Source organism: Zeus faber (assembly GCF_960531495.2).
Source record: "Zeus faber genome assembly, chromosome: 3".
Lineage (NCBI taxonomy): Eukaryota > Metazoa > Chordata > Actinopteri > Zeiformes > Zeidae > Zeus > Zeus faber.
The window spans coordinates 11499167-11571255 of record NC_137190.1 but is presented as its reverse complement, the minus strand read 5'-3'; the positions used below and the strand labels follow the sequence as shown (position 1 = coordinate 11571255).

At 44.3% G+C, this 72089-nt stretch overlaps 1 protein-coding gene across 1 annotated transcript; it reads left to right on the top strand.

Moving 5' to 3' along the window:
- Positions 1-13549: 13549 nt before the first annotated feature.
- On the top strand, positions 13550-58124 carry insyn1 (inhibitory synaptic factor 1; the record flags this gene model as incomplete). The annotated part of the gene is made up of 2 exons (XM_079997452.1): positions 13550-13693; positions 57111-58124. 2 exons carry the CDS (start codon positions 13550-13552, stop codon positions 58122-58124), a joined length of 1158 nt encoding a protein of 385 aa, XP_079853578.1.
- Positions 58125-72089: the final 13965 nt, after the last annotated feature.

Below are 72089 nucleotides of genomic sequence, written 5' to 3'. Positions count from 1 at the left end.
TGTGGTATAAACAGAAAAAGATTACCAAATATCAACCTTAATACAACAACAACCTTAATTTAACAGGTACATGAGAAATCATTCGTCTGAGGTAGCCTTTGGTGGTGAATTTCACAGTCCCCCTTCGTAGTCGCTGAATACGCAGCAGTTGTTGATTGAGGGTGGTCACCTGTGGGCGCCGATTGTCGTTGATGGTATTGAGCCACTTGATCTTTGTATGATGTCAGCTGATCGAGGTGAGCCCACCTATCTAGTTTTCTTTCTAGATGCACTTCCTCATCACTAGAAAGACACATGCTTAAGGTCTTCTTGAACTTTTTATCTTCTATCTATCTGGCGTTCTTTTTAGATACACTTTCTCAACTCTAGAGAGATGTATATAATTACTTTGTCATGACCCCCCAGATGAGCTCTACGTTTACCCACATCCAGGCTCCCCTCAGTCTCAGTGTAATAACAACTTTAACGCCGTTGTCTCTTACTAGACTTGGAATCTTATACTTTATAACAAACCTCTGTTTACTACTCAATTTTCAATATACACAATAAGCTTGCCAATAGATTTCATCAAATACACAACAAACTTCTCTTCTTGGGGCTGTAACTGTGACTAACGTAGTACAGACATACTATTTTTACACCCTTTCCCTATGGTTCTTCTGCACATTTGGCGGCAGTTAGTGTTAGCCCAACTACACATGCCACATGCCAACCGGTTATAGCAACATTCAACAATGGATAAGTATGCAGATTAACGACCTGTGGACTTGTTGAACTTGATGGACTCATTGGACTTGATGGACTCGCCGGAATGCCATGATGCGAACAATGTTGTATTGTATTCCGACCCGTCCTCCAAGCCGAGTTGTTCACCGTGCCCTGGGCCTACCGACATTCTCGCTCTCAGCAGTTATTTTGGATTTCCAGGCCAAATGATGGCCTCGAGGTGAAGTTAATCTTTTTACTCTTCTGCCCTCACTATGAATATGCAGCGAGCTAAACACTCTCCCAAAAAGTATCCAAGACAGGACCTGACATCAGGTGTTCTTAATGGTAGTGGTGTTAAAACTGTGGAACAACACAAAAGTATGCAGATTAATGATCAATCTCTATGCAAATGAAATAAAATTAAAAAAAAAAAAATAAAATGTTAATAAGTTGTCGTAACTTTTACAATGTGCGCAAAATAAAATACAGTTTTACAGCTTCTGCTTCCTCAAGGGCAATAATGAGGTGGATGGAAAGAGATGCCACAATGCATATGTGGTGTAAGTCCGACTGGCCGATTAGGATGTCACAATGTTACAGTCAATTAGGATGTCACAGCGTCACAATCTCAGAATGCTGGGCGGGAAAGAACTAAGTACAGATGATGCATATAAACAGCCGGTACACTGCACCAATCCATTGTTTGTAAGGTACGAAATCTTGTGTCTTGTGTTTAATTTACGAGAGACAGAACACAACCTATCAATTTAAAACATGTGACTGCAACTACTTGGAACATCGCACAGACATCCAAATTTAATGGACAAGCTCCAGTCAATCATAATCATAATAATCAAATTTTCATCCAGGCCGTGGCATGAAGTCCATTATTAATTTCCCATTTCTGGAATGTCAAGCGAGTGAAGGAAAACAACACAGAATAATGTCTTCGGGCTGGTTTAAATATATAAAACCCATAAATTATTGTAATAGCATAGTAACACATGACTCACCACAAAACTGACCTTTTTATATGAAGCTGAAATGTGAATCATATTACGTTTTATTAAAGAAAAGTTCAGCCCTTTTTAGAGATTCGGCTCTTTCCGAGTGAATATAAAAATATCTGTTTAATTTTCCTACTCTTTATTCCTTTGATTAAGTTTGTGTAACAAGAGTCAGAAGTAATTTAAAAGATTAGTTCATTATGGACGAATCGTTGGGGAGTGTTGCATCACTACTCTTTCCCACTCACATAAATCCCAGTGTCAGAGCTCCAGTGCTATCGATGCTAACCGCTAACGGTAGAGTCATCCCTCCGTCTCCCATCTCGGTTTCCACAGCTCAGTATTGTGAGAGGAGGAACCATTGCGGCCGCAGGCGAAGAATGAAAGAGAGACTGGCAGTAGACATCAGGGTCGAGCTGAATAATTCAGCCCCCGGATCACAGTGTGTATGCATATTCATACATATTTCTACTGCCACATTTATTTATTGTAGCGGCGGCCTCCCTCCCCCTCATCTGCCCCGATGCACTTTCCTCTCCTCCTCTTCCTCCAACCAAATAAATATCTGAATCAGCTAATGACTCCCCTGGAGGAATTAGAGAGGCCTTCGTTATCCGCCACCTGAAGGTTGGTCGTGATGGACCGTGGGGACACTGAGGTGAAAAAAAAACTGTTGACCAAGTTGACGGTACATTTAAATTAACATGTGCACCTTCAAATTGAATAAAATAAATGGAAGCCTACGTGTTTGGAAACGGCAGTTAATCCAACTACATTGGTGTCAAGTCATGCTATGAAGTGACTTTGTGTGGCAGTTCCGGCTGTTAGTGGCGTTTTCAGGGCCCTCCAACACAGAGACACAGGCAGAGATGTTGCCAACACACCAGTTGATTTACCTGTTGATTGCTCTGATGAGCAACAGGTGTACAGCCACCCTGATCCCGGGCCTAATTACCCAGATCCAAGACAGTTGTGGCTGCTTAATCCGCACCAACCTCACACCACACCACACTAATTTGAATTGTTTCAACTCAGGTATCTTTACCACTGTTGAGCAAAAATCCCAAATGCCTGAAACTGATGAATTGTAGGGGGGGGTTTGAAGAGGTCCCTAATCGGGTTTGTGTTGACATGTGTGAGGGTGCTTAACACGTGATAAATTATTTCTGTCTTGCTTTGGTCAGCTCAAGTGATTCAAGAACCAAGAACGATTTGTTCGTAGTGAGTAAGCGAGCGAGTGAATGAATAAGTGAGTGAGCGAGTGAGAGAGTGAGAGAGCATTCATTTAACCCGGCTGCAGTATCCGAGCCATACACAAACAACTCTTGTGACAGAGTGACTCCCGAGTCATTTAAAAAAAGTTAGTACCTCTTGCATCACTACTTCAGCCTCATGGTGAATTCCTTGTGAATTCCTCTCAACAGTTCACAACAACTCAATTAGTTCAACAGCACAGCTAGGAGTTATAGGAGCACGGACTGGCGACTGAACCTTAATGCCAAATGGGGGTTCTACAGAACATCTGATCTGAAATTCTCCTCAACAAGATATTTTCATTCCCTACAGTATAGTCTCCTCTGTGGTCTCTGTGTGGAGACTGTTTTATCCTTTTCTATTCATCCTCTCCATGGGCCTCCATCACTTTCACAAACCTCAAAAACGTATCAAAAATCACAACTTCTGACTAGACTATGAAGCGTGTCAGAACGGAACATGAAAGGCTATCAGGCGAGGACTCAGTGATCCTGTGATTTCCACCTTCCCAGCGTAATAACTCCAGCAGCTGGGGAGGTGTCCCTCACTCTGCTTTTGAGCCTGACACCACTGCAGATCCTTTTATTTTTATTTTTTCGCAAGTCAAATTTTAGAAGATTGTTTTGCTTGCTAATTCAGAAAATGGTCAAAAAGACCTTAAATATGAACATGATGATTATTTATTGGTTGATGAAACACTGCAAGGAAGAAGTTTATTTGCTGATTGTATTATTAGGCCTAATTACCAAAAGGTGTTTTTTGCAAAAATAAATGTACATTTTTTTTTTTACTCCATTTCCCTTCTCAATCTGAATACAGTAACATACCATGCCACATCTTCCTAGAAGATCTGAGGGCGTAATCCCTCCTGTCAACCCTCTTTACAAAAAAAGGAGAGAGGAGGGAGATGTTGTACAGTGATGACCCACATCGGACGATATGTTATGAATTTGCGATGCGGCAGCGGGGCTCATTAGCACTGGTGTGGGGAGCTGGGGCAAAGCCCGGTGGGCCATCTTTCTGCTTAACCTTCCACCATCCTACCACTCTACGTTCCACATTTTAAGATTCTACCTTACCATCCTACCACTCTACTTTTCTATCATACCTGTTTATGACTCCTGGCAAACAGGACAGCAATGATAAGTCAGCTTATCAGAGAAGATTGATACATTGTGGATTACACCGTAAATTTCCACCATGAAAATGGATAATATCTCTTTTTGTTAATGCTGAGGCTTGTGAACCCAAGCGCAAGACAGCAAGACAAGAATTTTGGTAAATAAGAACTAGGATTTATTGAAGGGAACAAGGGGGTAAGAGGATGGCAACTTGCAGGCAGGGAAAATCGGGCAGGAATATTAGGCAGGACAGGCAGACAGGTGGGGAAAGTCGGACAAGCATGTAGGTCAGGCAGGCAGGTGGGGAAGATCAGGCAGGCAGGTAGGTCAGCTAGGCAGGGAAGGTCAGGCAGGCAGATCAAGCCGACAGACTTGGAAGGTCGGGCAGACAGGTAGACAGGGAGGGTAGGTCAGGCAGGCAGGGAAGGAAGGGCAGGTGGGTAGATCAGGGTCGGTAGGACAGGCTGGCAGGTAGGGAAGGTCAGGCAGGCAGGGTAGCCAGGTAGATCAGGCAGGGAAGGTCGGGCAGGCAGGTAGACAGGACAGGTAGGTCTGGCAGGTGGGTTGGCGGGCAGGCAAGCAGGTAGGAAGGCAGGGAACCTGAAAGTTACTAACTGGGACAACAGGGAAACATTACAGTCAGTCTCGGGAATAAAACACGGTCGATACTACTACAATGAATAAATGCAGAGCGGCCAGGATAAAGCGTAACGTGGTATTTTTTACAAAGATCTGACGATGAATGGTTGGAAAGCCGGTGTTGATATACTGCCAGGTGATGAGTAGATGGATTGCAGGTGAGTAGGCAGAGCAGATGAGGTGAATGATGTCAGGAGAGAGCCGGAGAATGCAGCCACGCCCATCACACATACAGGAGGGCGTGACAGTTTTGATTTTACTGTACTGCTTAGTTCGCCGACTCTAGTTATTATCACCACACCACTTCTTCCATTTTTTACATAACAACTGTATCATTTCATAGTTATTTCTTTGAAAACACCAATGAAGTAGCAGGTATCTGCCAATACTATGCCACTGAGAAAATCTTCTCCAATTCCCCTTTAAATTACACTAAACATATGTAGTCCTTTCCAGCAATTAACAGATACATATCAACTCATTTGTGGATAATATAATATCATATCATATCATATAATATGATGTAATATGATATAATATAATATAATATAATATAATATAATATAATATAATCAGAAAACATGTTTTTTTCTGGGAAGTTTCCAAACCAAATTAGCAATTACATACTGACACCTTTCTCTGAAATTATTGATAAACTAAGGCACCTGGTATCTAAAACCTTACCCGGTAAACATACAGTTGATCATAATTTAGCTATATCACTGAAATGACATGTTTTTTTAACCGGAACGTGAATGAATACGCACGAAAAATTCCAAAAATTCAATCATTCCAGGTCGCCAGAAGCAAGAATATGCAGATACATCCCACGTATGATTCAAAGAGATAAAATCAATATTGTGTCAGAAGGAAACATCTGATGCAAGATTCAAAAACTTTAACTCTAATTGCAGCCTGTGTGTCTAAGAATCTTTCAAGATTAATGGGGAAAAGTTATGTCCGGCTCACTTACGCAAGGAGAAATCGGGCTCTACTGGACATTGTTAAAGTGGTGATTGCGTATGATTATTTTGTTTAAAAATCCTTATGAGTTGTTGTTAAGATGTATGTGTAATACGTTTCAATTAAAGTAATATAATCAACTTAAATCATCACATGAACTTAATTAAAGACTTCCAATAATGGGCTAAATCCGTTCAATGTCAATTTAAAGTGCTAATTGGTAGTTATTTAGTTTGAAGAATTGTGTATTTTATACTTTATTTTGCTGGCAGTTTTTGAATTTCAATTTATTCTTCTGATGTGTGTGCTCCTCTATATGCTTTTTCCATTGCTGGTGGCGAGGTCTGCCACACTGAACAGGCATGCACGGTGAATTTGATAAAGCAGCGTAGCTAGTTGTGGTCAGTAAAGTGCTGAAAAGAACGAACGTTCACAAAAAATTGAGAAAAAGAAAAACCCCTGAATCAATCGATCAGAAGATGCAAAGACGACCGTCAACGTTTCAACGATGTTGAAGAAACCTAAAAAACATTGCAGTTTTGAATGGAATTCTGGGACTTGTAGTGCAATCCACCCAACAAGGGAACCAAAAAGGGTTCTGCACATGTTCACAAATCATTAATCAAAAATAGTCAGGTCAACGTGGGGTTAAAGACAGAAAGATTAAACATTAACTCTGATACGTGCGCGCGCACACACACACACACACACACACACACACACACACACACACACACACACACACACACACACACACACACACACACACACACACACACACACACACACACACACAAGCAAACAATACGACGCACAATACAAATACCAAAAGGTTAGCAGACACTCAGAGGAGGTTCTCGTGTTGTTGTACGACACATTACATTTGAGCCCTTTAAAGCCTCCTTCCTGTAGCATTTTGGGGAAGGTCCGCCGCAAATTAGGTCCCTAATTGGAAATAATAGCTCGGGATGTTATCATGACATGAGAGTTCAAGCTACCCAGGAATATGATTAAAAGTCGAACAGCTGATCTAAAAGACATGGGAAGAACCAGAAACAGACAGCAGCAGAAACAAAACAAACCAAATGATGTCGCCCACCCTGCACCCTGATCCCGGCTGCCCTCTTCTTTCCAAGTGATGCAAGATTCGCAAACGATTGGTTCGTAGCGAACAAATATTTGAAATGACTCGGGAGTCGGGAGTCACTTCGCCCAAAGGGTTGTTCGTTTGCTACTCCGTTGCTTTGTGGCTCCATGCCCACAGCGTGCGAGTGAGTGAATCTTTTACTTGTGAGATGACAGCAATCACTGATATTGTGACTTAATTACACTTTGCATTACTCTTAACAAGAGGTTTGACGGAATTAAATGATTCTAGTGAGAATTCACAACTTTGAGCTGGACCGACTTTTCCGACTGTTGTCAAACCAAGTGAATCCAACAAACAAAGGAAGAGTCGGGAAATTTAACTGATCATTCTACCGAGTAACTCGTAAAGAGCCGAGTCTCCAAAAAGAGCCAGACTTTCCATCGCTAATCTTTCTGAATAAATGGATTACTGGATACCAGTGGAATTTAGGGGGATGAGCCGTGATTCCGTGGAGTAGATTTTGGTTTCAATGTCTGTGGCCCCAATAAGCCCGTGTGCATTTTACAGTCATGGAATATGTGTGAATTTAGTGCAAATAAATGAAATATGAGTGTAAATATTAATTTGTTATTCATTTAATCTTGCCATTATTCCACACAGCTGCATATCATTATTTCAGGATAAATGAATGCATATGTCAAATATTTACTTTAATTAATATTTTAATTAACATCTGTGTGTGTGTGTGTGTGTGTGTGTGTGTGTGTGTGTGTGTGTGTGTGTGTGTGTGTGTGTGTGTGTGTGTGTGTATGTGTGTGTGTGTGTGTGTGTGTGTATGTGTGTGTATGTGTGTGTGTGTGTGTGTGTGTGTGTGTGTGTGTGTGTGTGTAGCCTCCATTTTTGTGCTGACTGTCAAGCAGTGTCGCTTCATCTCTCGGCCACAGCGCCACATGACGGCCGGAAGAGGCACTGCATCGGAAAAGCAAATTAATTTAGCGAAAGCTGTAAAATGAGGACATGTTTAAAAAATAATAACAATTACAGGCCATTCATCAAATAAATATAATAACAAAATCCTTTTTTTTTTTAAAATTTGATCTGCCTTTTTCATTCTTTATTATTTACTTACGTGTGCCGATGTCTCCCTCATCCCAACATCTCCATTGTTCTCGCTGAAAAAAAATGCGTGATTGACAGAAGCCAAATTAATTTTCTTTATCTAAGTTCAAAGGTTTGGTACTTGTACTTGTTTCGGATCCACCGCATCAAATAATAGCTTTTGCAGGATCCGTGCGGACACGTAGGCATTCTCTGTGGGTCAAAATGTCATCGATGAAAAAAGCAGTTGCTATGAGAACAGTGAACTTTTTATTTTATTTATTTTTCTCCCATGAGCTTTTGTATCAGCTCTCTTGGGCCAATTGAAGAAAAGAACCGAAACTGATGTTTGGGATAAATTGTGAGGAGAGATAATGATATTTCAAGGTCGAAATTGATGACCCAATATAAAATGAATATAATATTTACCTATTTTATGTAAAGCATTTTTGCTTTTTTACTGTTACTATGTGATTGCCTTCTATATGTTATACAAATATATAATATATAGGTTATAATTTATTTAGCTATTCATGTATTTATTTATTTATTTATTTATTTATTTATTTATTTATTCATTCATTCATTCATCCATTCATTTGTTTATTTATTTATTTATCTATTTATGTATTTATTTATTTATTTGTTTGTTTGTTTGTTTGTTTGTTTGTTTGTTTATTTGGTTATTTATTTTCATCATAAGTGAGAGATGGTTGATGATCAATCAAAAATAAGTGGTGATTAATGTGACTTAACTTGGAGGTAAAAGAGCACTGACCCATGTATTGTCACGTTGGCAATCAATCCCGTTTCAACATTTAACAGCAGTAATTCAAGGACATCTGTTTGGAAGCTGATCACACCCTCCATGTTCCCAAACCCCTGGTCTGCTGAGCCCATGGATAGGGAGAGAGCAGAGGAGGGATAGGGTAGAAGCACCGGTATTGATTCCTGGTGCTTACCTTCCTTACGTTTTATTATAAAAATAAAATCCGGAAACACCCAGAAGCCACGGGAAGGAAGCCAAAGGAAGAACAGTAATAAAAGAAAAAAGAAAGAAAAACAGAGAGAGGCTTCAGATACTTCCCCGTTTCAAATAAGTAGAGCATCAGAGCATGAGTAAACAATGGCGGTCAAATAAACCCCTCAGTCCTCGGAGAGAACCAGCGGTGTTTCCTTCTCGACTGTACTCTGTCTGTGTGTGTGTGTCTGTCTGCGTGTGTGTGTCTGTCTGTGTGTGTGTGTGTGTTCGACCCGGCGTGCATGCGTCTGTGTGCGCGCACGTCGAACAGTGTTTTTTTAAACCGCCGTGCCGTTGTACACTATGGCGCCATGAGGGCTCTCCAGGTGTGCCGTGAAAATGTTTCAAATTCAGCTTAAAAAATAATAATGAAAAAAAACCTCTCGGTTGCAATATCGAAATTCCAAGGCCGTGCCATTCAATTCAATTCATCGGTTCCCACAAAATAGACAGCTCTGCCTTCATCAGAACAAGCTCAAGTTTCACACAGAGCTATTCGTAGTGATAAAAGTTTGAATTTTTTGTGAGATTTCGCTCTTGATGAGTCACTCAGTAAAAGAGGCGATTTAAATTAAAAAAAAGATTTATTCTCTATGAACGAGTCGTTCACGAGTCTTGCATCACTGGACGTAATGATAATAATGATAATAAGCACAGCTCTGACAGTCAACTCTTGGATTCACTTTAAAATGATCTTTATTTAGTCAGCGTTGTTTGTGTTTGGCATCTGGGCTCTATTACTCTTCACTCCCAGCGAGGTGTACAGCAAACAGAGGCAGACTTGGTGATCTAGAAATAGAGGAGTGATGAGCTTGAGTCGCCCCACCCCCCACCCCGCCCACTGGATAGAAGAGCAGGGCCCGACGGGTGGATGCACTGGGGGTGGAGGGAGGCAGCAACGCAGGTGGGGCCAGCAGGGACCGGCTGCTTAAATAGGCCGGCCCCTTCGGTCGTGGAAGTGTGTGGCGCTGGCAAGTTGTCTGACAGAACAAGCACCGCAAGCTACGCCTTCCGTCCAGTGGGCGGTGGCTCAGGAGGTGGAGCGGGTCGTCTAGTCATTGGAAGACTGCCGGTTCGATCGCCGGCTCCTCCTGGTAGCGTGCTGATGTGTCCTTGAGAAGACGCTTAACCCCCTCACTGCTCCCCGGGCGCCGCCCACTGCTCCAAGATACGTCCGTTACTAGGACGGTGAAATGCATTCCGTTGCCTCAGTACTTGCACTCTGTACAATGACAATTAGCTGAATCTTATCTATCTATGTGAATGGCGATTGTCACTGGTTCAATAGAACAAGCTATTAAGAATTGGAAAAAATCACGAGTTGATAGAACTTGACAGAGAACGGAGACAAAAATATAGGACTGCAGCGGAACCTTTTTTTTTCTTTCCGGATTATTCTCTCCTTGTGGAGAAAAGAACAACAACATAGCTTTGAATTTAGACCTATTCTCTCCAATGTGCTTGTGAGAACCGGTTTCACTTTGGAGTAATTGCCTTGGAAAGGTTACGTGAGGCTTGGTGTCTTGGTGCTGAAAGATGATGTAGACGGGGGTGGAGGGGGGGGGGGGGGGGGGGAGGGTCACGCTGGCTCTTCCTCTTGATCTCAGTCTCTCAGTTATATGAGGTCATCAAACGTCAACCTGCTTTGGATATTAATGATCCAACAGCCAGGGGGTTGAGGACGGGACGGCCGCCCGTCTCTCGGGGGTCGACCGACGGACCGGCTGGAAGGAAGGGAAGGAAAGAAGGAAGGGAGGAAGGAAAGAAGGAAGGAAGACGACACCTCGGGTTGGAAAGGAAAATATGAATAGAGGTGACTGTACAGTGAATCTCCGGCGTTGTACCTTTAAGCACCTAGCCCCTCCCCCCCCCCCCCCCCCCCCAGAGCCGAGCCGAGCGGCGGAGTGATGCTGGCAGGAGCCCGAGCAGCACCATAAACTCTGGCATCAGCTTCCCTTCATCCAGCAGTCAGCGAGGACACAGCGAGGGCGAAGGAGGGGGAGAACGACAGACAAGGACGAGAGAGAGAGAGAGAGAGAGAGAGAGAGAGAGAGAGAGCGAGAGAGAGCGAGAGAGAGCGAGAGAGAGAGAGAGAGAGAGAGAGAGAGAGAGAGAGAGAGAGACGTAGAGACAGAGACACAGAGACAGAGAGAGGGAGAGGGTGATGGGAGCATCCTCAGCATCGGCACCAGCCTCCCTGCGATCCGCCGTGGCTTCCATCCTTGCTCTCTCTCTCTCTTTCCGTTTTCCAGGGTCATTTATTGTCTCCCCCCGCAGCTCCATCCACCCCTCTGTCCTCCTCCTGCTCCATCCATCCACACTCCATCCATCCTCTCCCTCCACCTCCTCCACCTGCAAACGTCCACCTCTGATGAGCCCCGGCATTGGAATGAAACAAGCCTGCTAAGAGAAGAGCCGTTAGCTGTCAAGAAAAGACAGTAAGTAGGGGGTGAGAGGGAGGGAGGGACGGAGGGAGGGACGGAGGGAGGGAAGTGAGAGATAGAGAGAGAGAGGGGAGAGAGAGAGAGAGAGAGAGCGTGTGTGTGCGTGTGTGTGTGTGTGTGTTTGTGTGTGTGTGTGTGTGTGTGTGTGTGTGTGTGTGTGTGTGTGTGTGTGTGGTTCGTGCATGAGAACAGCAAGAGGCGAGAGAGCAAGAGGATTTTGTGCGACAGAGAGGCTGAGGCTGCAGGTTGCAGCTAGCAGGTTGTGTGCAGCTTGGATCATTGGGCACTGGCACAGGACATCATGTAAAGAAGAGGTGAGTAGGAGTGTGTGTGTATATATATATTTATATATATATTTATATATATATATATATATATATATATATACATATATATACACATGTCTGTGCGTAGGGGTGGAGCAAGTACACTGTCTAGTGAGAGATGCATCACAGAGGCAAAAACATTTTGGAGTTGCCATCTCTGTAGTTCCCTGTAGCCTTTTCATCGTCTATTTTCTGTTTTTTATCTGTTTTATTCAGCAATATCTAAAGAGAGAGAGAGAGACAGAGAGAGAGAGAGAGAGAGAGAGGTGTGGGTAGAGGAGATGGGAGCGACAAAGGATGAGGCGGAATGAGTGACGGATTATAAACGATTGCTTTTCCTTCCCGACTCTCCAGGTGCCAAGTGTGATTGGCCAGCGTACCACCATCACCATCACCCTGGACTTGGCGAGCCGCCTGCCCCCCTCCCTCCTTCCTCCCTTCCTCCCTTCCCTCTCTCTTCCGCGTGCTTGTTTTCCGGTGCTCCCCCGGGAGGCTTTTATGGGATTTATCTCGGTCTTGCTGGACGGCGCGCGGCTTCCCGCCTCTCCCGAAAAGTCCGCGGAGGGAACATATAGTCGCACGGCGATAAGTGAGTGAAATAATTAACCAATCACAGCACACGGAGGCAGACTGGGTTCCCTTAGCAACAACTGAAGGAGAGGAGAGGATCCTTTTTTTTTTTTTTTTTTCTCTTTCTGCTCTCCTGGTTTTTCGGTTTTCGGGCACACCCCTGCGGACTGGTGTGAGTCAGTTGTCGGAGGGGAGAGGACTTTGAAAGGACGAGCTGTCAGAGGGAGGAGGAGGAGGAGGAGGAGGAGGAGGAGGAGGTGTGGACCATCGCATTCCGCTTCGTCGTCACCATGGTCGTTCTGCTGATTCCTGACGAATTGCCCTCGCCAGTCGCACTCTTGCTACCTGGAAGCCGGCTGATTTTGACCCCCGCCGCCCCCTGGAATAAGCCCCGCCGTGGGAGAGCCACGCCAGACCAAGACCCGCGTCCCACCTTCACCTCCGTCCCTCTCTCCCACTGACTTAGAAGATGAAGGACACACTTCAGTCATCTGCAAAGAAAATGGACGCGCCAAGAGCTTGGTTTTGATCGTCGTCGGGGCTCGTCCCTGCAGCTGATCCTTCTCGATTTTGCCCTTTCTCACCTTTCTGGGAAGAGGAGTTATTGTTCTTCCTTCTTTTGAGACCTGCTCCCTTTCGCTCTCCCATAGGAAGACTGTATCCTCCGCATCAGATGGCAAAGCTGCAGACTCACCGACACTCCAGTGAGTGCCATGATTTGGAAATGTGAGCAACTGCTGGGAGTTATATTTTTATATCTCTTCCTGGATATTTTTAAGTCGACATGACCCCCAGTTTGAGAATCTTTGCCACTTTTACTTTTTTAAGGTAGCCTGACAACAAAAACTCAAATGTACACACAGGCTGACACATAACATGAGTAGGCTCAACGTGATTATGTAACCGCTTCATACCGGCTTTTGGCTCGTGTTATATTTCAAATCATCTTCTTAGCGGATTTAATATTTTTCGACTCTCGCTCCACATGCTCGCTTTCTCGCCTTCTCCTTCGACGCCGCCGAGTGGAGGCCACGAATACCCCGGTGTGATCCCAGCGTGGCGAGCGTCCAGGTCCAGGTCCAGGTCCAGGTCCAGGTCCAGGTCCAGGTCCAGGCCAGGCGAGGTCTTTCGGCTGCCCCGGTGCTTCTTTTAAGATGTGGAGGTCTCCCTGCGCGGCCGGGGCCCCTGTTCGGATCAGCAGCACTGAGGCTCCCTGTGGCCAAAGACATGGACCAGGACTCGGCTCCCCCTCGCCCTCGCCCTCAGCCCGCCGGCCGCCGGCCCCACGTCCCCACGCTGTGAAGAAGGATGTCCCTCAGCAGAGCTCCGGCCCGGGACACCTATGAGACCCCCAGCCCGAGAGAACGCATCCGCAGCCACATGAAGATGGTGATCGACCAGCTGGAAGGCATCCTCAGGGAGCTCAAGGATGTGGCCAAGGAACTCCGGGAGGTGAGAGAAACCGCAAAAACCCAAGCTCGATCGAGACGACAGCGAGATGGTGCTCATGGTTGGTTTGCTGGGGGAAGTGGGAGGAAGAGGAGGAGGAGGATATGGAGGAAGGGTTTTTTTGATTAAGGTTGAGTGGAGCCATTTTTGAGCCATTTCCAATGGCGTGATATTGTTTAGGAGTCCTTGATAAGATGTCATCCTTGAGTGTTATCGCCAAGGGTACGAGCGGCTCCTCTTCTATTTAGTGTCTTTTTAGGACATTGATGAAGAAGCTTTGAATTTAACGGCCAATTATAATGGAGAGAGCGAGCCCCCCGTCTGAAAGAAGAAACTAAGACGTACGTAGGCTTACGAGAGCCACGGGACTTGGCTCTGCACTAGTTATGTAACCATCTGGTTCAGCTGCATTTCTACTGTATTTCTGTGCGATTGAAGCATCAGCGAGACGTTGGGAAAATCATTTTGGAGAGTTTGCGTACGTACACGCTCCAGGGGAGGATCAGAAAAGAAATATTCTATGTGTGTGTGTGTGTGTGTGTGTGTGTGTTTGTGTGTGTGTGTGTGTGTGTGTGTGTGTATGTGTGTGTTAGTGTGTGAGAGCTCTGCTGTGTGTCTGTTGTGTTCAATGCTTTGTACCAAAAAAAATGAGCGTACAAGTAAAACTGAGTGGGCTGAACAAAATATTTGTCCTAAAATATCTTCATGAAACGTGTGACACAATAAGGGTTACATTTGTGGCACTGCTTTGTGTTGTGGTTGTCTGTGTGTGTGTGTGTGTGTGTGTGTGTGTGTGTGTGTGTGTGTGTGTGTGTGTGTGTGTGTGTGTGTGTGTGTGTGTGTGTGTGTGTGTGTGTGTGTGAGTGTGTGTGTATGTATGTGCCTATCTCTGTTAATTTTGCATCCACCCATTGCAGTGTTCTCATTACTCTCGGCTCCTCTCGCCCAAAAAAAAAATGAAATCCCTTCTGAGAAACAAGAGTGAGACTGAAAGAGGAGAGGCGGATTAACACACCCTGCACAGATAAAAAAAACAAAAAACCCTCTATCGACTTTAGTGTATCGATGTGATGAGATGTGTGTGTGTGTTTGTGTGTTTGTGTGTGTGTGTGTGTGTGTGTGTGTGTGTGTGTGTGTGTGTGTGTGTGTGTGTGTGTGTGTGTGCAGACTGTGCACGTGCTGCTATAATTTAGTGTGTGAGTTTATGCACGTGTCCGTGAGTAGTGCAGGAATTGGATATGGAATCCATCCTGTGACCTGAAGAAGAGCTGAGGAAGTGGAAGTGGGCGGGGGGGGGGGGGGTTTGGGGGTTTCGAACCCACCCCGGAGCTGCTGGAGCTGCCATAACTCACTCACAGCGCCACCCCCCACCCCACAGACACACGCCCAGTCCCCCCCTCCCACTTCACCTTTCCCTTCTTTATGTACTTGCACGGGTAGAGGTCCTTCCACTGCGCTCCGTGGAGCCCGGCGAAGCTGACCCGCTCGCTGTAGTGATTGATGGTTACAGGACGCCTTGCGAGTGAAATAATGCTCACTGGAGCTATTTATAAACCCAAAACACTGCCAGCACCTCGGCCGGCTCCAGCGCACATATTACAAGCCTTATCCTTATCCTCAGCCATTAGGGAGGGCCTTTGAAAAGCGCTCCAAGCCTGTATTCCTCACCAGGAAGCACGGTGCGGTACAATTGGCCGGGAACGGAACTATATGAGCTGCTGAGGCAGAAAAAAACAGAGTTTCCCCTTCAACCTTTTTACTGCCGCGGCACAGTTTCTCCGGTGAAATGATCCCGCTGCACTATGACACTATCCTGTTAAGCACAAAAAAAACGCAACAAACCCCCAATGAGCTGTGCTTATTATTATGATCCACTAGTAGTGGTGCAAGGCTCGCAAACGACTTCGAAATGACATGTGAGTCAGGAGTCACCGAGTGAGTCTTCGTCTCACAAACTGGAAATAATCACTGAGGACTAAATGGAAGTCCAAGGCAAAAAAACTGTCTTGCCATTTGTCATAATTGATATGGAATGTGACTGATTTACACTTTGCATTCCCCCTAAAATATAAATCATGTAAGACAAACGGCCAAACTGAGTCTTCTTCTCGTTCATCGTTCACAAAGTCCTCCCACGCTCAATTGAACGACTCTTTTTACTGAGTGACTTGTCACGAGCCGAACCACAAGAAAAGCGTCCAACTTTTCATCACCTCTAATAGTCATCACTTTCAGTGTGAAACGAGATCTTGTTCTGATGACCGCAGAGCTGCTATTCTGCCGGAACTGATGAATTAGATGCAGTTTGGATCTTGCAACACAAGAGCTAGTTTCCATTATTGATGTAGTTTAAGCGGTTGAAAGACACTGCCTTAGACCTATAGTTGGTGTCGATTTCCCGTATGGACTCGATCCGCTGTGGTCGTTGACTGCTTCAAAGTGAGATGCACTGGTGCTCCTTGCTTCTCCTGTCGGAACATCTGACGCACCAAAGCCTAATGTTCCATAAAACATTCTCGCATTTTCGGCCGTGTAATAGATAACAACGGTCACAGTTAATAAGTGATGGATCTTCGCATGTATTAAGATAAATAACTCGGTGGAAGAGCTGGAAGACCACGGTGGGGTTGGATCGGACTGAAGTGAGGGGTTAGTGTGGCTCGGCTCGGGAGTGGGGCTGGTGTTTCCAGGGAGAGTCTGGTAATCCGTTGGCAGAGATAGTGGGGATTATCACCCAGAAGGTCTCCAGGGAACTGGCCTTTCCAGAGGTGTGTTGTGAGGGTTAAAGCCTAATCTGGCACCCTTGGAGCAGCTCGTACTGCTAAAAAGACCGTGACTGGGAAACATTTAGTACTGGGAGATACAGGGGTCTGGGCTAACTCATATATTCACAGGGTGTTCATAATAGAGGTATTATTTTTATTGGATGTGATTTATATGCAAGAAGAATCACCATAAAATCTCACCTTGGTGGTAATGGACATTATGCTTAACTAAAAACCTAAGTTACTGTTGAAACATGTCATTATTTATTATTGCAGCCATTTGATTTGGATCCAAAAGAGCATCTAGATTCTCTCATTATCGGTGAAACCTGATACACAAAGAAAATGCAAATAAGTAGGGCAGTGTTGTCATGGAAATGACATAGTCCCATGTGTGGACGGCACATTCAAACCCAAATGCAAACAATTTGGAATGCAAAAAAAAAAACTAATCCAGATCATGGAGCCAAATGATGCCATCGCCATGGTTATAATCTGCTTACTGAGCCTCTGTATCTTCAACATTTACATGACAGATCTCCCACAACATTGTTCACCATTTTGAGTGGACAGAATTTGGCTGTTATTCATAAAAGCTTATTTTACTTATGAATACATCAAGATATATGTATTTTAATGCTTCCTCAGAGACCTGAGCGCCCTTATTAATTTACATTTATACTTAAAAAATGTTTTTGTCTGAATCCGTCCTATTTTCATAGTAGAGAGAGCACGATTTTAGAACATCCTGGATTTTTGTACAATTTACTGTATTTTTGAACCAATATTCGATGATTAGAAAACATACACCTGAAATCGTCCAATAAGGCCCTTTCGACCCCCACTGAGATCTCTGGTGTCCTCCCCGGGGGGGATGTAGCACCACAGGTTGGGAACCCCTGGAATATACTGTATAATAAACAGTACTTTGCAGCTGTTTCATCCCCCTGTGCTGCCATGTTGTTTATGTATCGTCGGGTTTTTGTTTTTTTTTGCTTACGTACACATTGTAAAAGCTTGTAGTAAAGCACGTTATGTTGATGGTAAATGCTGGTGTGCCGTTGCAAATGCAGCTAAAAAAAATAGCTGGAGGAAAGTAGAAAGATAACAAAAACAATAAATTAGATTTGTAGAAATATGTCGCAGTTTATGGGCCTCTTCAAAAAGCCCATTACCATGCACCGCACATGCTATAGTTTCCTGGATGCCGTTACATGTTTATGACAGATGGAGCGAGAGAGGGAGATCTAAAGGAATAACTTTGATGGGTAATAAACTGATAAACCACTCTATTTGTAATAATAGCGCTGGCGGCGGCAGCAGCTGGAGAGGAAGCCATTAATTTCGGTCTCAACCTTGGTCCAAAACACCTCGGCGACAAGATGGAGGGAGAAGTGGCCTTAAAAAAAAAGATTGCAAAACATCCTGCACCGCGACTGAAGATTCAGGTGGAGACTTGTTCAGGGAAACGTTTTCACTAAATAATGAGCAAAATTAACAGAACAACCTTCTCACGGCTCAGCAAACCCATGCTGGTTATTTGGGAGCTATGTGAGTAATACACGGTGAAAGCGCTGAAAGAAGCAAGAAGGATGATAAAATAAAAGTTGGAGTGGGAGTGGAGGACAGTGGAGGATGAGATGAGATAAGATACAACTTTATTATTCATAGTGGGAGATGCAGGTGTCAAGAAAAAACTGCAGGTCCGGAAAGGGGTGAGAAGTAAGATGGAGATAAAGAAAAATAATATACATATATATGTGTATATATATGTATGTGTGTGTATATATATTTATTTATTTATATATAGTATATACTATATATATATATATATATATATATATATATGTGTGTGTATACATATGTATATATGTATACTGGTCTGATCTGTCCCTATATATATATATATAAATAAAAATAAAACTCTCCGGTGGTTTTGTACATAATTTTAAGAACTCATTTAATTCAACAAACAAACCTCAGTAAACTAGGCTAAACTAACTTCAAACCAGCTGAGCAAAGAAGCAGCCGAGGAAAGAAACCTGAAATAATTTAGATAAAATAGTCGAAAAAGGTGAGGAGGGAGTGGGAAGCTGCATCCTCCGCCGTTGCATATTTTTGGAACCACCACCACCCACGATTTTCATGAAGGACTGTGGCAATGTTCTCGACCCACTTCCTCAAATTTAATTGAAAATGCGTGTAACGTTTGTGGAAGTCTGAGGTTTTTCCGCCAAGCGGCGTTAGCACCTTTTACCTCTCCTCAGCCTCCCCCACCCTACCCCCGGTCTCCCCCATCCTCCCCTCATCTTCCTCCATCCTCCCCCGGGCTCCGTCAGTCCGTCGCTGGAACAAATGGTCCACTTTGTGCTCTACAAGCTTAGAGCTCAGCGGCTGAGCTTAAAAGTGGCGGCCATTCACAGGAGCCGTGGTAGGAAATGGGTCCATTTGGCGGATTTGGTTTTTCCATTCAGCGCCTCCATGATCCCATTGGCCCGGTCATCAAAATCAAGGCATTCCTAGTCGAATGGACGGACGGATGTCTGCCCGCGTGTCTCTTTCATGTCTCTTTCAAGGCCGGACCGTCGGGAGAGGCGTCCAAACCGCTGCCTGAGATCAATCCCAACCTGTCGGTCATGGAGCTATTTAGCAGAGTGTCTGTCTTCTGAACTGGTCTGATCTGGAACCAGTTTGTGGTGTGACAGACCTCGGGTTTTGCCTTGAACATCCGCCCTACTGCAGCCAGCCAAGCCTGGCCCTCACCCAAATATGTTTTTCAACCTAAACACAGACATGTAGAGCAAAGACCCTTATGTCATTTCTGTAGGTGACGTCTCCTCTCTTTCCCTAAAAGCGTAAAAGTAAAATGATAACGCCTCCAGTCTGCATAGTGTTTCATCGTATGACATTGAAAATGGCAAAATAACCGCCCTCTCTGAGCCGACAACCAGAAGGAGCACAGAAGACATGAGAGTTGTGCAAAAGGGCAAACTCCACAACAAGACAAACTAAAATTGTGGAGTGTGTTTTTTCACAGTTTTGATTCATGGTTTTGCTGTTATCGCCTCCATCATGCAGTTATGAATTAATATTATGAATCCCTTGGTTGAGCTGATTTCGGCAGAGTTGGGCAGACCGTGGCGATGCTGTAGATGCCCGTTTGGGATCGCATTGAGTATGACCCATTTCTAGACAAAATCGAAGCAAAAGGGAAGGAAAGACGTCGTGAACGGTTTGTGGAAGGGATGTGGAGCGTTATTACTCAAAGAGAGGGACATTGCAACCCTTAAACAATCGGCACCGATGTGCTGCCGACGTGGCATCCCTTCGATGTGCTGTTGAGCACGTCAGAATGTGGGAACTGCTTTATTGGATACAAATATTGTGACCGTTCCATTTGTGACTGATGGATGATTCGGACGTTTGTTTGGACGTGACAAATCCAAGTATCTGGTTCGGTCAGGCCAGTTATCCAATTACACAGAAGGCAACCAAGACGTTGGTTATAAAACTTCATATCTGACCGTGCTTGGAGGTTTGGCTCGCGCTACATTGCGTTACCACATTTCCCAAGACCTGCCCTGTGTTTTTTATGCTGATAATGACGACTGGCTCCTCAGTGCATTTCGTTTTCCTATAGACCGCCGTTGTGATGGAGCACCATGGGCACCTTCCAAGCTCTATGGAAGAAAACACCCCAACCCCAACCCAAGTTCTTTTTCAGAGACCCTTCAAAGACCCTTCACCACTGGCACTGATATGTATCATATCATATATATATATGTATCATCGAGAGGAATACTCAGTGGTTACCATGGCTGAACCTGATATATATATATATATATATATATATATATATATATATATATATATATATATATATATATATCCTGCTCCCAATTTTCTCTCTGGAAAGTGCCATCATGTTCAGCCACGGTAACCACTGATTATTCCTCTCGATGATACATTTAGATTCACTGATGGTGTAACGGAAATCATGTCATGGTGTGTGCGTACAGTCTGCTCCCGCACATTAAGGTGATGTCGCTATTCTTTTGGGGGCGGTGGCGGTGGGGGTTCGTGTGCACTTCGACACGGCGGCCATTTGTCACACGATTAACTTTCAGCCGGCTGGTTTTATCCACAGCACACACACACACACACACAGATACAGCGCCCCCCTTTCCCCCAAAAAAAACAATCCTAAACACGCCCACGAGCCCAATTGCAACAATTGATCTAAGCTGTTCCACCCTGTCTGTCACCAGGAGGAGCCATTATCTCCATCCGCCCTTCATTTCTCTCTCTCTCTCTCTCTCTCTCTCTCTCGCTCTCTCGCTCACACACACATTCTATTATTTATTCTTCCCATTTTTCCGTATTACTTTCTATATCTCTGCGCTTTTGAATCACAATCTGAATGAGGTTGGTTTGCCAAGTTCATGTTATTATACACGCAATGTGTCGCGGTGAGGATTGGTGTGTTTCTGTACAGACAATTAGCATTAAAATACCCAAACGGTATTTACCCAAAAAAATACAGAGCAGAAAAAGTTGCATTTACAGAAACATACAGAATATACAACTCATTTTATGTACAATAAAGAAATGTCTTTATCTCCATCTCTCCATCTCTTCTTCCGCTATCTATTTAACCACATCATCGCCCCTTAGGGGCAGGGAGAAGGTTCGAGGCTTTAAATACCAATAATTACATTTTTGCCAATTTTTTTTTAATGGAATTGAATTCATTATTATTATTATTTTCATTTTTTTGTGACTGTTAAGTGGTAATGGACTTGGCCGAACAAACTGATTGAAATCCTTCAAATACCCAGTATACGGATCTACACTCTTTAAATTGATTAAAAACAAAATGGGTGGACACAAATTTTGGGGTGCTGGCCCTCCCGGTCCTGGCTCTGGTCCTGGTCCTGGTCCTTGAGATGCTGTAGTTCCACAGCGCAGCTCGCTGGAAGAGGCTCCGGGGAACGCTTCTCCTGCCGCACCTTTTATTTCCTCCACAGCTCTTCAAGGTTAGACCACGGCACTAAAACACCCTTTAACCATTTGTTTAAAGGCGCCGCTCGCTTGCTCTCTCTCTCTCTCTCTCTCTCTCTCTCTCTCTCTCTCTCTACGTCACTCCATCATTTTTATCCCCTTTTTCTCTGCACTCCTCTTCTCGCTATTGGTAAATTTGGCAATCAGCGGTTTATTACACGGTTGGGATTATGTAAATTAGTCTGAGTAAAAGTGCCAACTAAGAGCCTAAAATACAACCTACCCCCTTCCATTAGGGTTTTAGAGTGGTGATTCAATGGGAGGCGTGGGGTTTGCTAAACTGGCCGCCAGTGACTGGCCAACAGAACCTCGGAGCGTCTATCTTGTGGATTATGCGGTGAAAACTGAGAACGGGGCGGGGTTTATTTTTTCAGCTCCATTAGAAACCAAGAGGTGGTGGTGATAGTGGTGATGGTGGAGGTGGTGGTGGTAGGTTCTCGAGTAGGGAGCAGTCATGAAAGTTCGGGTGATTTTCGAGATTCGGTGGTGGAGGTGACGGTGGTGGTAGTGGCGGAAGAGGGGGTGGAGGCGGTGCGCGGAAGCGGTTGGTCGAGGAGGTGGCGGAGGCCAAATGTGAATTAAGAATTAAGAAACTATACTCCACTAAGATTAGATATGATAAGATAACCCAACTAACTAACAAACTAACGAACTAACTAACTAACTAACTAACTACGTAACTGTGGCCGTTTCGTCTACCACGTGCCATCCAAGTGGGGTGTTCAGGGACGTCCGGCACAGAGACACACAAGACGGAGGGTTGTAAACACCAGTTTATTGTAGAGAGTGGGCCAGCTGGAATAAGCCCAGGAGCAGATGGAGATGTGTCCTGACAGGGCTCCTCTCCTGAGCGAGTGCTGGGAGGTTTTACCTGTTGCTCGTTCGACCAACCAACGAGCGACAGGTATGCGGCCACGCTGATCCTCATTACTCAGATCCTGGTCAGGTGTGGCTGCTCGAGCCACACCCTCCCCACACCACACAAACTAAGTTGACTTAATACCGCTTCTGATTTGCTCTGATCCCGGCTTTTGGTCTGCTATCTGCTATCTGACCAAATGTTTTAAACCCCCAAACTGGGACCCTTAAGTGTACCCCCCCCCAGCAATTCAGCAGTTTGTGGTACTGTAGTAGTTTTTTTCTGTAGGCTCCACCCAGACAGTCAGCCTTCGCTGCCCACGCACATCAATGAGCCTGGGCCTCCCGTGACCCTGTCGCTGGTTCACCGGTTGTCCTTCCTTGGACCACTTTTGGTAGGTACTAACCACTGCATACCAGGAACACCCCACAAGACCTGTCGTTTTGGAGGTGCTCTGACCCAGTCGTCTAGCCACCACAATTTGGTCCTCGTCAAAGTCTCTCAGATCCCATTTTTCCTGCTTCCATCACATCAACTTCAAGAACTGAGTGTTCACTTGCTGCCTAATATATCCCACCCCTTGACAGGTGCCATTGGAACGAAATGATCAATGTTATTCACTTCACCTGTCAGTGGTTGCTGAAAAAAAAGTATAGAATTGTTATTATTTTAATTGGGGATGAAAACGGAGACAATTTTTTAGTGAATGTTGAAAACTGGGACATTTTACTATTTTACAGATATCGTCAGGACTCGGGACACACGGCTTGAAACCGGACAGTCCGGACAAACCGGGATGTCTGTCACCGTATGCTAGGTAGCCATTAGCTCTTATTAGTAATCACTTGCAGCTGCAGCTAATTCTGCTGCAGACACACCTGGGAGCCACGCCCAAAACCACCATGTCGTGGCTTTTCTACCACTAATTCCACATTTTACAAAGGGTTGACACACATGTCGGTGCGTACAGGTGTTTGATGAACGAGCGTCTTTAAGACGAGCTATGGAGATGGAACACCCCTCGCCCGGCGAAGGAAACAACTAAAAGCCTCCTCAGAATTGGACTCTGAGAACAGCTGGATCAGCTGGGATTTCCCTATAATCCGCCTCATTAATGCCAAGCAGATAGGGATCCATTTAACATTTAAATGTCAGTAATTGCCTCATTTTTCTTTTTCTTTTTTTTTGTTGTTGATGTTTTGTTGTGGAGCCTGTCTGGTCGGGGTACCTACGCAGGCTCTGAGACGTTGTCATGGTGACTCTACGTCTACGTCTCGGACACCAGAGCTGGACCTGTCACGCCTAGATAGAGCCGCATCAATCATCTATTACTTGTTGTCGACTCTATTTGCTCGTTAAGTACGTGGCCATTTTATCTTTTAATCGGCATAGTTCTCCTGACTGGTGGTGATTTCTCGAGATAAGGCAAAATGGAAGCACTTTGAAGCAGCGAGTGCTCAGACTGACAGGGAGGGATGGAACGATCCGTTCGTAGTGAAGACATGTTTAAAATGACTCTGCAGTCGGAAGTCACTCCGGCAAAAGAGTCGTTCGTTCAAAAGTCGCTCCCTGTGGCCAGAAACCAGAGAGTAAGGATTCAATTCATGTGGGGGAAAAAAGCTCTGGGCGTTTGCCATACAGTCATTCATATTGAATGTGACGGATTTACACTTTCCACCAAAATAAATAGCCTTGTCAGAGAATGACGTGAATCTCGTGAGAATTCCAATCACAACTCGGAGCCGAGCCCACTCTTCTGACCCCCGCTACACCGACGGAATCCAACGAACAAAGAGTCGGACAAACCAACCGAATCTTTTTTTGGTCGCCGCAAAGAGCCAAACGTTTCATCACTTCTCTCTGGCTTTGCGAGGGTGTGGAGCGCGGCGATGCTCCATCAAAACACACGACGGGGTAGAGAGGACGGGGCCGTTCGGAGCGGACGGAGCCCAAATCATGTCGACAAACTGGATGAGTGAGGAATATTCTTTTTGTCACCCTTGCATTTTTGGTCATCACCTTCGTCAGCTTTTCCACCCACTCTCAGTGGAGGGGGGAAGAACAAGGGTTGTTGCTGAAGTGGAGGCTCGAATTAATGATTGTGCTTCTTATTGGTCTAGTGTTCAGCTTTATTTTGGGCTGGATTCCAGGCTGCTGCCGGTACCTTCCCTTGACTCCAGTGAGACTAATCGCGAGTGTCATGTTAGATCCTGCAAGCTGTCTACATTTCTACAAACAAAACGACGAAAGCAAAAATTCCATTTTTTTAAATTTAGTTACACTGTCGTGGTGTGGTGTTCTGGGGTTTTGAATGTACCCGTGCTTACTCATGTTATTTAAGAGATTATTTTTATGTGATAATATTTTATTGATAACATGTAAATAAATGAACAGATAAATTAATAAAATAAAATGTGCAGATTTGAACCTATTGGAATTGCTGGGGTTACCTGGGAATAATGGGGATTTATTGATTTGTTTGAGTGAAAAATAAATATGAATGAATAAATAAATAAACAAATGAACAAATAAATGATGAAGAAATACGAAAGTACACAAATTAATAATAAAAAAAAGAAATACATACTTAAATATGTAAATAAGTAAATAAAGAATTAAAAAAATACCGAAATAAATACAGAAATACAGAAATCAAATATAATATAATAATGCTCTTCATCTGTCAATCAAGGACTCCATTTATGACCTCTTGCTGGAACGCTTTACGCAAAACACACAAATCTCACGTGCACACCCATTCCAAAGACGTGCACAGTGTAATACCGGTCATCTTCCGTTGCCGTCCCCGTTTGCGTGCTGCGAGCGGAGAGGCAAGGGAGGGATGCACGGACTCTGACAAGTGAAGCAGCTCCGGTGTCCTCGATTCAACTGTGACTCACAGTTTAATGGCTTCCAGCGTGAGAGCGCAGGTTATTCACTGGAAATGAGATTGGTGATAGAGATACTGAGGACGGCGGTCGGGACCCAACATATTGAAATAGTGATTCTTCCCTTAAACGAGTGAGGGGGAAGAGTTACCGAGTCAAGTTGCCGAGTGAGGGTCGAATAAGCCGGGTAAGGTTATTATTTTAGTTAGTTTCAACCCGAATATCGATACCGTATGAAACATATGAAATCACCATCCACCTTGAGCCTGTGGTTTTTTTTTTTGGCGTTGCCATGGACTAAATGAAAGGAGGCGGTGAGAGGGAGAGGGCGGGGGGGTAAAGGGCATAAATAGACATAGATGACTCAATGACCTCCAACTTGTCCTATCAAGGTCACAGCCAGAGCTACAACCCTCGGAATCTTCTGTTCGTGTTCGCCGTGTGCGTGAGACCGCCGTGATGGAGGGATGGAGGAACGGAGGGATGGAGGGACGGAGCAGTTTGTCCACCGTCAGGGCTTTGGGAGTCAGGCGGAGGGTAATACCCCGGTGTTGGAGGGTGCGAAGGCTTTGGTCAGCACAAAAAAACAACAAATAGGACACTGGGACGGGAGAGGCTACACCAGCCCATAAGAACCCTAGATTAGGGAAATAATTAAACTACAGTTAGGCCTGAGATGAGCGAGGTAAGCGAGAGGGAAAGAAACGATGGATGAGGGTTATAAGCAGAGAGAGAGAGAGAGAGAGAGAGAGAGAGAGAGAGAGAGAGAGAGAGATTATCTCCTTGCCGGCAGACAGCACTCCTTCCCTTTCAAGTCCTTTTGGAGAAGGGGTCGGTCGGTGAAAGCCAGTTCCTCAAAGGGTCAGCGATCCATCACATAATTTCCTTGGCTGTAAGTAATAAACCGAGTAAGTCACTAGACGTAGCAAAATAATTAAAAAAAATACAAAAAAAACTGCTTTTTAACACCTGTCATCACTGGATCTGCACTGTGGGTTGGTGGACTGGGTGGACTGGAAAGCGTCAAGTGAAAAGGTCCTTCCCTTTCCCTGTTCGCAGAAGGGGGTCGGGGGAAAATGTCTTCCTCAAAGAGCCAGCGATCCATCCCATAATTTGTACGACTGTAAGTCACTGCGAGTCACTAAATGCATGAAAATACAACCCCCCAAAACAGCTTTTAAACACCTGCCATCCCTGGATCTACACTGTGGGGTTAGTGGACTGGGAAGACTGGTGGCCTAAGTGTACGTGTAAAGGTATAGAAGGTGCAATATATGACATAGATAGATAGACAGACAGACAGTTTGACAGAGAGATAGATAGATAGATAGATAGATAGATAGATAGATAGAGAGAGAGATAGATAGATAGATAGACAGACAGACAGTTTGACAGAGAGATAGATAGATAGATAGATAGATAGATAGATAGATAGATAGATAGATAGATAGATAGATAGATAGATAGATAGATAGATAGATAGATAGATAGATAGATAGATAGATAGATAGATAGATAGATAGATAGATAGAGAGATAGATGTACACACAAAATATGACAATATATGCTAAACCTAATGATGAAGTACAAAATATAACCTAAAAACAACAAAATAAAACAGTAAAAAAAAAAAAAGAGAAAATTTTCATAACAATTATATAACACAAATTGAATAAACTAGAATGAACCAGTGAACCAGGAAGACTAATCTAATGAGGAGGAAATTAATTGGTAATGTACAACAAACCCTAATGACAAAACATTAAATATAAGCCCTAAAAATAGGGACCAAAAGCAGTAGACATATAAACCTCAACAGTAAAAACAAGGTAGTGTATATAACATAAAGTCAATGTTATACAACTTTTAAGGGAATTTCCCACTTTTCCCACACGTCCTCTAATAACCTCATCCAGTGGTATCGTTCTGCAGCATCATTTGTCAAACCAAAATAGCTTTTATTCTACATTTAGTCCATGACGTCTGCTGTGACCCCGATAGAGGACGTGTTAATTGGGCAGCGAGCGTCTCGTGAGCTGGAGAGCAAAGCTTCATTTTTGGGGGGATTTTAGGCTTTAAACACGACACAAACAAACAAACAGAGTTAACACGAGCACACAGGGGGTTCATGGTGGTCGAATAACGGGATGGAGGGGATTCTGCTCCCCAAATCAATTCCCCAAGTCCTTCTTAAAACTATTAGAGTTTTCTCAACTTTTTGTCCCATCTCGTATTTTACTGTTAAGATTTTTAGGTCTATTCAAAAAAATAAAATAAATAGAATAAAAATGTTGAGGCTGTATTTATTGTTCATGATGAGGGTTTATTTTACATAACAAAATAATAACATTTTACATAACAAACATAATTTTTTTGTGTCGTTAGGTTCATCTTCCTGGATCACTGTCAGGTTTATTTCATTATTTATTATACATGACCACAGTTTGCTTTTTGGATCACTCATATATATATATATATATATATATATATATGTCACAATTTCGGATAAAAGTTTCAAAGGGAACCGTTGCTGATGTCAAAGTGTTTCTGATGCCGTAGAATGAAGACGCGTGACCGACGTGCGGGACGCTCCGGCGTGAAAGGGCGCCTTTTTTTTTTTTTTGGTTTTGCCGGCGCTCCGCTCCGTCACGGGGCTGGAAGACAGGGTGACCTTTGCGCACAAACAGAGCCGGGGGCGTGAATCTCACGTGTGAGTTTGTCTGCGCCGCTAATTGATGCCGGCGGCGGAGGAAAACAAGGGAAAAGGAAATCTGCATTTTTTTATTTGACACCTTGGTGTGAAGTTTCAAAGACGCTCTTCGACATGTGCACCTGTGGGATCGGCGCGCCGTCCGACAGAGTCTTCAGCCTGAGCGGCTGCAGGAGGGGGGGCCGCCATTAGTCCCGGAAGCCGCCGCATGGGCGGAGCCTCCGCGGCTCCAGGAAAGGTGTCGGGCGGTGTTGCCCCGACCCCCTTTTTTCTGCGATGATTTAATCCCGCGCCGCGCCACGGAAAATGTCACAGAAAACGTAGGGCCGAGTACTAATGCACTCAAGAAGGATTCTGTGGCAGCGAACAAATATTTGAAATGGCTCGGGGAGTGGAGGAAAGAGTGGGCGAGACCGAAAATAATTACTGAGGACAACAGTAAATGAATGTCCAGGGGTAAACAGGCTCTCGGTATTTGACATAATTCATATGGAATGCGACTGATTAACATTGTGTATTCCACCAAAATGAATACCTGTGACAGAATTCAATCATTTTTGTGATAATTCAATTTGCAACTCGGAGCCGAACCGACTCTTCCGACTCCCGTTGATCGCTCGGGAAGTCCTCCCTCGCTCAGCGTGCGCTACACCAACTGGACCAAAACAACAGTCGGAAAATTGAATTCAACTTGGTGTCGGTTATTGTAACATTAAAAGTCAGGGATCTGAGGCGACCAGTCCAGTACCCTAAGTGTTCCATCTGTGGACCAAGTAGATATTAATTGTGTTTGGCTTCATTATAAATGTGCTGACCTTTGACGTTTTGTGCCCATTAATGGGTTTTTTTTTACAGCGTGACAAATCCCATTCTGCATTCTGTATATGTCTCAGAATCCCTTAAATCGGCGGCTGAAATGCAGACAGAGCCATGAATCCACCTTTTCTTCTGACATACTGACTGTGTTATGAACCAGAAGTTTCATGCTTGGCCTCATCACTCCTGAGGACGTTATGCCGCTGGTCATCGCTCCACGCTCTATGGTCTGTCACTTAGTGGAATCTTTCCCCAAGAATGGTTTTTAGCAGCAATGCGACATACAAGACCAATTCTTTGGAGACTCAACGCCCATTTGGTCTAAAAACATATTGCATTACAGGTACTCCTCATTTAACCACCTACCTGTTTAACGACCGTTCAGACTGTGTACAAGACTGTGTACAATACCATGTCTCAGCATTACCCTTTATATACTATATACACTATATATATATGATATATACTATATACCCTATATACACTATAGACACTTATTATACTATATATATTGTATACACTATGTATACTATATACACTATATATAGTATATAGTGTATATACTATATACACTATATACCGTATGCTATATACACTATATACACTATATACTGTATACTATATATATTATATATATTGTGTACACTATATATACTATATACACTATATTCACTATATAAACATTATATACTATATACACTATATATACTATATATACTGTATACACTATATATACTATATACACTATATACACTATATATAGTATATATATACACTATATATACTATATATACTAGATATACTATATACACTATATACACTCTATAAACTATATATAGTATATATATACTATTTTCACTATATACACTATATATACTATATCTACTATATATACAATATTCACTACACTAGCGTTGACAATGGCCACGCCCCCTTACCGTGAAATAACACGGGTCCTCGCTTGTCGACCAATTGGCTTAAAGGCCTGGTCCTAGGAACAGAACTCGGTCGAGGAGTACCTGTACTGTAACTGATTTTGCATAAAGGACACATTCTAAATGGACGCCAATTCAGCGTAATGCCACCCCGTGACATGGGGGAAGGCATTACGTTGAATAGATATCCACCCCGTATTTATAATTCGTTCATGCATGTGCCATGAAACATTTAGAGCAGGTTCAGTCCTTGACGTGACGTTGGCGTGGGAAGACCATTGATGGTAGATCAGCACACGCGCCGTTGTCTCATAATTGGATAATTGGATATCTACAAATAATGTTCATCCATAAAAAAAAAATTCTAACGATTTAAATATGCATGGTTCGCTTGCACGGAGAACAACACTGAATTACAAGAACGTTCCATCTCCCAACGGGCGAAACAGGCCGACGACGCTCGTTAGCGGGGGGGTGAGCCGAAAACACGGAAATTATTTATCCACCGGTCCCCGAGATTGGGGATTATAATTTCTATCTGTGTTGAAGCGTGTGACGCGCCAACAAATGGCAAAGCTAATTCCTGTCTAATCATTAGTGAAAACGTTGAAAGAACAAGTGGGGGGGGGGGGGGGGGGGGATAAAATACCCAAACAAACAAAGAGTGGCAGGGAGCCTCAGGCGTCATATCGTAAAGGGGGCATTAAGCCATTAAGGGAGGATAATGAGCATTAAGAGAGGGAGAAGAAAGCGACGCTGGCTGGCACTCCGAGCCACAGCGTCACTCGGCCGCCCCCGCCCCCACCCCCACCCCCACCGCCCCTTCCCACCCTCCTCCGCGTGAGATCGGCGCAGGGACGCTCGCGACCTGTTTGGCGCTTCGGAGCGACTTCTGGTGGGCGACACGGCGAGCGGCGAGGCCGGGGGAAGGCGGTGAGGCGGGGGGGGGGGGGGGGGGAGATGTGGAAATCTGGCTCCGGCAGCAGTTCGAATTAGAAATAACACCTCATCTGACGGAAGGTGCCCTGGCACGCTGTCACGGAACAAGCCACCGCCGGCACCGGCACCGGCGCCTCTAAACCCCCAGCAACAAAAAAGAAAGAGAATTACGCTCCCGACAAGCCCGCTGTAAAAACCTGCTGACGCGCCCGCAGCTGTATATTCACACGTTCTCTCGCTTATTCAATTCCCTTCCTTCGGCTGCCAGCGCCGTGTTTGGTGATAATGATTTCCAATGAGAGGAAAAATAGGTTGTTATATTCCCTTAATTCACTGCACACATATGCCGCCGCTGGGACGGCGCCCGCCAGTGTTTGCCCCCTCCCCCAAAAAAACGATCAGGTTTGGCGGCGGCGGAGGGAGTCCACGTCGGCCGGGGATCGGTTCGGAAGCGGCTCGCGGTGGTGCAATCGATCCGGAATCAAGTTTTGGTACTTTCGGCGAACGTGGCGACTGCGGCTAGCGGTGAAAAGTTCACGAATGACTCGGTAAAAAGAAATTGGATCGATTGTCCAACTCCCGGTCGGTTCGATTCAGTTGATGTAACCAGAGTCGAGGAGAAGAGTCGTTCGGCTCTGAGCTGTGAATGGAAGTCTCACAAGAACCATTCATTCCGTCTATTCATTCCGTTTATTTTTGGTGGAAGGCAAAGTATAAATCAGTCACATTCCATATGAATTACTCCAAATACCTTCCCCTTTCGTTCACATTCATTTTCAGATTTTTTTGGTTTGGCGGAGCGACTCCCAGGTCATGGAAAAGATTTGTTCACGACGACTGAGTCTTTCACAAATCTCGCATCACGAGAAGGGACAACTGACTGATTTGGTGCCTCCTGGACCTTGTACAAAACAAGCCCAAAAAGCCCCAAAAATCTTTTCTCAGAACTGTAGTGTATGGCAGCAACCCACCCCCCCCCCCATAAAAAAAACATGCCCTGGCTGCATCTTTGGGATCACAGATCCATCCCACCACCAGGACGCAGGAGGCTGCGATGGGATTCATCGCTGGCGCCGCTGCTCTGGGACTGAGGCCAGAGGCAGGAGCTCAGACCCGATCCCCAGCGGGTGCCGGCGGTCCAGGCCCGGTCGCACCGTCCCCGTCCCGTCCGGTGCGTGAAAAGCCTGTAGCTTCCTGTTTTTTATTGGTTATATTTAGTCCGGCCTCCCACTTCTCCCGGAATACCCATCAGGCCAAGTGGAGTGCTGGAAGGCAACGGATGGAGGGACCCCAGATTTAAATATATAAACATAACTCAACTCCTGTATTTGTTAGATACTTCTAATTTATGATGCGTCTCTGCGTGAGATAAGTTAGAAGAATATAGAATGAACTCTGTGAGGTCCGGACCTACGGGTCTGCGTGATGTGCTTTGATGCTTCACTGCAAACAAGGCCCGTTTTTCTTCCCTTACTTCCCTCGTCGTGCAACGTACAGGGGGAAATTCCACGACGGGACGCGTCACGGCGACGGTTCCCAGCCTATTTCCGACTCGCGGCCCATTTAGAAAACCTCCAAAATGTTCGCGGCCCTGCATCCGGAGACGGACGCGCTCTCAGTGCGACATTTACTTCAACAATTCAATGAATAGGACAGTGAACGAGCACGGACCAGAATCAACGTGTTTTTCCATAAGTTCCTGTCTATTGTTTTAACGCATTACAAGACATTATTTTAGATAGATAGATAGATAGATAGATAGATAGATAGAGTTGTGGACGGACAGAAAAAATACACACATAATAAAAAGGAAATTAGGTTTGACTCGTTTTTGAGATTCGGTTCCTGACGAGCCACTCAGTAAAGCATAACTAGTCATTCAATTTCTCTTTAGTTCATCAAAAAAACAATAATGCATACGTTCCGTCATTTGGGATTTGGTTCATTTAGGCTTTTGCTTCAAAGCGACTTACAATAAGTACATTTTATCACGGCCAGCTGAACCTTCTCTCGGGATAAGCAGCAGTGGAAGCGTTTCTTTCTCAAAAGGAAAGTAACATGAAATCGGTCAACAGCTCATCAGTTTTTTAGATGCATGTGGTTATTAACGGCTTTACGTTTTGCCAGTGATTTGACGTCACGCTTGCAGTAAATAATCGTGCACCCCCAGGGGGGCGCGCGCGCAGGTTGAGGCCGGGATGGGGGAGAAACGGAGGCCGGAGCGCCGGACTGCGACGCGCGGGAGGTGTCGCATATAGACGCGCGCACGCTTCCCGCCTCCCCCTTCCGCTGCTGGAATGAGAGCAGATGCCAAATGAAGCCGCCGAGCAGCGCTGAAATAAGAACGAGGCGGCAACCCGGGACGCGCGCCGGGTGAGTATTTAGAGCGGCGGACATAATTTCCCGCGCGCCGTGTCATTCCGGGTCAGAGCCGCTCGTCTCCGTCCGAGTCGTCCGCGGGGACCGAACGGAGACACGACCGTAAACGCCGACAAGAAAAAAAGGAAAGGAAAAAAAAAATGGCCATAATGGAGACGTCGCGTGGAGTGCGGCGCCAGAGTGTGGAGTGTTGTGTCAGAAAGCCTCCTCCGCTGAATGGAGCCGGGAACGGGGGCCAGGAGTTTTCAAAGAACACGGTTTCTGGCTTCTGAGCCCTCCCTCGCCCTCTCTCTCTCTCTCTCTTTCTCTCTCTCTCTCTCTCTCTCTCGCTTTCGCTCTCTCTCTCGCCCTCTCTCTCACCCTCTCTTCCTCTCTTTCTCTCCCTCTCTCTCCCTGTCTTGCCCTCTCTTCCTCTCTCTCTCTCTCTCCCCCTCTCCCCCCCTCTCTCTTCCCCTCTCTCTCTCTCTCTCTCTCGCTTTCGCTCTCTCTCTCGCCCTCTCTCTCACCCTCTCTTCCTCTCTTTCTCTCTCTCTCTCTCTCTCTCGCTCTCTCCCCCTCTCTCTCTTCCCCTCTCTCTCTCTCTCTCTCTCTCTCTTCCCTCTCTCTCTCTTCCCCTCTCTCTCTCTCTCTCTCTTCCCTCTCTCTCTCTTCCCCTCCCTCTCTCTCTCTCTCTCTTCCTCTCTCTTCCCTCTCTCTCCTGCAGTCCTTGAATTCCCCCGACTCTTTTAAAGACACGCGTTCTCTCCTCTTGAAGTAGTCGAAAGTCACGGGCAGAGATTCGGAGATGCTGCAGATGTGTCAGCGGCCGTGGGGGGGGAGAGGGAGAGAGGGAGAGGGGGCGAGAGAGAGAGAGAGAGAGAAAGAGAGAGAGAGAGTGAGAACGGCGGGGATAGAGGGAGGCAGGGGGGAGAGGAGAGAGAGCGGGTTAGAAAAAGGGCGAGCGAGCGGGAGCTAAAGACAGAGAAGGGGAGAAGGAGGCAGTGTCAGGGTGTTTCATCATCCCTGGTGACAGCTGGGTACGGAGGGAGAGAGAGAGAGGGAGGTGGGGAGGGAGGGTGAGAGGGAGAGAGAGAGAGAGAGAGAGAAAGAGGGAGGAGGGGAGGGGAGGGAGGATTAGAGGGAGAGAGAGAGAGGGAGAGGTCAATATCATGTGCAGTACATGTGTGCAATCTGTAACCTCATCCAGTTGCCAGTAGATAGACAAACAGATAGATAGATAGATAGATAGATAGATAGATAGATAGATAGATAGATAGATAGATAGATAGATAGATAGATAGATAGATAGATAGATAGATAGATAGATAGATAGATAGATAGATAGATAGATAGATAGATGGAGAGAAAAAATACACATAATAAAAAGGAAATTAGGTTCGACTCATTAATGAGATTCGGTTCTTGACGAGCCGCTCCGTAAAGCGTAATGAGTCATTCAATTTTCGGACTCTTAGTTCATCAAAGAAACAATAATGCATGAAAATCAATCCTATATTTTGCACATCACGTTCACTGTATATACATATATTATTGTTTTCTCACTACTTGAATCACCTGGTAACAGCCCCCCGTGCCTCTCACACGCTTCACACTGAATCCTGGTGACGCTGCAGAACGCACCAACATCTGCATAATACAACAAAACTCATTTCCTCGCCGCCCGCCGGTTCTTTTTTTTATTTATTTTTTTCCCCGAGAAGATTAAAATGTTCACCGCTCTCTTCCCGAAAACACGGAGCGTAATCATCCAGGATTTACGCTTCCAGCTTGTATCAAATTAATTGTGCATGGAGCGAGGATCGGGGCTGGGAGAATATCTCACCCAAAATGGATTTCACCTTGTCATCACACAATCGTGCAAACTAAAAATATGCTCCCCGTTGCATTCAATCCGTTTCATATTCCGTGTGAAGAAAAAGGTGCACGCTGCTCTACCGTCGGCCGGAAAAAGGACAAGTGGAAAGTCATGCAAACACAGTGCAGCGATGCGGCCACACGCGCAATTCACAGGTGTATCGTCCGAAAAAATGGCTCCAATGCGTTGGAAACGATTGATTTGCCTGTCAGTACGTTTTATTTTATTCATTTGTATTTATTATTTTTAAACGATTCACTTAATTATTTGTTTATTATTCTTTCATTATTTTCTTTTCTTTTATTATTTGTAATTTTCTGGGACTTTTCGAAATGTTCTATTTTGTTTTTTGTTGTTTACTGTTATTGAGGTTATTTGTTTGTTTATATTTATTATTCTGTTATCTATCTATCTATCTGTCTGTCTGTCTGTCTGTCTGTCTGTCATGTGCGTTTCATCCACAATGTGACATATTTCCTTCCTTCTCTCTTTGGGGGTTTCCTATTGATTATTCTGGGGTTTATATACGTATATGTATTCGTCAATAGTCGAGATGCATTAATCATGCGATTAAAGGTGTCAGGACGATGACGGGGTGATGTCATCGTCCTGATTATTTTTTGTGTAAATGTGGTATCGATGGCTCAGTCTGAGCCAATCTGTTCTTTAAGACGTCAGCGCGATGCTCACAGTCACCAGCCTGTTCTGAATGTGTTGCGATGATAGTCCAGTCCTTGAAATACACAACTAAGCTTAACGGGCTGAAAAAGTTTAAATAAAATTTTATAAAATTGATTAAATTAAATTAAATTAAGTTAAATTAAATTCAATTCAATTTGAAATAGCCAAATATACATAAATAGCCAAATAATACGGAACAGAAATAGCCAAATATAAATGCCCTGCCACTTGGAACTTCCCTTTTTATATCCCCGTTTATTTCAGGAAGTTAAGCTGAACAGAGTCGTACTCGGTTCCAGACACTTAGGCCCGGTCACTCCGAGGACCTTTTTCACTCATTGCTGTGTTTTGGGGCTGAGTGCCTCGCCTGTAGGCATTCCAGCGCTATTGGTTTTCCATTATTTCCTTTCACCTCACGGATTGGTATTAGCTGTTTTGCAATTCTAATCCCGAATGGAAAATGGGGTTAATTGCTGCGGTAGCGTCCAAATTTGAGTGATGGGGGCGTTTAAGAACACGAGACCTGGAAGTGGCTCCATGAACCCGACCCGGGCTCTATTTTTTATCTTGTTTCTTGTTTATTTCTTTGGTTTATTTCATTGCTTTTTTTTTTTTTTTTTTTTAGGTTCATTACTTATCATTAGGGTTATTATTATATCGCCAAATCGTTTGCAGTCCATCGTTTATTTATACTGTAGATTTTTTTTTATTATGAAGTTTATTTTTTTTTAATTCTTAAAGAAAGATTCACAGGTTTACTGTCTATTTCCTTTTTTTATCAAGTAGTTATTTTCTTAAATTAATTTGGCAAAGTGGCCACATCGTAACTGTCACGCTAATGCTAACACTAAGCTTACGGAAGCACGCACGCACACACACACACACACATGCACATAGAAGCCAGGAGCCCCATGTGTGCACGGTTACTCAAAGTGACCTGATGAAGACGTATCGATGCAAAGAAGAGCTGCCGTGGCAGGGCGGCCATAATGAGAATAATGATCGCGTCACCGTTGAATGATGGATGGATGGAGGGCACACGGGGGGGAAGAGGAAGGAGTGGAAACGGACGAGGGCCACCATCGCCACCGTCATGGGCCCAGTTGAGCAAAATGCGAGGGGAGGGGTCGACCGTAAACCCTGTAAATCCGTTTGAGCTTTTTTTTTATTAATTTACAGACGTGAAGGAGGCAGAATGGGAAGTGACAATGGCTGGGGGGTGGGTTGGGGGTGGGTGGGGGGTGGGGGGTTGAGAAATAAATAATGTGTCACCAAGTGGGAGGAGGAGGAGGAGGAGGCGGAGGATGAAGAGGAGGAAAAAGCAGAGGCAGAAGCTGTCAGAAGTCTGCTGCTGTCTGCAGATTAGATCTGGGGCTATTTAAAGAGGGAGATCACGCCAGAGGACCCCCCCCCCTCCCCCACCCAGACGCTGCTGCCCACACCCTTTAGCTGCCCTCACCCCCCACCCCCGTCACATCATTGGCAGCCATCGCCGTGCCAAAGAAAAACACAAAGCAGGAGTGATAGTGTCGCCTATTGGACATAATCCCACGGCACTAACATCACTATCCTGTTAATCGTGGACAAAAACAGAAACATATATACTGTAACTGCCATTTTTATTATTATTATCATTATCATCATTATTATCATTATCATTATCATTATTATCATTATTATTATCATTATCATTATCATTATTATTATTATTATTATTATTATTATTATTATTATTATTATTATTATTATTATTATTATTATTATTGTCATTATCATTATCATCATTATCATTATCATTATCATTATCATTATCATTATCATCGTTATCATTATTATTATTATTATTATTATTATCATGGCCTACTTATTGTTAGTGAAGCAAGACTCGCAAACGATTCGTTCATGGCGAACAAGTCTGTTAAATGACTCCTCTGATGTTCATCGTTCAGGAAGTCCTCCCTCACTCACCGTACCAAACCAACGATGGGGTCGGAACACGGAACGACTCTTTTCACTGAGTGACTCGTCAAGAACCCAATCTCCAAAAAAAAAAAAAAGTCGGCCCTTTCATCACCTGCTCATGGTTCTCACTTTCAGAGTAAAACTTGTTCATTTGGAGCTGCTTTTCTGACAGATTGGATTGGATGAACTGGTGCGGCCCTGCAATTTGGAAACACTGCCCCAAGAATTAGTTTCCATCATTTATTCATTTTCGGTGGGATTTGAAACGTTTTGATCGCACCGGTGGCTCCATTGTATTGCAGGCATTGTAGAAAGGCTGAAATGAAAGACGTGGACTTTGGCCCGCTGGTCTAATTCGGCGTGAGGGGCTCGGCGGAGGAGCGTTCGCTGCGGTGCAGTGGATGAAGGATTTCCACCGCACTGATCGTTGTTTCAAAGCGGCGTTTCAAGCGCCGCTGCCAGCCAAACTTCCCGTGACCTGCGGTCCACCGCGGATCCAACTGCGGAGCTTGTGTGGAAAGTGCAATGTGTGTTCTCCTCGTGGCAAAAGAAAGAAAGCAAACTTTTTGTTTTAATTAACGCCTCTGTGTGCTGTGGAGCTGTGCGCCTTTTCCAAAGGTGAGGAATTGGTTTGTTTTTGTGGGTGCGCCGATGTGCTTGTGCACTTTTCTATGTGGGTGTATGTTGTTGTTGTTTGTTGGTTGTTTGTGAACATAAGTTAATGTTCATGTAGGAGTGTGTTTAAAAAGAGAAGGGCTCTCAGGTCTGTGTGAGTGCAAGTGCTTGTCGATGTGTGTGTGTGTGTGTGTGTGTGTGTGTGTGTGTGTGTGTGTGTGTGTGTGTGTGTGTGCGTGTGCGCGTGCACCTGCGTGCGTGCACTTTCTTTCCGTCCTCCCACGGTGGATTGACAGATTTGGTGGAACGCCTTCAGCACTCAGGTCCCAGCCGGCCACAGAGCAGCATGGTGGTGCACGATCCATGTCTCCATCCTAAAGGTGAACCTCGTGGCTCCGGATCCACAGGGCAGGGGTCTTCGAGAGTCCACCCCGAGGCCCGACCCGGGTTCGGGCACGGGTTCTAATACAGATTTCAGTTGTTGCAGTCGCGTTCTTTCGCCCCAGGTCTGCGTGTCATTATGTGCTGTACTGGAGCAGCTCCGCCCATGAGCGCTGATCACAGGGGAACTCAGAAGGGTTGTCGAGTAGCACGTAGTGTTTGCAGCAGGGAAGAAAAACAGAAGAAACGTTAAGGCCAGCCAAGACGTTTCCAGGAGAGACAAACCACATTTTTAAGAGCAATTTTAATTATTGAATCTACTCAGGTCTAGAAAATACCAAACCTCCGATCCGGGTCTCACACCCCTTGGAGAAGCATTTTTCCCCTTTTAAACGGTTGATTCCCATCAGCAAACGCCACAAATTTCCCAGGTCCGATAGGGTTCTGGACCAAATTTTGGGACTCGCGGAAACCCCAGGCTTTAACGACCCTGAGACCACCCCCCCCCCCCCCCCCACTTCCCCCTCCTCGAACTCCCCCCCTTGCGCCTCAACCCTGTTTCCTTCTCTGTCTCAGCCCTCGTCTGACTTTCCATCCCCTCTTCTCTCCCTGCCCTTCTCGGAGGCTCCTACCAGTCCAGCTCATCCGGAGACTGACTCATTTCCAGACACCCCGTTATCTCTGCATTCAGCCCCCAGATTTCCCCGCTGCTTTTGTTGCCATCAATCAAAAGCTCAGCTGCCGAGCGGAGCGCGGTGCTGAAGGGTGTCAAAACACCGTCCGAACTAAGGACTGGTAGCACTTGTGGGGTTGGCTTCGACGATTTACACAGCCACACGGGTTCCGTCGTTTATTTAAGGCCACCCGCTTTCAAATGTTTTTATGTATTTTTTTCAGGACCGGTATTGAATGGTGTGGGGACAGAATGGCAGCTTTCGCATCATCGTTCAGCCAGAAAAGAGCAGAGCTGAACACAACGGCTGTTGTGGGATTGAAGGAGTCAGCTGGCAGGCTGTGAATAGGGTGCGGGGGTCACATCTGAAAAGTGTTTTATGAGCGTTCCCTGCGGATTGCTCATTGAAGCCCCCGTCCGACAAGTCTACCTGCTAATTGGATGTTGGGCCTTGTATTCCCGCCAATGACAACTTTATTTTAAAGATTTATACGCTTTCCATAGAACAACACATCTCCATTCTTCATGCCGTCCAATTTGTGTCGACAGCATAGAAAGCGGTGTCCATGCACGGGGTGCTATTCAAAGTCTTCCAACGGAGGGATAGAAGAAAGAGTCGGGGAAAATGCATTTTCCCCTACCTGCATTGCTTATCATTCAGTGGCAAATTGCACCTTTATTGTTACTAAAGATTGCAGGAAGGCTGTGGGCAAGTAAAAAATAAGCTCCGGGTATTGTATGGCTTCAATGAGGAAGGAAAACAAGCAGCATAGAAGAAGATTCAGACGGAAGAGGCAGGATTCTGATGGATTATATGGATATTCATATAAATTATATAGAGGCTCGACTCGTCTCCCAAAATGCCGGCAGTGTGTTTGTGCTTCTAAAAGAAGTGTATTCGGTGGGAAAAGATATGAAGACATTTTCACCTCCAGCGAGTGGGTTTTCCTTTCACCCTGGGTTTATTTGTTTTGTTTATGAAGCAGCAAACAAATCAAAAAGTAATAGATGGACTGTCATTGAATTCCGCCGTCTGGTTTTTAATGTAACGGGGAAGATATTTTTCATTTTTGACAGCGCTCCGTCTCTTTATCCAGATCCAGCGTGGTTTTTCTTTATTTATGTTTTTGTTCTTTTGTTTTTTTTTGTGCGATGTGTGCAAGTTGCTTTACCTGGCTGCCTCAGAGTCCGCGTCGGGTATTAACCTCACCCATGCCACGTGGGGTCAAGTTGTATGAATGAGCGTATGTTGTTCGCTTTGGACATTCCATACCAGGAAACGGAAAGAAAGCCCCATTTTTTATATGATCAGTCGGTAGAAAATATAAATCGTGAATTTACACTTGCAAAACAGCAGATTGTGTCTTTAGTCACTTAAAAGACATGACAATATGGCTGAGTGTTAATTAAAGGCTCTATTTAGTTGTATTTTGATAAAGATACAGACGGCCGAACATTTTTGCGTGAAAATTACTGATTGGAATTGTATTGTGGCGAATTGTTTTTGAAAAAAAAACTTTTTTTTTTTTTTACGACAAAATGATCTCCAGTTTACACGTCGTATCTCGGGGGTACACAGACGTATGACATTTATCATACAAATTTATAAGTATGTCGATTGTTTGTTTGTTTGGATTCTCTAAACTGATCACTGAGGTTGGTGCTTTTCAGCAGTCATACAGTTCAGTATGTCTGCATTTTCTCCAGGCTTTGCCTCTAAACAGCGTTATCACTGTATTCATGTAGAATTTGCATAGCTGTGCTCCCTTTGATGGCTGGCTGCAGTAAACACTTGATATAGTTCTGATATTGTGGAGATTTGCTGGTGGACATTACACTGTCCCCAAATAGTTTTGAGGCATGACAATCTGTTGCTTCACGATCATGCATGTACTGTAAGTTTAATGCAATTCCTTAATTCACCTGGGTAAAATTAGGCTTAGATCTATCGAGAGCTTAGTTAGAAGGGGCTCCATTACATTTTGGTTTGTTACGATAGATTACAATGAAAGCTTTCCACAGGGAGAAATTGGGTGAAATACATGTGTGCACCAGCCCTGGTTATAGCATGGGCGGGACAACGTGATAATGGGAAAATGCTGGAGTCAAATGGCCCGTGGGATTGTTTTAAATTCAATCAAATCCCGAGTAGTCGTTAATGCAGCTCGTCACGTCAGTTCAGGCGAGGGGCGGCGTCATGCACGCCGAAATCATCTGAGTCAGCTGATGGGAGCCACAAGTCTTCCACAGTATTCCATGGTCCTCCACAGTCTTCCATGGTCCAATTCAAAATATTTCAATCTCCCACGACCCGAGCCTGCACCACCCTCCTCCAACCCGGCCTCCTTCGCTTCCACCCAAGCCTCCTCTTTCTCCACCCCAGTCTCCTCAACCTCCTCCGTCACAATAACAGAAGGCATTGTTTCCATTCCATTACATCATCACCTATTGGGTGATGGACTGTATAGACTGAAGAACAACTATGTACAACTATGCTCATATTGCTTCATTTAGAGGCATTTGCTGAGACAGATTTCAGACATGAAGCCTTTGCACTCTGACCTGCAGTAGAGCACCAGCAATATCTGAACATCTGATCCATCAGTGATGCTTATTATACACTACAGGACTTTAGCTCGGATCTTTACGTTGCACTTCTCTAATCTTAAGGGTCGTTAGGAGGCAGTCGTTTGGTCGGTCTGACATGGTCAGAAACTCGTGACATCAGTCCAAGAATAGTCTTGATCTCTTTCCCAGAATACTAGGTTGGTTTGATATAATCTTAAATCCAAGGTCTTAAGTCTTGGCTCGCTAGTGCGTTGCTGGAATCCCCCGAGATGACTGATCTGCTCTGATCACGGTCCTCGCTATATCCAAAAAAAAGTCTTTAACGGTGTGATGCAGTCTTTTGAAGGTCTTTGGAAAGTCTTTTAGTGTATCCCTGCCATTAAGGAATTTGGCCAGTGGCATTTCCTTAATGACTAGATTGGCGGTGACACTGGGTGCCGCCGGCAATTTTCATATTTATGGTCATTGGCATAATTTGTGTGTACCTTCTGAACTCAAAACTATTCAAATTGAACCACGCCCGTCTACAAAGACAGCAGTTGACGAACACTGATCAAATATTTCCTCGACCAACTTTGGTAAGTGTGTGAGCGACGGCAAAGACAAAGAATAATATTTCAGATGAATGCTCATTAAAAAATTGACACTGCATTTTATGGACGCCATATGGTGCATATTGGGAAGCAGACTGTGACATTTAGGCAAGACTCAAATCAGTGATTAGCACCATAAATTGTTTTATTTTGGAGACCCGTGCAGCATGGCCACTTCTGTCTTCACGCTGCACGCTCAATAAAAATCATGCACCGCAATATCAGAATCACAGTTATAATAACCGTTTTGCGAACCGTAGCTCCGTTGTGCATCTGGAAATAACTACTGTATATCCCTGTCTCGTAACAATATAATTTTTTGTCAATATAATGAGATAACTGTCAGAATTGATCCTTTTCTCGTCATAATAACATTTATTTCTCAAAAAAAAACCAACATTGTCTGGTATGACAATAATTCAATCCACAATTCACTTTGGTTCAAATGCAGCCAAGGGAAGTTTCTTCAGCTCAACTTTTTCTGTCTGGTCCTGGGACAATTCCCAAATATGATGCTGAGGGTAATCTGTTTATATTATTTTTGTAGTATATTATCATATTTATGTATTTATATTATATTTGTGGTCTTGAATCGTTTTATCAGTCCCTCGAATCCAGGGGAGCTCACCACGCTGCTCCCATCTCCATCTATGTGAACCTGTTAACAGTGCTTTAACACACAGCTATTCTAATGCTTATACAGTGGTACCTCGACTTACCACTGCATCTACTTACGACTAATCCAAAATACGAGTAGTGATATTTACGATTTGAGACGATTTTTTGTCTTTCTACGAACACTCTCAAACATCAAATCAAACATATCAAGAAAATCAATCGCTGAAGCATCCTGGATATTCCTCATTACAAATGACTGTCGCTGACTTTGTGAAAGGGTGGCCAGCAAGAAAAAAATGTAAAAAAAAAAAAAGGTACATTACACTGGGTTTGAGGAAAAAATGCAATTTTTTTTTATCTTGTTTTTTTTTTTGGCTTTCTTGGCACTCATTGGTCCAGCCGAAACCGAAATTGCAAGAAGCAGGAGCTGTACCCTTAAACTGTGTTTTACTGTATGTGCTTTAATAGTGACTACCCACAACAAATAACGTTTTGTACTTGTTGTTTACTCCCTTTGGTGAGTTTTGTTTACCAGGCTCTTTTTGCCGGAAGGGCCTGGTGTGATGAAGCAGCTCTTCCCCACACAACACAACACCACGCTGCCAACTCTCTAACCTATAATTATCATGAGACACACACATACCCCCCCCCCCCCCCCCCCCCAACAAAACAGCAAATCAGGAGAATTGATAGAACAAGGGCACCAGCAGAGCCCTCTGTTCATTCTGTACTTTTCAACTACACATATACAGTGTATATTCGGTGAAGGACTCGACAAATATGCAAGTAATCAATACGACTCAGAGCGTATGTTTAATTTTCCAATATATAATTAAAGCAGTTGATGCACACACATCGACTAATTGCTCTCACGCAAAGATGCCTGATGAAATGTTTCAAAAAGGCGAGGTGGGTGGGAGGCTTTAAAAAGCTTTTTGAATGGTAGCCATGCCTTCCCATCTGGATATTTTTCCAATGACTAATTTCACATTCAAAGGCAGCGTCTTTGTATTTGTGGGACTTTTTCTTTATCCGTAGAATAGAAGATAGAACAGAATGGAATTCCTTTATTGTCATTGCACATGAGTACAACGATACTGAGTAGCCACCCTGACGGTGGCCATAACAAACAGCAATTAAAAATAGAAAAGAACAAGCTAACTTATCTATAAATAATATATATATATATATATATATATATATATGTGTGTGTGTGCGCATGTGGGTGTGGGTGTGGGTGTGTGTTTGCTGTTACTTATACAACGATAAGCTATAAAACAATACAGCAAAAATAAAAAGAAATAGTAGCAGCTGAGATATTGCACTTCAGGATATTGCACAATTTCTGAATTGCACTGGCCCTATATACAAGCAGCGCAGTTATGAATATATACAAACAGAAGTGCAGTTGGAACGTAGACATCTGTGCAATGTTCCATAAATATAATTGTAAGCATTGTAGTGCAGATAATGAAATAGTAAAATCTAGATAGAAAAATCTGCTCTTAGCTCTGTTTGTCCATGGTTCGGACCTGAAGAGCCGCCCAGAGGGGTGGCAGGTCAAGCAGACGATGTCCATGGCGGGGGGGGGGGGTCTTTCAGCGGGTTGGCTGCGATACTGAGGCAGCGAGGGCTGAATGCCCTCTTTGGAGGACAGATTCAGCCGGTGGTCTTCTGGGCGGTATTGATGACCCTCTAAAGGGTTCCTCCCTCCGCCGCCGAGCAGCCGGCGTACCACGCAGAGATGCCGTACACCAGCACGCTCTGGGTGGAGCAGCGGTAGAAGGACGGCAGCAGCTTCCCCTGCAGCTTGTTTTTTTTTTCCCTGAGGAACTTGGGAAGTGGAGTCGCTGCTGCGTCTTCTTGGCGGCGGTGTCGGTGGTCCAGGAGAGAGATATTCAGCGATGTGCGTGCCTGAGACCCTGAAGGCAGCCTTTCCACACAGTCCCCGTTGATGTGTAGCGGATCGGGGTCCGATCTATTCTTTGTGACCGCAAACGTCCTTTTGGTTTTGGATTCGCTTGCCTTCGTAGTGGGCAACATACGGCGAGCGCCGCGCTTCAGATCTTGAAAGTTCTGTGTCCAGCCGGATGGAACAGGACTTTCAGCGCCGCACCCTTGGAGATCAATGACTTCTCCGGGATGATCTCACTCTTTGTCGATGACACCTCGCTAGTCTTGGGAAAGTCATATAACACCTAAGTCTTCTCCACTCGGGATGCACAGGAGTTTGATCCATCACAGGAGTTTGATCCATCACAGGCGTTTGAACTACACCCTGGGTCAGAGGTTCAGAGAAACGTTTTGGTCGAATGTTCTTAATTTAGTTTTGAAGATTAGATGTCCGTATTTTAAGTTGAACATTTTTAATATTCCACCATGGTCAATAAAGTGACTGAACTCACGTATACAGACGTATGTATGGTATCTATATTTGATCTGTATACTGTATATGCTTATTTATATTCAACTACTATAATATCTACACACACACTATATATATAAATGTATCTTCTCAGAATCTTGTGTTTTAACAGAATTGCATATGTAGCCAATTGATGACATTACCGGTGCTATTGCCCTGTTTCTATCATTGAAATAGGCTAATATGAAAACAAAAAGTTATATTTCCAAAAGCATTTGGCTACAATTAGACTACATTACCTTACGATTTTATATTTTGTCATATACTTGGACATCTTTCATCATTTTCTCATGGGTTGCATTTTGTTATTGTCACTTCATGTATTCATGAGATGACGCAGCTAGTGTGTGTGTTGTGTGTGTGTGTGTGTGTGTGTGTGTGTGTGTGTGTGTGTGTGTGTGTGTGGGTGCGGGGGGCAGATTCAGAACAAGGCGAAGGAAGCCGTGGGAAGCAACTCACTCACAACATGATCATTATGGTGAGAAACATGTTGTCATCTGTCACGCTGATGACCAATGGAGATTCAACAGTTTTAGAAAAAAGATTTGGAATTTCTTTGTTGGTGTGTGTGTGTGTGTGTGTGTGTGTGTGCGCGCGCGCGCGCGTGCCTCTAAATAGAGACGAGGATCCGGCGCTTTGGAAGCAGGTACGAGTGGAGTGGACGCCAGATGGCTCCCTGGCGGGGCGAGGATATCTCCCAGTGAATTTGTTTGCAAATGGGTCTGTGCGAAAGTTCTGGGTGGAGCTTTCGGGAAGTGCCACATCTGATAACGCCGCGCCGTACTCGGAGACATCCGCGGCGGCCTCGGCGAGAGCCACCGAGTGAGAGAGACGCGCTGTGACATATTTTGTCACTCCTCTCCGAGGCGACCGCCCCGCCGCAGATTGTCACGGATAAAAATGTTTGGAAGCTCCTGGAAGCGGTGACAAATTGTTTAGGGGGAGAGAAGAAGAGGGAAAAGAAGAGCTAGTCATGTCAATATCAGCTTGGAGTTTCAGCTCAGATCACTGCATCCATCCATCCATCCTAACACCAGGCATCGAGTGGAATGTTTTGAAATATGAATATTACTCAGGAGATGAATAATGTGATTTTAATGTCACTTTACTAACATGTTGTGGGAGTCCCTACCCACAGCTACGGGTTTAAGGAGGGAGACGGAGTCTTTCTGGCGCCGGGGCACCGACATGGCGTGAGCGTTATTACCGATCGTGACAAAAAGGCTCGCTGGCAAAGCAGGGGCGTCAAATCAAAAAGGAACGCTCGGTGTCTCCGTTTCTCCTGGTGTCGCGCTCCGGTCCGCGGGCGTCGGCGCCTCGCGCACCACGCGTTGCCCGCTGCAAGACGGGACAAGACAATGAGAAAACTCTCCCAGCCGGGTCCGACTAATCAGCGCTCAATGAGGCTGACCGGGCTGACCGGCTGCGCCAGCACGGTCACCTGCAGACCGTGGCCCAACCACGCCCCCTCGTCTGCCACACAGGCATTTTCACATCGGAAACTTCAACATTAACCTTATAACAACAACGCCTCATCCTCTTCCGGCTTCATTATCTAAACGCCAACGTTGTCATTATATGCCTTGATGTCGCAGGGAGTGAAAGTATAACATATTATGCTTTAGAAGCTAGAAATGAATACGGGAATAACATATCCCGTATTATTCCAGTGATTAGACATTTTGGGACCTGCTGTTTGTGCACAATTCAAAGCGACCTGGAACTTGCGCTCTTTTCAATGAAAAAGCTTAATATCCAAAGTGCTTATCTGTCCCACTGAACAACGCTGCTGTAAGCACCACAATGGAGACATTTTCTGGCTCATAAACACTCGTGTAACTTGTATTCGAAGACTGAGTGGTGTGAGTCGTGGTTCCAAAATGCAGGATCATTATGCATTGTTAAAGAAAATGTAATGTTAATGTTAAAAAAATCAGCAGCATTTTCCTTACATGCCCTATATTATCCTAAAACGTTAACCAACAACGAGGAACAAGGATATTTTCCATTGTTATTCAATAATTTATTTATATATTTTTATTCTATATTTTTTCAGTGTTTGAAGGATTCGATTTAAGCTTTTATGTCTGTTTTCACCATCCTGACCACATTTTTACTTTGTTTAGATAAAGCATGGCTGCATGTTGGCATCTCTTTTTTACATTTTCTCTTAGATCTCATGAAATGTTAATCATATTCACTTTGAGATCCAGCGAGTACTAGGTTACCTCAAATTTGTTTTGGTTTCACAAAAGCGATTCTAAGAGAAATTTTGGGATTTCGATGACATCCATGGTTTAATTTAAGAAAGACATGCCTCGAGAGCCCAGGTTAGTTAGTTAGTTTTAAGGTCGTCTTGGGTGTCATCAGCATAACAGTAAACGCTAATGCCATCTTTGTACGTCATATCTCAGAGTGGTAACATATTGTACTACTGTAAATAACACAGGGGCCAAGTAAAGACCCCTGGGGGACACCGCATTTTATTGATTTTCTTTAAATAGAATAGCAGCTAGACCAACACTGACTAATGGTAGATGGTGATTTATTTACAAAAATTGTCTACAAGCAAATCAGCTTAATGATCATCCATTCATCATGTTAATCACTCTCCTGATTGAGTGCCGCAAATAGCTGAATAACAAATACATGTTTATTATATGTTATTCTTGTTAGAGTTTTACTCTGTAATTAGTGTCCTGGCAGATACACAGATGTAAATACAAACACCCATAGGTGCAAATAGAGCTATCTCAGGAACCGCAGACGTATATGTATATATCGATTTGGAGCTGAAATGATGCTGTTTTTCCTCCAGATAAGGTCGATTGGGTGATTCTCCGCTCACTGGTTTGTCTTGTAGAGAGAGACTTGGCATTTGGAAGTGCCAGGTCAGAGGATTTACCGCTGGATTGGGCTCGGAGCCTTTTTGTCGCTTTTTCACGGGGCCGGAGAGATTCTCCGGCACCCAACACCAGCTACAGGACATCTTAAAACCCCAACCACACACACACACACACACACACACACACACACACACACACACACACACACGCACACACACACACACACACTTAAAAAGACACCATACTGTTAATGAAAACACAAATGGGAAGCAGACTGAGTGAGGAGCCCCCGTTGCGTGACACTTCCATCTATTTCTGGTCATTAACACCAGCAGCGGCAGACCTCTCTCTCTCTCTCTCCCTCTCTTCACACACAGATAGGAGCGATGGAGGAGAACCTGAAATAAATGGCCGTCGCTCGGCTGCCAGTTCCTCCGTATGCCTCACCCCCCGGACTCCCCCGTCGGCCGACGGCAGGCGCCAGAGGTCTCATCTGGCTTCTCTCGCCCGGCGTACGACTCGCAGCCCTTGCTTTAATTATACTGAAAGCCTTCCAATAAAAGTCACTATTTGCCAAACAGCAGGTGGGGAGGGGGCTGGCCCTGGTCTAATGGAGCCGAAATTAACCAACGTACACTGAGAGTATTAGGAGAAGCAAGTGGCTGATTTCCCCACCACCTTCCCTTCCAGGGATAAATGACGGCGATTAAAAGCGGCCAAGTTTCTTAGGATGCTGTTGATGAGCGGCTTGTCGAGGGGTGTTGGCTCGTCTCGCGTCTCGTCTCACACTTCCTTTAAAGGCCTGAGCCGTAAAAGACGAGCGGTGTTTTCTATTTTTTTAAATTTATTTTTATTTTTTTTGGAGGGTAAAAGATGAAAAAGCAGGAGGGAGGGAGGCATGTGCCTAATGAGGTCTCAGGCTTACAGTCCCGCTCTCATGACAGGATAATTACAGCAACAACGCTCCCAGCAAACACTTCAAAGGACACTTCATCCCCCCCGTGCCAACGCCAAGCGACACATCTCGCCAATCAAGATGGCCGCACCGAATCTAGGACCACACCCCCAACACACACACACACACGCACGCACACACACACACGCACGCACACACACACACACACACACACACACACACACACACACAGACACACGCACACACACTCACACGCACACACACACACATGCACGCACACACACACGCGCGCGCGCAAACTGATACGGTGCAGAGTCATTTACATCAGAGTTAGGAACAAATTCTCTGACAGAAAATATTTACAATGACCCTTATTACTGTCCCACCATGCATACTGATGCAACAATGACAGTAACAATTGTAAATATTTATAATATTTAGTTTCAATTTTTTTTTAACATTTTATTAAATATTTGTCTTTATTTGTTTAATATTATTTATGATATTAATATTATTAATATGTGTAATTTATGTATAAATATTAGTATTTATAACATTCAATGTCGGTCCTTCAAACAACAATGACCAGAGTGACGAGTAGTTTTTTGAGTTGAATCTAAATCTGAAAATAATAATAATAAAATATAGATACAGTACATTCGAAATAATGCATTGCAGAAGCTGATGAGAACTCTTTTTTTTATTATGATTTGAAGTACATGAGGCTATGTCTGTGTAGACTGAAATTAGGGCAAGATGCCGCCAAACACACTGAGGTGATCGGATGAGAAAATGTAGACGTTTCATACAGAGGAGTGTTACATCATCTCGTAGCTGATGATGAAAAATGTAGATAAAAATAAACAGCCCTAGGGAGGGCTATTAAGGTGTCAAACAGACAGTGTTTTTTTTCCAGAATGTCAATTAAAGAATATCTTATTTCAATTAAATAAATTTGAATCAACTTGCTTACATTTGCAACACAGTAAATTCAAACCAAGGTTTAAAATGAAAAACAAAACACACTCCTTCCTTAAAATGCAAAAGTATAAGCTAAAGTAAATTAACCAGCGTTTTCAACCACTCAATATATATTTCAGAATATTACGGCCGTGCCAGCGTGGAAGGCCATTCTTATATTTGTCTAAAAAACCCACGAACTGACATGAAAGAAAGAGCAGCACTGGAAAGCATTTGTGAGAATTTCAAAAGAAAGGAACAACAACACGGTGTGTTTTAATATGAAACATGCATTATTCCTCCATTGGAAATCAATCCCAGCATCATAATGGTGATCATCCAGGTATTTTTTAGCAGATTAGGCAGATATGAACTTCTCGCACCTGCTTTGGATGGATGATAGATGGACGGATGATGGGTGGATGGATGGATGATGGATAGATGGATGGATAGATGGATGGATGCACGATGAATGGATGATGGATGGATGGATGATGGATGGATGGATGCTAGATGGATGAATGGATGGTGGATGGATGGATGGGTGGATGGATGATAGATTGATGAATGGATGAATGGATGGTGGATGGATGGTGGATCGATGGATGATGGATGAATGGATGATAGACGGATTGATGGATGAATGGTTGATGGATGGATGGATGGATGGATGGATGGATGGATGGATGGATGGATGGACGGATGGATGGACGTGTGGTCCCGTTCAGTTGTTTACTGTAGATGATTTGAGATGTTGAAACAGCTTTTATCCAAGGTCGAAGTCAATCTCACAACTTATTTCCAGTTTTATGTTGAAATGACTCATCTCGTTAAAATGACTTATTTTCAGCATCTCGCTTGAACGACTAAATTTAATTTACTTGCTAAACTGAGTTGTTTTCAGTGCGTCGTTAAAATGGCTCAGCAAGTCGGTGAAGCGTCTGACTATTATCAAGTAAAAAACATTTGAGCGACTTGTTCGAAAAAGTCAGTTCCTTCCCGCGTTTTCCCTCACCCATCATCTTTGTACATTTGCCCCTTTTGACCTTTCCATTGACTATTCTCATGTAATAGAAGGACTGGAATGAACTGGACAAATAGGACGAAAAAGGCGACGTGATTCGTTTTGACAGATCTCGGGTGCTCGCTCTAAAACCGAAAAAGAGAAACAGATTCCCAATTCCCCAATGGATGGTGATTCCACACGGAGGTGAAAACGGTCGGAGAAGCGACGGCACCGCACCTGGTTCTGTGACAAGGTGCTTCACCTGTTTTTCCTTATTATTATTTTATTTTGCATTGTCAGCCATCGCTCCGTGTCGGCGGTTAATCGCGTCCTTAACGACCCGGCGATGAACTCACACTGCAAAAATACGGAAGTCTACGGAAGCACCGGTTGTTATGGCGACACTAACAGGGTCCTGCAGAAACATTCGCCGTGGCTTAATGAGGAGTTATTATATACACCGCGTTCCAACTTATTATGCAAATTGGATTTAAGTGTCATAAACATTTAATTTTTCGTTTTTCAATTCAACTCATGGATGGTATTGTGTCTCAGGGCTCTTTGGACTGAAATCAATCTCAGACACCTGTGATAATTAGTTTGCCAGGTGAGCCCAATTAAAGGAAAACCACTTAACAAGGACGTTCCACATTATTAAGCAGGCCACAGGTTTCAAGCAGTATGGGAAAGAAAAAGGATCTCTCTGCTGCCGAAAAGCCTCAAATAGTGCAATGCCTTGGACAAGGTATGAAAACATTAGATATTTCACGAAAACTAAAGCGTGATCATCGTACTGTGAAGAGATTTGTGGCTGATTCAGAGCACAGACGTGTTGGTGCAGATAAAGGCAGAATGAGGAAGGTTTCTGCCGGACAAATTCATTGGATCAAGAAAGCAGCTGCTAAAATGCTGTTACAAAGCAGCAAACAGGTATTTGAAGCTGCTGGTGCCTCTGGAGTCCCATGAATCTCAAGGTGTAGGATCCTCCAGAGGCTTGCAGTTGTGCATAAAGCTACTATTGGGCCACCCCTAAGCAATGCTCACAAGCAGAAACGGTTGCAGTGGGCCCAGAAATACATGAAGACTCATTTTCAAACAGTCTTGTTTACTGATGAGTGCCGTGCAACCCTGGATGGTCCAGATGGATGGAGTAGTGGATGGTTGGTGGATGACCAACATGTCCCAACAAGGCTGCAACGTCAGCAAGGAGGTGACGGAGTCATGTGTTGGGCCAGAATCATGGGGAGAGAGCTGGTAGGCCCCTTTAGGGTCCCTGAAGGTGTGGAATTGACCTCAGCAAAGTATATAGAGTTTGTGACTGACCACCTTTTCCATGGTACAAAAAGCAGAACCGTGCTTTCCGTAGCAAAATCATCTTCATGCATGACAATGCACCATCTCATGCTGCAAAGAATACCTCTGTGTCATTGGCTGCTATGGGCATAAAAGGAGAGAAACTCATGGTGTGGCCCACATCCTCCCCTGACCTCAACCCTATTGAGAACCTTTGGAACATCCTCAAGCTAAAGATCTATGAGGGTGGGAGGCAGTTGGCATCAAAACAGCAGCTCTGGGAGGCTGTTCTGACGTCCTGCAAAGAAATTCAAGCAGAAACTCTCCAAAAACTACCAAGTTCAATGGACGCAAGAATTGTGAAGGTGATATGTTAACCTGTAACTTGGCCTGTTAAGCTGTTTTTAATTGAAATAGCTTTTGATATCAGTAAATATGACCTCCTAATGCTGCACATTCAACAAATGACCATTTTCAGTTCTTTACAACCTATAAAATGTTTTGAAACTCTGTTGTGCATAATAATTTGGAACAGTGCATTTTGAGTTTTTTATTTTTGAAAAAAATACTGTTATTATTGGGAGGTTTGTTCGATAACATTCGAATTATACCCCAACGGTTGATGACTGAAATTATACTGATTGTGATTTGCATGAACTATTTAGGAAAATCAGAGAAAAATATCATTTGCATAATGATTTGGAAAGCGGTGTAGTTGTTTTTTGTGCTGAGATGCGATTCTGTTAACATCCTACTCCATCTTTTTCCTCAAGCCAAGGCGGCTAATTTGTCGCCAACGGAAATATTTTTGCAGCTTTTCCTTGACTCCTCGTGAGGTCGACGGAGCTTGACTCGATGCTCCATTTGCCACCTGGCAACCGTTGGCCGCCTGTTATAACGTCGGTCAAGCTTTTGCATTCAGGGAATGAGAGTTCAGCAGCTAAACAGAGTCTTGTTATGATGGGGTTTTTTTTCGTTATGCTGGCGGTGAACCTTGTCCAAGTTGGCAAAATAAACCAGTGACGGGTGGGTTTTGGAAATGTCATTTGGGCTTGTGGTTTTGGAATGGGTCAATTGGGCTTTTGGCAATTTGGAATTGGTCAATTGGGTGTTGGGATTGGTCACTGGCCATTCTTCTTGATGATGGTTTCGTTGGCTTCGCGGGAATGCTGGCAACCGGGCTGTGGAGTTAGGGCCACACCAGAAGCGGAAGTTCCGCGAAGCTCCACCATTTCCTGGCGCTCCGTTTTGGCGGGCGTGTTGACAGTTTTTGTGTGAACACACTGGCAGTTCCTCTAAAGTGATGTGCCGGGTGCATGGGGGCGTCCAGTCAACTCCTGGCACTTGTGCTCGCTGTGTTATTCCGACAGAAAATTGTTGAAATTCAACATCACCGCAAGAAGTTATCCCTGGCTGAAGTTCAGCTCTCATTCTGTTTTTCGATTATCATGTTGGTCGTAGAACCTTGTCCGCAGTTTCACACTCGGAGTTTTTGTGCCGTGAAAGTAGAACAGTTTCGCCTTCTCGGTATTGAGTATTGATCTGTGTGAATATTTTCTTCATGCTTATTTTTCCTCCATTTTGGGAAGAAGCATCTCCCACTGGAGAACAGTAGGTGAATGGATCTTCCCCCCCAGTCGGTTTTTTCACCACAGCGTTGTTGCTTGTTTGAAAGTTGAACAAAGCCCAGTTTTCTTCTTGCCAATCTGCTCAGGTCGTCTCCCGTCCAGCTCCTGTCCAACAGTGAAGCACTTCTGGTGCAACTGTCTCTGTAGCTGCTGGTGCTTGGTTGCTTAGTTGCCGCTGCAATGTGCTGCGACTCCTAATAAAGTAACTGATCATTGTTGCTGCTTTGGACCCATCTGTGAAAAAGACTTAGAGCCCACACACTTGGAGCAGAATTATCCTCGGAGCTCAAGTATTTCACAATGAAGGATATAATATATGTGTGTGTGTGTGTGTGTGTGTGTGTGTGTGTGTGTGTGTGTGTGTGTGTGTGTGTGTGTGTGTGATAATTGATTGATAATGTAGTATATAGCATATAGTACATAGTATACTGTATAGTATATAGTACATAGTATATAGCATACATCATATAGTACACAGCATATAGTACATAGTATGTACATAGTATATAGTAAGTATTATATAGTATAGTATATAATATATGAAGTGTTCTAGTAGTTGCCAGTAGAAACAGATACATCAGACCTGCTGTAGTGCAACTGAAGGATTGCGGAACAAAAACAAAACAAAAAAACTGATCATTGTTTGAAACATTGATTAAATTAAATCCTTTTCTCACGATGAGTAATTAAATAAACAAAGCTAGGAGCCACCGGGTAGTAACACCTCCCTAAATCACACAGGGAGCAGGTTGAACTGCCATTCAAGGATTGCAGGATTAGTGGATCCATGCAGCCGGGCTCCCGCTGGGCCTGCCAAGCGAGAGGCAGCCGAGCCCGGGAGGGAGCGGCGGACCCCGCCACCACTTCACTGGCTGGCAGATCCGCACAGCCACACACAGACGCTACAATTCACCAGACATCTGACACCACGGCGCTTATAAAGAAATAAAAAGGCAGCGTATCTGCTCTCAGACAGATTCCTCTGGTGTATGCATTCATGTCCGACTGTTATTTCGTTATTTGGAGGAGCCGTGGAAAACGGGTCGTTTAAAGAGAGGAAATGTGGATGTGCAAACAAGTTCCTTTTGCCGTTGAGTTTTAATACCTTTAAGCTTTTTTCATTTATAATTTCAGACACAGGGAGGTCACTTGACGAATAAAATAGCTCATCAGCAGGAGAATACTATGTTTATATCCACATATTGTACCGTACTGATGAAAAGTTTGTCTCTTTTCGGCTCTTTACGAATGACTCAGTGAAAAGATTTGTTCATTTTTCCCACTCTTACAGCTGTTTTCATTCACAAATCGAGAGTTGAAGCTCAGTAGAGCCCGTGTGTCGCCGCAGTTCGCAACTCACCAAAAAACAACTCTTTTTAAAGATCGGTTCGTTACGAGCGTCTTATAGTGACGTTAGAGTGGCTCAAAAAATATCTATTGCTAATCCCACATGAAGGCGTGAGACTTTATGATGAACTGGTGGCCGTTAAAAGCATTATTCTTGATTTGTAATCGTGATCCTTCAAAGGGTCTAAATTGATGAACAAAACTGAAATTGAGTATATTTACTTGTTTTTATTAAATAGGTGTTGCTTGTTTTGTTTTTTTATTGTTGCTATTTGATTGCCTTCTATTAATGTTGATTTGAATGTTGTGTATCAAAGGTGCTGCACTACAACTAATAATGATATAATAACTATAATAAGTATTATTATTGTAAAAACAAGGATACTCTCCATTACTGTGGTATATTAACGAAAATGCACATTCTGAAATCACTAATATCTTTAATGGTGTTCCAAATATACGACACATTCCAATGAACAACAATACAAATCTAAGTCAACAATCAATTAGAATATAATTTGAATATTTATGTAAATAAGCATGTTTTAACAACCTTGGTCCCTCAGCGGAACAAAAGAGAAGAAAAAGACCAGAGCCAGGAAGCAAACAGCACAAATAATTGTAGGAGCAGAAAAAAAAAGAACATAAATCCATAAGTCCAGTAGAATTTAACTTCATCCGACGTCTAGGAGCAATTATGTTCCAATTGGGGACGCACGTGTTCTCTTTCCCCGCCGAGTTCAAAACATTAGGCCTGATCGTCAGGCCTAATGTTTTTTCCGTAATGGACGGGTGCTGAGAGCAGAACGTGCTGATTAAAGGTACGAAAATGTCAAGTATTGAGGGCTGGGATGTTGTGTGCTGTCAGCAAGTGAGTCGTGATTTGAGCTGAAGTGCTTTTTATTCATGAAACACTCAATGCTCGTGGCTGCCGGTGCCTGAAATTTTGAGGTAGCAAACCCCCCCCCCCAAAAAAAAAAACCAAACCAAATGCTTTTACATTAAATACGGGGGGAAAAAAATTGATGCGCTGAGCAAAGGTAAAAGCCGTCCTTAGCTACATGCGCGAAACCTTTCAGTACGCAGTTTACTGACGACTCGACTTCTCCTGCAGATGGATGGAGGGTGGTGTGTCAGGAAGCCTCAGGCAGTGAGGGGTGATGATTTTTTAAAGATTCGGCTCTTGATGAGTGACTCAGTGCAAAAGATTTGTTCAATTTGTCCGACTCTTTGTTTGTTTGACTTCTTCGGTGTGACACAAGTCAGAATTGTCGGTTCGCTCGGCTCTGTGTTGTGAATGGAATCATTTCAAATTCTGGAAAAAATATTTATTTAGGTGCAAGGTGTAAATCAACCACATTCGTTGTGGTTAAGCCAACCTGTCTGAGGTGGTCCATCTACAGGAGCTCCTGTGTTTGATGGATGGAGCGCCAGAAGGCGGAGTAGCTAGAAACGTACGGTTTCAAGAAAACATTTTGGAATTTGTGCTCTTAATTAACTTCAGCGTCGACGATCCGTTCCTGTTGGCACACATTTTTATTGTTCAGCGTGCCCCGCCGTTAAACACCTAACTAGGGCAAAGACAACCTTAATAAAGAATTTAAAAATAGAATTTGACCCAGTTTGCAGTTTGAAAACCCATTTCCTCGTATCATCCCAGTCTCATCAGCTGGTTCCTCTCTCTCTCTCTCTCCTTCCCAGGTGGTGGGTCAGATCGACAAGCTGACGTCGGACTTTGAGTTTGACCTGGAGCCGGATGACTGGACGGTGGCCACGGCCAGCAGCACCTCCAGCAGCGAGCGGGGCCTGGGGGAGGCCTTCCGACTGGACTTCCTTAACCCGGACCTGCTCTCCGACAGCTGGGAGTTCTGCAGCTACCTGGAGGCCGCCACCGGGACCTCCGCACGCAGGCCCGGTGAGGACAACGGGACTGGGACTCAGACCCAGACCCAGACCCAGACCCAGACACAGACCCAGACTCAGACGCAGACTCAGACGCAGACGCAGACCCAGACCCACACCCCCACCCAGACCACCACCACCACCACCACCGCCTCGGCCTACTCCCAGATGAACGGGGGGCTCCCCATCCCCAACGGACCCCGCATCGCCACCCCGGACTCATCCAGTGAGGAGGCCAGCAGCTCCACGCACAGCCACAAGACGTCCGGTCGCACGTCCGGGACCAGGGAGCGGGTCCGCTTCAGCGACAAGATACTGTACCACGCCTTGTGCTGCGACGACGATGAGGAGGATGAGGAGGAGGAGGAAGAGGAGGAGATGGAGGAGATGGGGGAGGAAGAGGAGGAGGAGGAGGAGGAGGAGGAGGAGGAAGCGGAGATGGACCGGACACCGGACACTGGCCGTGAGTCCCGTCTTCCTCCTCCTAGTCGGGCTTCGGCTCCTCCGGGCTCGGACCTCCCCAAGCGCTCCTTCTCCTGCTCCTCCGAGTTCTCGTTCCTCCACAACTGCCTGGACCCTTCTCCTTACGATGTCCCGTCGCCGCTGAAGGCCGCTGCAACGGCGACCGCGGCCGGGACCGTGAATGCGGCGGCGACCGCCACGGGAGCCCACACGCTGCCCAGGAAGGGGCTCCTAAACCCCGGCTGCCGCAAAAAACTGCTACGAAACAGCAGCACGCAGACTGTGTCGGACAAGAGCACCCAGACTGTACTGCCCTACGTTCCAAACAAACAGAAAACCAAGGACCACTGAGGAGGAGGGAGGAGAAAAACAACCCCCCGATACACTACCATAGACGTCATGAAGAGAGAGACTGTGTACTATTTAATATTAAATACATAGATCATAGATTAATACACAAATTAATTAATTACTAAATAAATAAATGATATATGGGAAAAAATCATTTGACTACTTTTAAAGTCATTCCAAGGCTCAGGGAAAACTAGATAAAATAGAAGCAAAGTGAAGAGTGAAGGATGAGAGAGATAGATATATAAATCGACGGATGGATAGATACCGGTGGACCAAAAGGCGGCTAGTGCCTGTGATAATGTAAAAAAAAAAAAAAAAAAAAGATACGGTGAATCAATTCCCTATGTGTGTTTATTTGCAAAAAAATTCTTGATATAACAAAAGCAATCTTTTTTCCTCTTTTTTTTTCTAGGTCTGACATTTTAAGTGTGAAGAGGTTATTTTCCCTCCCCGTGAATCACTCACAGACAGAATAAAAATATGATCAATAATAATAATAATAACAATTATCATAATAATAATAATAATAACAATAATGATAATAATAATAATAATAACAATATAATGCTTGTTCCTATAATGTGGAAACAAAACTCTGCACATTATGTACTCTGAATCTGTATAAACATTGTCTTTTTCATGTTCCAATTATTTCAAATGTCAGGGGGGATTTGCTGCTTTCCGTCGAGATGCACATGTCAAGCCTCTTCCTCTCTTTGATGTCAACAGAAACTGAGTGAAGAGCGAGGAAAACAACACTGTTAACCTGCCCTTGATTTGATTTTATAAATCAATTTAAATAATTGATCTTTTCGTGGTCTGCTGCTCAAACTGTGACAAAATGGCTGCTAGGTAGGTGGAAGGAGGAGGGCTAGAAGGGTTTTGCACTGTGTGCCATTTCCAATCGCTGTTTTTGTGTCTTTTATGCAAGATGTCCTAGGAGCTGCTGGGAGTCAAGCGGGGGGAAAGCGGTGCCACAGAATGTGTTTTTTTTGTCTCTGCTTTCAGCCGCTCGGCGGGGGGAACGAAGCTCCATATTGAGAGAGTGTTTTATTCACTGAGATCGATATTGCCAGAGAGAGAGAAAGAGAGAGAGAGAGAGAGAGAGAGAGAGGTCTGGATCCTGAGCACAGAGGTCCTCCCGCGGTGAGAGAACAAAACCTCCCGGGGTCCCAGAGGTCCACCTCCTCCCTGGGTCCGATAGGTCCACCTCCTCCCGGGGCCAAAGAACAAAACTTCCTGTGGTCCGATAGGTCCATGTGCTCCTGGGGTCTGATAGGTCCACGTTCTCCCGGGGTTCAAGAACAAAGCTTCCTGGGGTCCGATCGGTCCACCTACTCTCGGGGTCCGATAGGTCCACCTACTCCTGGGGTCTGATAGGTCCATATCCTCCCGGGATCCAAGAACAAAACCTCCTGGGGTCCGATAGGTCCACATGCTCTCAGGTGGCGAGAATATAACCTCCAGGTGTCCAATATGTCCACGTCCTGCCGGGGTCCGATAGGTCCACCACCTCCCAGGTTGTGAGAATAAAACATCCTGGCTTCCGAAAGGTCCGTGTCCTCCCGGGGCACGTTAGTTTCATGTCCTCTCAATAACAAAAAACCCTCACAGCCAGAACCTGTTTTCTGCAGTGGAACCTCAAGAGTTGACATTTCCAAAGAAAAAAAAAAATGTTCTCCTTTTTTTTCCAAGCAATAATATGAATCAATCCTCGGCCTGTGTTTTGTGAAAAAGACACCCCCCTGTCTGACGACCTGCTGGTGAGGTGTTGACTTCAAAAATTTGGATCCTTTCTCCCTCTGATCGCCCGGTGTGGACTCGACCAGGGTATGGTTCATTTGAAATGGAAAGAGCGATCCAAAAGCCAAATGCTAAATGTTCCGCAACGAAAAGAAATGCGCGACATTAACCCAGCATGCTTCAAAATAAAAGCGAGCAGCAAAGAAAAAGCATATTGAAAAAAACGAAAATGTTTCCTGCAAACCAAACAGCGGTGGGACCAGTTGTTGTTTTAGTTGTAGGAAACGTTTTTGCCTCTTGTTGTATGCATTGCCTTTGAAGCACGCCTTTATTTTGAAGCACACTGGGTTTATGTTGTGCATTTCTTTTGCATTTTATAAACACTTTTTGTTGGGAATTTTTTTCCCTTTTTGTGAAAATAGACTTCGATTGAAAATAAAAAAAATGGTTTAACTTAGATGAGATGGGACATTTTAGGGACCATTTCAACCTCATATAAGATTTTAATTTTTTGGGTCAAACCAAGGGATGTATATTTTTTCGTTTCAAATATTGTGAAATTTTAGAAAAACCAAACACACAGCCAATGGCATGGTGCTGCTTTTATTGTTATTTGTTATAGGTCATGTTTCTTCTATTCCATTTCCTCTATTTCATTTGTCTGGGTTAATCCTGCTGGAGAGCGTTGCGAGGGGTGATCGATGGCTCCGGCTGCCATTTCCTTGCGAGACGGGGGTCCGACAGGTCAGCGGCTCCATTAGAATAAACAAACAGAGCCACAGAGCTGAACAAAGCATTAATCACAGCAAAACAAACTGAGCCTCTACCCCCGCCAGACATTTTACATTTTCTGCTATTGCTTTGAAAGTCATATCATATCTGCAGTGGAATCACCTCTTCCCATCTTTTCCAAGTGTTGAGCCTTTTTGGCAACGTGTGAGAATACATTATCATTGGGGACAGATTTGAGATATTTGGACAGAGCACCTTTGCCAATAGGCTCATTATTCATCTCTAATAGGCCAGAGCTTCGTCCTCTGTGGGACGACGATGAAGAGCATCCAAAGATGATGAAAAAAAAACCACTTGACTCGCGGGCAGATCGTTTTGCATTTCCAATTATGCGCGTTTATGTCTGCGCTCGGTCGTTGTCCCTTTGGCGTCTTTGTTTTACCTTATGATGTCTAACAGGAGCTGTGATATACACTCTGGCCACTTTGTGGCACATAAAATTCCTTACGGATTCTTGTTCATGTTGACAATAGATCATCACACAGTTGCTGCAGATTTATTGAGTCTGCCATTCCACCACATGCTAAGGAGCTCTTTTCAGCTGCTTTCACACATGCACTGCAATCCTGAAATTATCGGACATTACCCGGAGGAGCTGTATGTGTGAACAAAAATGTCCGAATCATTTGCCCCGACATTACCCAGACTTTACCCAGCCAGCACCCCAGTACAAAGTCAGCGTAATGTCCGATTGAGTGGTATGTGTGAACAGAGCAGGTCATTGTCCGGATCATTCACAGAGAGCGAGTGGGTGTGTCACGTGTTGATGACGTCTCTATCATGCGCCAGATCTTCGTGCCCAGAGCATAGCTGCTTCGTAATCGTTTCTGCTTTCTTTATTATTCCTTTCCACTGTTTCGTTTATATTGCAGATACGTCCAAATTCATGGAGTATCAACCCAAAAAAAGCCCAACGGCTGATAAGTCTGTAGCCTTGTTCGGCACCTTGGGTGTGCTGTAAAATTCTGCATCGTCATTGTGTCATTGCGTCACGTCCTGCCTCCTCCACGCTTTACCCAGGCTCTGCCCCTTGTCTAAACAAAGCTGATGAAACAGATAATCTCCGGTTTTTTGATACGTGTGTGAAAGGGTAAATCCAGACAATGTCCAGATAATCAGGTCTGGACATTATCCAGACATTGTCCGGAGTGCATGTGTGAAAGCAGCTCTAGACTGAGATCTGGAGGCTGTGCAGGCCACTGTAGTCCACTGAACTCAGGCGGAAGCAGCTTTGTGACATGGGAAGCAGAAGTCACATTTAATTGGGCAAACATTTTCTTATCTAATATTCACTGGCAATTAATTTTTTGTGCCTTCAAAGCATAAAATTGATTTAATACAGCATATAATTAATTCTGAAATTTCCACATACTCATATTGTTTTCATCGCTCTCTCTCTTTTTTAAATTTTTATTTTCATTTTTTAGCTAAACTAAGTTTCTGAACGGTCTGAACGCCACCACCACCACCCCCCTCTTTAACTGGGGGACATCTCGTCAGAGATTTTGTTACATCATCCTGCTTAAGACTCTTTCTCTCTCTCGCCCTCTGTCTCTCTCTCTCTCCCTCTCTCTCCCTCTCTCTCCCTCTCTCTTCCTCCGTCTCCCTCCGTCTCGCTCTCTCTCTCTCTCGCTCTCTCTCTCTCCCTCTCTCTCCCTCTCTCTCTCTCTCTCTCTTCCTCCGTCTCCCTCCGTCTTGCTCTCTCTCTCTCTCTCTCCCTCTCTCTCCCTCTCTCTTCCTCCGTCTCCCTCCGTCTCGCTCTCTCTCTCTCTCTCCCTCTCTCTCCCTCTCTCTCTCTCTCTCTTCCTCTGTCTCCCTCCGTCTTGCTCTCTCTCTCTCTCTCTCCCTCTCTCTCCCTCTCTCTTCCTCCGTCTCCCTCCGTCTCGCTCTCTCTCTCTCTCGCTCTCTCTCTCTCCCTCTCTCTCCCTCTCTCTCTCTCTCTCTCTTCCTCAGTCTCCCTCCGTCTTGCTCTCTCTCTCTCTCTCTCCCTCTCTCTCCCTCTCTCTTCCTCCGTCTCCCTCCGTCTCGCTCTCTCTCTCTCTCTCGCTCTCTCTCTCTCTCTCTCCCTCTCTCTCCCTCTCTCTCTCTCTCTCTCTTCCTCCGTCTTGCTCTCTCTCTCTCCCTCTCTCTCCCTCTCTCTTCCTCCGTCTCCCTCCGTCTCGCTCTCTCTCTCTCTCTCGCTCTCTCTCTCTCTCTCCCTCTCTCTCCCTCTCTCTCTCTCTCTCTCTTCCTCCGTCTCCCTCCGTCTCTCTCTCTCTCTCTCTCTCCCTCTCTCTCTCTCTCTCTCTTCCTCTGTCTCCCTCCGTCTCGCTCTCTCTCTCTCTCTCTCTCGCTCTCTCTCTCTCTACCAGACCTCGAAGTGGGCCTGTACTCGCCGGTTTGCAGTACCGGCAGTTTTACATTTTACTCTTCGGCGTACCGTGTCTCTTTCTTACATAGTAGCACTTCTCACAAGCTGCTAGCACGCTGCTCTGCCCTCTCGAGTGGACAAATCGAGTGGACATATTGTAAAATATATCATGTTTTGTTTTATATTGATGATCTCAACCCCGGGGTTGCCATGGCGTCATTGACCATATGGACATGGACAGGGGGATTTATTTCGATTGCGGGCCACCCATGTCTGCGCTTTCCATTTCGCACCTTTTTGGTGGAAACAGCTGGTTTCACTAATTTTTTCCACCAGTTCTGGTGCCGTGGTCGGTAAAGGCTCTGGCGCTGGTTCAGGTGGATTAGAAAGTTTGTAGTTTGTGTGGGGTCGAGCCGTGGCCGTCGCCCCCCCCCCCCCGCGCCAACATGTGAATAAGGGGAGTACACATATTCGAGCACTGCCCTCTACACCTTCCCCACATAGTGGAGATATTGCCCACGGCCGCACGAAATACGCGTCAGAGTCAAATCTGCCAGCGGAGGGATTTTTTGATACACTTGTACAGACGTTCAGTACGTTATCACCGGCTAAAATGACGGCCCGCAATCTCTCTCTCTCTCTCTCTCTCTCTCTCGCTTTCTCTCTCTCTCTCTATCACACTGAAAATGTACCCCCCTCCACAAAACTCGCTCACACACACACACACACACACACACACACCCGTCTGCACTCATCCTGAGCCGACAGATAGCGGCCCTGCTTTTTCAGATTAATAGAAACAATGGCTGACGCGCAGACATCAATCAATTATGGTTTTTCTGAATAATAACGAGCAACTTCAGGTAGAATAAATATCTGTTTCCATCACATTATTTGTGCTTTCCCGAATAACCCATTTGGATTTTGGTATGTACCTTCTTGCCACACTATGACACCACTCTCTCCAGCCAAGGCAAGATGGACCCATGGATTCAATCTTGTTTACGCCGAATTCTGACCCAACCATCTCCATGTTGCAACAGGAATAGAGATTAGTCCGATCAGGTGAAGTTTTTCCAATCTGCCAATGTCCAGTTTTGGTGCCTGTGCCCGCTGTAGCCGAACGTTCCTGTTCTGAGCTTGAGGAGTGGAACCGGGTGTGGTTCCTCTTCATCCACTTCAAGGTTCGACGTGATGTGGTTCAGAGATGATCTTCTGCATACTCTTGGAACACCTGGAAATTTGCATATATTCTGTATATATATATATATATATATATATATATATATATATATATATATATATATATATATATATATATATGCAGTATATAAAGGAAAAACTGTATATATTCTGTGTGTACCAGAGAGGAAAAACTGAGCCAGTATCAACGGCGGGGGTGGAACAGTGTGTTGACTATCAACACTGGTGTGTTGTAGGCGTTCAGATCAGTGTGTGGTCAGTGAAAACCTGGCACGCACACACACACACACACACACACACACACACACACACACACACACACATACACACACACAAACACACACAGCGTTTGTCGCCATCCGTAGCAGTGATTAATGAAGAGCCGCCAAGCAATAACAATTAAACCTTCGCCGGTGATGAAGGACAGCGGCCGATGCAGGGATGGAGGGATGGGGGGGATGGAGGGACGGCGGGGTGGCGGGGTGTTGGGGGTTCTATGGATAAAACACCAAACCTTCAAACGCCATGTCAGGAAGTGATTAGAGCTAATGAGAACCGTGTCACTTCCACATACATCACGGAGCTGTGATGGAGGAGCGAGAGAGGGAGAGAGAGAGAGAAAAACAAATACAGGTAATGTGAGGTAATAATTGTTCAATAGCAGGCCACAGACAAATATGGCGCCAGGGTCAGAGAGGGGGCTGGAAATTAATCTGAAATCAGTATTTTCCATGTATATGTTTAGATAGATTGATAGACGGACATATAGATAGATAGATAGATAGATAGATAGATAGATAGATAGAAAGATAGATAGATAGATAGATAGATAGATAGATAGATAGATAGATACATACATACATACATACATACATACATACATACATACATACATACATACATACATACATACATACATACATACATACATACATAGAAACAATAACAAGAAAAGATAATCTTAAAATAAACAATAAATACATATTGTAAATTCCTTATTTATGTAGATACATTTCTCATTCATGTAGATAAGAATATAGATATATTTTTTACTTGATAACTGGTCTGAATACAAACATGTAGGACAGTGTCAACAATACAAGTTTAAAAACACACCTGCATTCACAGCATTTACCTTCTAGTCATCTGTGGCGAAAACATAGATGAATGCAGGAAATGCAACAAATCATGTCGTGTTATCATTTGATTTTCCTCCACATTGGCTGATTGCGGAAAATAATTTAAATTTGAATCGTCACCCGCCTTAGAAAAGAGGGAGAAAGAGGGGAAAAGTGGGAGAGGCATCACAAAAGCTATTTATGGGGAAGATTATGTCAGAAAGATGATTGCAATGATTTCCTAAATAACGCTGCCATTGAAAATTTTAAAATATGTAAAAAAATGAATCTCTGCATAAATCCATCCTCCCCACCCGAGAAAAGGATACATCAACAGGCGATGGATTTGGACTAGAATATGAGAATTATGTATTTTTTTTATTTTTTATTTTTATCACATTCAGAATCAGATCAATCACTTCTATCTCTTTATCTATCTATCTATCTATCTATCTATCTATCTATCTATCTATCTATCTATCTATCTATCTATCTATAGGTGATGAAGACACAAGCCACCCTCATTTATCCACTCACAGTGGATCTCCCCGATCTTTCTCTCTCTCTTGCTATTTTTCACACACGAGCCAATACACCGCTCTTTTCTTTCTTTCTTTTCTTTTCTTCTTTCTTCTTCTGCTGATTTTCTCCTATGCATTTGTTCCCCTCCTCCTGCTGTAGAGAGCCAGGAGGCCGTCACTGAGGTCTTCATCAAACCCAGCGACCTGCGGGGAGCCAAGGACAGGTAAGAGTCATCCCTCCATCACTCAGGTGCCAGGAGGAGGAGGAGGAGGAGGGGGGAGGGGCGGGGGAAGAGGAGGAGGAGGATTGTATTCTGAATTGTCTGTTGAGTTGTGAATGGAATACTCGCAGAAATCATTCAAATTATGATAGAAAATATAAATTTAGGAGGAACGCAAAGTGTAAATCAATCCCATTCCATGTGGTTCATTCCGAAACTAATCTTTTGAGCAGAGTACTTAAGTCATTAACAGTAACAGTATTTAGAGTCTTTAAAAAAAACAAACTTGTTCGATATGAACAAATCGTTTGCGAGTCGTGCATCAACATTGTCCAGTCGACTGCAGGCTCGGATTCGGGTGGTTCTTGGCACCGGGTTTTCCCAGTCTCCTTTTTTTCTTCCTGGAACTCCATCCTAGTCCATGCAGCCGTTGAACCTAAAAGCGCAGACGTTTGGCGTCACGGCGTTCCGGCCTCATGGTGTCCGGGCGTGATGGCACCACGGCGTCCCAGACAGCCCCGCTAGATCAGATTTACGACCCGTGGAAAAGGGAAACGCCAAATGCCAAGCTCACGCCAGAAGGTCCGGGAAGCGATCAGATCAATATCTTCCAACATGGATTCAATTAAGAATCAGCGGGAGTGAGGTGAAATGCTTCACAGGTCTGAGTGATACACATAATAAAGAATGTGCTGTTGTACCCTGTGTAGTAGAAAGTGGTATCGGGCGCTGGGAAATGTCACTGTCAATTTATCTGAGGGAAAGGGGGATATTTACGGCGGTTTCTACAAGTAAAGAACAGAAAAGACCAAAGGCAACGATCTGTCAAAACGAGACTCAACGGCAAGGTCAGTCCAACCAAAACAACAACAACTAAACACACAAACCTCTCTAAACTGCCCCCATGCACGCTCTACGGGTCCATGCAATGTTTATTTAAGACTACAGCAGAGCCTGAAGAAATCATTTGTACTCAAAGGTACTACATTCTTATTATATTGAAGTATTGACAGATATATAGATCGATATATAGATAGATAGATAGATAGATAGATAGATAGATAGATAGATAGATAGATAGATAGATAGATAGATAGATAGATAGATAGATAGATAGATAGATAGATAGATAGATAGAATGATAGATGGATAGATGGATAGATGGATAGACAGACCTAACCCTAATCCTAGTATAGGCAATCAATAGCCAAAAAAGACAATATTGTATAGTACAACATACAATAAGTAAAATTGGCAATATGCACTGAAGCTAAATATCAAAAGTAAACAATAAAAATAAGCAATACAAATAAAAATTATCTTTAAATAAGCAATAAACAAAGAACAAAGAAATGGACACAATACAAGGAACCTAAAAATGAACAATGAACACTGTTTTAACATATCATGTTCTTACGAAAATGGGAAATTGTATTTTTGCAAGTTTTCATATACATAGAGTATATACAGCAAGAACTATACATAAACTGTGTGTACCTGGTTGGTAAAACTAAATGAAAGCTGATCAGTGATTGGTTATTGAGAACTCCTTGTGTCTAGTCAACAAAACTTTCACTTTGATTTAATACGACACAGTTTCTATGAGACGTCATATTAAGGTCCTCGGTATCTGCTCCTTAAAGAAAAATACAATCTCACTCGTCAGATATTGCCTCCTACTTTGTTCATTTGGCCCCCCGCTGCTTTCATGTGGTTTTTATGGCGATGGTGAAGGGCGCAGTGCGTCGGTACAGGTCATGGTCTGGGAAAAGCATTTCCATGACAACCATTTTTAATCCAAGGTCCCCACTCTCTCACGGAAAATCCTCCTCCCATCGCCTCGTCTGCATGACAGCGTGAGATTGTGGAGAAAAGGTCGGAAGAAACCTCCATCACAAACCTCTCCAGGAGTTAAAAAAAAAACAACAAAAAAAAAAACCCTGCCGAAAGGAACTTGGAGTCATCTGGGACGCTCGATCAATTCTATGAACCGGTATCAATCGGCTTCCCAACCATTTTTTTTCCGCCACTGCCCCACTTTGCACACTGAAATAATCCCCCAGGAGCACACCACCGTCCTGTCAACCACGAAAAAGCACCCCACACAAATAGAAATGTGCCTATTATTATTATGGCTCACTAATGGACAGTGACTCACGATTCACAAACGATTTGTTTGGAGAAAACAAATCTTTTAAATGACTCTTGAGTCTGGAGTGGGCGAGCAAGTGAATGTTCGACTCACAATGAAAACAATTACTGAGCACTAAATTAAAGCCCAAGCCAAAAAAGGGGGCCGAGGCGTTTGACTTGATTTACACTTTGCATTCCGCCGAAATAACCAATTTTGACGGAATTAAATGATTGTTGTGAGAATTCCAGTCACTCCTGACACTGGTTCACCACCCGAAGTCCTCCCTCGCCCGCCATGCGTGAAAACCAACCCGAGTCGGAGAATCTGAAACGACTCTCTACTGAGCGACTCGCCAGGAACCGAATCTCAAAACAAAATAAAAAAAGAATCGAATCTCACATCAATGTTTAAACTGGAATTTAAATCTCAAAGCAATGATTAGAGCTGCTCCGATGAATCTCGCTCCTATCCAAGCATAGCTCAGGTATTTTTCATTTCAACGCAAACCCCATTTCTCCCTTCAGGCTTGTAGTACACCCAATCTAAAAATAATTTAAAAACAACAACAACAAGACAGTGATATAAGGAACCTCGCTGCGGCTGTGGACGGTAATCCAAACCTTTCTTTAGGGCCGACGTCTTTCTCTGCTAAGCCTATTGATTTTCCCCTTAAATATGAAAAGTGTGCTTCTGCTGCGTGTTCAAGGATAATGGGTTGGAGAACTGTGTATATATATATATATATATATATATATATATATATATATATATATACACACACACCGAAGCGAGGATTCATTTCTGGACCACCGTTTGAATTCATTGCATGACTCCCTCTATTTATGTCGCATGGCTTCAGAATCCTCCCGCTGTGGAAAAGAAAACAAGATAACACGCCGTCGTGAAATTATATGATTTTGTAATTAAATTACACTCTTCTTCTCTATTAAGGCAGAAATAAATATAATATTATACTATTACTTAATTCAGTGTCATTTCGCAAGCACTTGTGTTTGTCAGACATGCTTGATGACTTTGATTGCATTTTCTTACACCTTGTTGAACGCCCGCCGCTTAACTTTTATCCCATATGGTAATTCATCTCATTTCCATGACGACAGCGCAGAGGAAACAGAAAAGAGCCAATTTTCCATCAGCGTGTCACCGTTTTGGCCTGAAACCGGACTCGTGACTCACAGCTCATCATCATCATCATAGCGGTTCATTGGACCGTCGGTGTTCCCGCAGAGCTTCCGAAAATCGATTTCTTCGATGTTTGTATCAATTTCCAATAAGACATTGTGTATTGTCTCTGGTGTAAATGATGGGAATTTGAGGCGAGCGACTCGAGACGCAGGACTGGACCCAGCAGAACATTTAAAGATGGGAGTTACTCCAGTGTTAAGGTTTAACACCATCCACGCGATTCTCCGTGGTTTCAGGCCGTGGGCCCTCCGCCCCCAGCACCTCAAAACAGAGGGAACTGCCTTTTTTTTTCGTGATTTTGAAACCTCATTTTATACAGTGGGTGATTTTTTTAATCATTAAAATTTGGCTGCGGGGGTTCAGTGCACATTTTTCTGTGGTGCGACAAACTCGGAACACATTTATTCTTGCTTTACAGGGATTGATATGATATGACATGGTACATGTTTTTTGTTTTTATTTTTATTTGCTTCCCCCGTGGTGATTCCCCCCTCTTGGAGTGGTAATGATGATTAGTTGTTTATAGACCAAAACATGGTAAGAACGTTCTCCAAAGAGAGGGCTTGGTGGCGGTTGTGTACAACAAAAAGCTGTGCTATTATCATCCCACAGGTCTGGATTTAAAGAAAGAAAGAATTATTATTTACCAGATGCTTTTATCCAAAGCAACTTACAATTATTCAAACACTGACAGACGCAGCCATCAGGAGCTAAGTGTCTTGCTCAAGGACACTACAGCATGCTAGCAGGAGGAGCCTCCTGGGCTACCATCCCCATACAATTAATAAAGAGTTGGATTGCAGGTTGAGAAGTACAACTACAAACAAATACTCTGCGCTTTATGCCAAGCATACTGACAGCGCAGGTTCAAGAAAATATTATATGGCACAGTGAAATGCCATGTTCATCTCTGTCCCGGTGGCAATGAGCTTTTTGGATTTTCAGATCCCAGTCCGTCTGCAAGATTTTTGGGAAGGATGGGTCATGACACATGGACCTTCTGGAACTCCCTGAAATAGCAGCAACATATGGCATATGCCAAACATGGCTCCTACCAGGGCGCATACAGTAGCGTAGGGTCTGGAACTGGTCCAGTCAAGTCCAGTTCAATCCAATCACCCCCTTACCAGTTTTTAAAGTATTTTTCCACCATTTGGACCTGGTTCCATCTGTTATCAGCCAGCATGGTGCTGAGGACAAGACTGGGTTATACATGGAGTGTATGAACCTTTGGAAAAGTGCATATGCATTTATGCAAAATGTTGATGGTGAAATTCTGAGCACATTAATGGACATTAGAGGATGGAAATACTGGCCAAGCAAATAGAACTGTACAAACATGACTTGATGGAAGTATAGCTGTATTAGAGACTGCATTAGTGCTGTTATATATTTCAGTGTTTTTGTCTTAGTGAGCACACTTATGGGAGGCCGCCACAGAACTGGAGTTGCTGGTTTAGCAGAGGTAGAAATTTGGAAACAACATAACCCGCCATCACCTGCTTTAATTTAGTTGGGTGCGACCAGCCTGTCTGGGTACTGGGTGGAGCTGGGAACCATGCACCCAAGGATGGAGAGAGAAGGGGCATGGCATTTTTACACTTCTCTGGCTTAGCAAAGAGATGGATTTCCATTTGATTCTTTGGGTCTAGATACAGACGCTGGTCATCTTTCTACTTGAGTCAGGAGAGGAACAAAATACAGTAGAGGTACCCTGTTAAACATGTCGCAAAGCATGTTATTCATGGGGGCCTGCAACACTTATAGGATACTGTTTGCCAAGCCCAGTGATCAGGTCCTGATCAGGTATCATAGTGACAGTTTGGAATGATGCAAGCCACCTCCCAGTCTTCCCCTTCTATCTTCCATCCTCATGACGATACGACCGCCTTCGTGGTGTTCAAGACAACGGGGGAAGAGGGTAGAGGTTCTTGAGTGTGCCATCCATCCCGCCCACATAGAACCCAGTACCAGACCACGTGTGATGTGTAAGGACGGGTGAACCTTATTGTGAGAACCTCTCCTTGATGCCAAATTCTCAATGACCGCAGCCTCTGGGCAGCCTTGAAAAGGGCAAGTCCCATGTCGGGAGGTCAATGGCGATGGTGTTATGGTCCAATCGGTGGTGCAGGGGAGGAACGGATGTGTAGTCTATGTATGGGAAAGACTATTAAGCTAGGCTTTATTCACAATTAAACTGACAGGGTGGACTACGACCCTCTACCCTACTTGAGGTCCAGACCAGAGATGTGTTCACAAGCACCTATAGACCTGGAAGAACTTAGACTTTCAGACCTTCTACTTTTTATTTCTTTCTTTGTTATCCATCTTGAACTCAGTTATTTACAACAGGATAAAGCATGTTTAACTGATGAAAAACAACTAATTACAACATCACATTCTCTGTGATAGGCTCAGGCCTTTTCATCAGCTTGATCTTTATATCATGGGAGGAAGTGAGCGCTGCCATTAAAGGGCTTTTAAGTATTCATCCTTTTTTTTTCTTGCTGGAGTTTAGCCAGAAATAGCTGTCCTGTCAGTGATTTGGTTGCCAGTCCTCTCCACATATGTATTTATTTTTCCACATTAGAGCTTGAATATGTTCACTCTAACACATGCACTTTGTCGTTACAAGATGTGCATTTAGCTCCAGTTCTAATTAGAATGACTCAAA